The sequence below is a fragment of the Aegilops tauschii genome, chromosome 4 (genome assembly GCF_002575655.3).
Source record: "Aegilops tauschii subsp. strangulata cultivar AL8/78 chromosome 4, Aet v6.0, whole genome shotgun sequence".
NCBI classification, from domain to species: Eukaryota; Viridiplantae; Streptophyta; class Magnoliopsida; order Poales; family Poaceae; genus Aegilops; species Aegilops tauschii.
Window position 1 is genome coordinate 333600129 of NC_053038.3, and position 72089 is coordinate 333672217.

A 72089-nucleotide genomic window follows, 5' to 3' on the forward strand; every position below is an offset into this window, starting at 1 on the left:
AGTTTGAAGATATACCGGAGTACCAGGGGGTTACCGGACCCCCCCGGGCAGTGTAATGGGCCTTATGGGCCTTAGTGGAGAGAGAGAGAGGGGCAGCAAGGGCAGGGCGCGCCCCCTCCCCCTCTAGTCCGAATTGGACTAGGAAGGGGGGCGGCGCCCCCCTTTTCCTTCTCCCTCTCTCCTCCTTCCTTCTCTCCTACTCCTACTGCATGGAAGGGGGGAATCCTACTCCCGGTGGGAATCCCACTCCCGGTGGGAGTAGGACTCCCCATGGGGCGCGCCATAGGAGGGCCGGCCCTCCCCCTCCTCCACTCCTTTATATACGGGGGAGGGGGCACCCCATAGACACACAAGTTGATCATTATGAGTTTTGTGTTTTGATGTACCGAAGATAGTTTGGAGTCCCGGATATGATCACGGACATGACGAGGAGTCTCGAAATGGTCGAGACATAAAGATCGATATATTGGACGACTATGTTCGGACACCGGAATGGTTTCGGGGAGTTTCAGACATATACCGGAGTACCGGGGGGTTACCGGAACCCCCCGGGGAGTGTAATGGGCCTTATGGGCCTTAGTGGAGAGAGAGAGAGGGCCGGCAAGGGCAGGCCGTGCCCCCCTCCCCCTCTAGTCCGAATTGGACTAGGAAGGGGGGGGCACCCCCCTTTTCCTTCTCCCTCTCTCCTCCTTCCTTCTCTCCTACTCCTACTACATGGAAGGGGGTGATAACCCACAAGTATAGGGGATCGCAATAGTTTTCGAGGGTAGAGTATTCAACCCAAATTTATTGATTCGACACAAGGGGAGCCAAAGAATATTCTCAAGTATTAGCAGTTGAGTTGTCAATTCAACCACACCTGGATAACTTAGTATCTGCAGCAAAGTATTTAGTAGCAAAGTAATATGGAAGTAACGGTAACGATAGCAAAAGTAATATTTTTGGGTTTTGTAGTGAATATAATAGTAGCAACGGAAAAGTAAATAAGCGAAGAACAATATGTGAAAAGCTCGTAGGCATTGGATCGGTGACGGAGAATTATGCCGGCGGTTCATCATGTAACAATCATAACATAGGGTGACATAGAACTAGCTCCAATTCTTCAATGTAATGTAGGCATGTATTCCGAATATAGTCATACGTGCTTATGGAAAAGAACTTGCATGACATCTTTTGTCCTACCCTCTCGTGCCAGCGGGGTCCTAGCGGAAACTAAGGGATATTAAGGCATCCTTTTAATAGAGTACCGGACCAAAGCATTAACACATAGTGAATACATGAACTCCTCAAACTACGGTCATCACCGGGAGTGGTCCCGATTATTGTCACTTCGGGGTTGCCGGATCATAACACATAGTAGGTGACTATAGACTTGCAAGATAGGATCAAGAACTCACATATATTCATGAAAACATAATAGGTTCAGATCTGAAATCATGGCACTCGAGCCCTAGTGACAAGCATTAAGCATAGCAAAGTCATAGCAACATCAATCTCAGAACATAGTGGATACTAGGGAACAAACCCTAACAAAACTAACTCGCTTACATGATAAATCTCATCCAACCCATCACCGTCCAGTAAGCCTACGATGGAATTACTCACGCACGGCGGTGAGCATCATGAAATTGGTGATGGAGGATGGTTGATGATGACGATGGCGACGGATTCCCCTCTCCGGAGCCCCGAACGGACTCCAGATCAGCCCTCCCGAGAGATTTTAGGGCTTGGCGGCGGCTCCTATCGTAAAATGCGATGAATCTTTCTCTCTGATTTTTTTCTCCCCGAACACGAATATATGGAGTTGGAGTTGAGGTCGGTGGAGCTCCAGGGGGCCCACGAGGCAGGGGGCGCGCCCAGGGGGGCAGGCGTGCCCCCCACCATCGTGGACAGGTGGTGGGCCCCCCTGGCCTTGATTCTTTCGCCAATATTTTTATTATTTCCAAAAATAATCTCCCTGGAGTTTCAGGTCATTCCGAGAACTTTTGTTTCTGCACATAAATAACACCATGGAATGTCTGCTGAAAACAGCGTCAGTCCGGGTTAGTTCCATTCAAATCATGCAAGTTAGAGTCCAAAACAAGGGCAAAAGTGTTTGGAAAAGTAGATACGATGGAGACGTGTCAACTCCCCCAAGCTTAAACCTTTGCTTGTCCTTAAGCAATTCAGTTGATAAACTGAAAGTGATAAAGAAAAACTTTTACAAACTCTGTTTGCTCTTGTTGTTGTAAATATGTAAATCCAGCATTCAAGTTTTCAGCAAAGATTATGACTAACCATATTCACAATAACACTTGGGTCTCATGTTTACTCATATCAATGGCATAATCAACTAGCGAGCAATAATAATAAATCTCGGATGACAACACTTTCTGAAAACAATCATGATATGATATAACAAGATGGTATCTCGCTAGCCCTTTCTGAGACCGCAAAACATAAATGCAGAGCACCTTTAAAGATCAAGGACTGACTAAACATTGTAATTCATGGTAAAAGAGATCCAGTCATAGTCATACCCAATATAAACTAATAGTAATGGATGCAAATGACAGCGGTGCTCTCCAGCTGGTGCTTTTTAATAAGAGGGTGATGACTCAACATAAAAGTAAATAGATAGGCCCTTCACAGAGGGAAGCAAGGATTTGTAGAGGTGCCAGAGCTCAGTTTTAAAGCAGAGATAAATAATATTTTGAGAGGCATACTTTCATTGTCAACATAAAAACCAAGAGATGGCGATATCTTCCATGCTACACACATTATAGGCGGTTCCCAAACAGAATGGTAAAGTTTATACTCCCCCACCACCAACAAGCATCAATCCATGGCTTGCTCGAAACAACGAGTGCCTCCAACTAGCAACAGTCCCGGGGGAGTTTTGTTTGCAATTATTTTGATTTGATTTGCATAAAGCATGGGACTGGGCATCCCGGTGACCAGCCATTTTCTCGTGAGTGAGGAGCGGAGTCCACTCCTCTTGAGAATAACCCGCCTAACATGGAAGATACGGACAGCCCTAGTTGATACATGAGCTATTCGAGTATACAAAACAGAATTTCATTTGAAGGTTTAGAGTGTAGCACATACAAATTTACTTGGAACGGCAGGTAGGTACCGCATATAGGAAGGTATGGTGGACTCATATGGCATAACTTTGGGGTTTAAGGGATTGGATGCACAAGCAGTATTCCCGCTTAGTACAAGTGAAGGCTAGCAAAAGACTGGGAAGCTACCAACTAGAGAGCGACAACAGTCATGAACATGCATTAAAATTAATAAACATTGAGTGCAAGCATGAGTAGGATATAATCCACCATGAACATAAATATCGTGAAGGCTATGTTGATTTGTTTCAACTACATGTGTGAACATGTGCCAAGTCAAGTCACTTGAATCATTCAAAGGAGGATACCACCCTATCATACCACATCACAACCATTTTAATAGCATGTTGGCACGCGAGGTAAACCATTATAGACTCCTAGCTAATTAAGCATGGCATAAGCAACTATAATATCTAATTGTCATTGCAGACATGTTTATTCATAATAGGCTGAATCAGGAACGATGAACTAATCATATTTACAAAAACAAGAGAGGTCGAGTTCATACCAGCTTCTCTCATCTCAATCAGTCCATCATATATCGTCATAATTGCCTTTCACTTGCACGACCGAACGATGTGAATAATAATAATAGTGCACGTGCATCGGACTAAGCTGGAATCTGTGAGCATTCAATAAACAGGAGAAGACAAGGCAATACGGGCTCTTGGTTAAATCAACAATAATGCATATAAGAGCCACTTCAACAATTTAATCATGGTCTTCTCCTATCGACCCCCAAAGATAAGAAAAGAAATAAAACTATTTACACGGGAAAGCTCCCAACAAGCAAAAGAAGAACATAAAATATTTTTGGGTTTTCTTTTTAATTATTACTACAGCAAGAAAAGTAAACCAACTAAAGGCTACTACTAATTTTTTTCTTAAGGTTTATCAAACACACAAGAAGAAAGCATAAAAAGGAAAATAAACTAGCATGGATATTACAGTGAAAAAGTATGAGCACCAACGTCTAGCAATGAGTGTGTGAACATAAATGTAATGTCGGTGAGAAATACATACTCCCCCAAGCTTAGGCTTTTGGCCTAAGTTGGTTTTTTGCCATGGATGGCCTGGCGGATATCCAAAGTTGTAGTTGGGTCGTACTGTGATGAAGAAGCCCCTGATTGCCACTGCTTGGCAATCATCTCCAGATCCCACTGGTAATTAGACTGTCGGGGAGGATCAAATTGTGGTTCCGGCTCTGGCTCTGTGGCTGACGTAGGGTTCCGGTAGGCGTGAATGGCCGCCAACGGAACGAGATACTGGCCTGCAGATAAATCAAACAAGGAAGGAGCAGGCAAGGTAATAGTCTCAGGGTGATGTTTATCAAACAACAATTTGTATTTAAGCGCCCTTTCCCTATTCTTAACAATAAAACCATGCGCTACCATACTCTTATAATCTAAATAAACAGTGGGCAGCAATTTTTCTTCTTTTTCATAGTGCCTAATAGGTATGTTATAATATGCAGCAAGGCGTGAAGCATAGACACCTCCAATGATGGGGCCCTTTGTACGGTTCAGACTTAACCGTTTGGCAATAATACCGCCCATACTAACAGAGTTATCACAGAATAAACCATGGAACAAAATAATAATATCAGGAACACTAAGGTTTCCACAGTTTCCGCGACCAATTAAGCAACGACTAGCAAATATTGCAAAGTAGCGTAAAATAGGAAAATGTATGCTAGTGATTCTTGCATCGGAAACCTTCCTAGTTTCCCCTACAATAATAGTATCAATAAACCCGTCCACATCTTTACGATGTGGTTCCTCTAAGCTACCCTCGAAAGGTATTTTGCAAACCCTGCAAAATTCATATAGTGACATCTTCCTAACCACATCATATAAATGAAACTCTACTGAAGGAGGTGATTCCTTAGGATAATAGTAGAAGTTTTGCACAAAAGTATTGGTGAGTAAGAGATACTGTTCGCGTTGGTCGCGGAGGAAGTCGGTGAGGCCTGCATTCTCAGCCAATTCATAAAAATCATCATAAACCCTGGCTGCTCTCAAGAAATAATCGGAAGGCCATTCACACGGCCGAACCTCCGCGGTGCGAGGCAGATTATATTTGGGCCTCTCTGCTTCTTCACTTTGTTTTTCCTTTGAGCTTCGGCTCGATGAGCCCCTCAAAAATCTCTTCATTATTTTCTAAAAATTTCTCAAATTTTTAGTAACTTCAAATAAAAGTGAACCAATCTCAACAAAATTGATAACAACTACTCCTACAAGTGCCTAGAGCCTATATCATGCATTAGAACTACTTGGAACCATATAAATTTGACATGCAAGCTCAAGAACATGGTCACCTAGGCAGCACAAATTTGCTATGAATAAAGCACTAGAACAAAAACTAATTGGACCAATGGAGGAGTCACATACCAAGGAACAAACCAAGGGACAATGGCAAACTTGGTAGGAGGGATTTCAGCTTTATCATATCTATAGAGAGAATTTACCTTTACTACCTGTGTCGGGTTATCAAGGCCATGTGGTTCTTCAATTGGTGATGGATTAAGATCATATGTTTCTTCAACAGGCGGTAAATTAATACCATGTATTTCTTCAATACGAGGTAAATTCTTAACATCTTCAGCTTTTATACCCTTTTCTTTCATAGATTTCTTTGCTTCTTGCATATCTTCAGGACTGAGAAATAGAACACCCCTTTTCTTCGGAGTTGGTTTAGGAATAGGCTCAGGAGATGGCTCAGGAGCTAGCTCGGGAAGTGTCCAATTATTTTCATAGGTCAACATATTATTCAATAGAATTTCAACTTCATCCGGTGTTCTTTCCCTGAAATCATAACCAGCACAACTATCCAGGTGGTCTCTGGAAGCATCGGTTAGTCCATTATAAAAGATATCAAGTATTTTATTTTTCTTAAGAGGATGATCAGGCAAAGCATTAAGTAATTGGAGAAGCCTCCCCCAAGCTTGTGGGAGACTCTCTTCTTAAATTTGCACAAAATTATATATATCCCTTAAAGCAGCTTGTTTCTTATGAGCAGGGAAATATTTAGCAGAGAAGTAATAAATCATGTCCTGGGGACTACGCACACAACCAGGATCAAGAGAATTAAACCATATCTTAGCATCACCCTTTAATGAGAACGGAAATATCTTAAGGATATAATAGTAGCGAGATTTCTCATCGTTAGTGAACAGGGTGGCTATATCATTTAATTTAGTAATATGTGCCACAACAGTTTCAGATTCATAGCCATAAAAAGGATCAGATTCAACCAAAGTAATTATATCAGGATCAACAGAGAATTCATAATCCTTATCAGTAACAAAGATAGGTGAGGTAGCATAAGCAGGATTGTATTTCCTTCTAGCATTCAGAGTTTTTTCTTTAAGCTTACCTAATAATTTCTTACGATCACTTCTATCATTGCAAGCAAGAAAGTCTTTTTTAGTTTGTTCATCCATAACATAGCCCTCAGGCACAACAGGCAATTCATATTTATTGGGAGAACCTTCATCATCACTTTCATCAATATTATCAGTTTCAATAATTTCATTCTCTCTAGCCCTAGCAAGTTGTTCATCAAGAAATTCACCAAGTGGCACAGTAGTATCAAGCATAGAAGTAGTTTCATCATAAGTATCATGCATAGCAGAAGTGGCATCATCAATAACATGTGACATATCAGAATTAATAGCAGAAGCAGGTTTATGTGTCGCAAGCTTACTCAAAACAGAAGGTGAATCAAGTGCAAAGCTAGATGGCAGTTCCTTACCTCCCCTCGTAGTTGAGGGATAAATTTTTGTTTTCTCGTCTTTCAAGTTCGTCATAGTGACCAGCAGATATAAATCCCAAGTGACTCAAAGAATAGAGCCATGCTCCCCGGCAACGGCGCCAGAAAATAGTCTTGATAACCCACAAGTATAGGGGATCGCGACAGTTTTCGAGGGTAGAGTATTCAACCCAAATTTATTGATTCGACACAAGGGGAGCCAAAGAATATTCTCAAGTATTAGCAGTTGAGTTGTCAATTCAACCACACCTGGATAACTTAGTATCTGCAGCAAAGTATTTAGTAGCAAAGTAATATGGAAGTAACGGTAACGATAGCAAAAGTAATATTTTGGGTTTTGTAGTGAATATAACAGTAGCAACGGAAAAGTAAATAAGCGAAGAACAATATGTGAAAAGCTCATAGGCATTGGATCGGTGATGGAGAATTATGCCGGATGCGGTTCATCATGTAACAATCATAACATAGGGTGACACAGAACTAGCTCCAATTCATCAATGTAATGTAGGCATGTATTCCGAATATAGTCATACGTGCTTATGGAAAAGAACTTGCATGACATCTTTTGTCCTACCTTCCCGTGGCAGCGGGGTCCTAGCGGAAACTAAGGGATATTAAGGCCTCCTTTTAATAGAGTACCAGACCAAAGCATTAACACATAGTGAATACATGAACTCCTCAAACTACGTCATCACCGGGAGTGGTCCCGATTATTGTCACTTCGGGGTTGCCGGATCATAACACATAGTAGGTGACTATAGACTTGCAAGATAGGATCAAGAACTCACATATATTCATGAAAACATAATAGGTTCAGATCTGAAATCAAGGCACTCGGGCCCTAGTGACAAGCATTAAGCATAGCAAAGTCATAGCAACATCAATCTCAGAACATAGTGGATACTAGGGATCAAACCCTAACAAACTAACTCGATTACATGATAAATCTCATCCAACCCATCACCGTCCAGCAAGCCTAAAATGGAATTACTCACGCACGGCGGTGAGCATCATGAAATTGGTGATGGAGGATGGTTGATGATGACGATGGCGACGGCGACGGATTCCCCTCTCCGGAGCCCCGAACGGACTCCAGATCAGCCCTCCCGAGAGAGTTTAGGGCTTGGCGGCGGCTCCGTATTGTAAAACGCGATGAATCTTTCTCTCTGATTTTTTTCTCCCCGAACACGAATATATGGAGTTGGAGTTGAGGTCGGTGGAGCTCCAGGAGGCCCACGAGGCAGGGGGCGCGCCCAGGGGGAGGCGCGCCCCCACCCTCGTGGACAGGTGGTGGGCCCCTGGCCTTGATTCTTTCGCCAATATTTTTTATTATTTCAAAAAATAATCTCCATGGAGTTTAAGGTCATTTCGAGAACTTTTGTTTCTGCACATAAATAACACCATGGAAATTCTGCTGAAAACAGCGTCAATCCGGGTTAGTTCCATTCAAATCATGCAAGTTAGAGTCCAAAACAAGGGCAAAAGTGTTTGGAAAAGTAGATACGACGGAGACGTATCAGGGGGGGAATCCTACTCCCGGTGGGAGTAGGACTTCCCATGGGGCGCGCCATAGGAGGGCCGGCCCTCCCCCTCCTCCAGTCCTTTATATACAGGGGAGGGGGGCACCCCATAGACACACAAGTTGATCATTGATCTCTTAGCCGTGTGCGGTGCCCCCCTCCACCATAATCCACCTCGGTCATATCGTCGTAGTGCTTAGGCGAAGCCCTGCGCCGGTAGCTTCATCATCACCATCATCACGCCGTCGTGCTGACGAAGCTCTCCCTCGACACTCTGTTGGATCGTGAGTTCGTGGGACGTCGCAGATTGCGGAGGTGGCATACGTTGGTCGATCGTGAAGACGTATGACTATATCAACCGCATTGTCATAATGCTTCCGCTTTCGGTCTACGAGGGTACGTGGACAACACTCTCCCCTCTCGTTGCTATGCATCACCATGAACTTGCGTGTGCGTAGGAATTTTTTTGAAATTACTACATTCCCCAACAGTGGCATCCGAGCCAGGTTTATGCGTAGATGTTATATGCACGAGTAGAACACAAGTGAGTTGTGCGCGATAATAGTCATACTGCTTACCAGCATGTCACTTTGATTCGGCGGTATTGTTGGATGAAGCGGCCCGGACCGACATTACGCGTACGCTTACGCGAGACTGGTTCTACCTACGTGCTTCGCACACAGGTGGCTGGCAGGTGTCAGTTTCTCCAACTTTAGTTGAATCGAGTGTGACTACGCCCGGTCCTTGTTGAAGGTTAAAACAGCACATACTTGAGGAAAAATCGTCGTGGTTTTGATGCGTAGGTAAGAACGGTTCTTGCTCAGCCTGTAGCAGCCACGTAAAACTTGCAACAACAAAGTAGAGGACATCTAACTTGTTTTTGTAGGGCATGTTGTGATGTGATATGGTCAAGACGTGATGAGATATAAATTGTTGTATGAGATGATCATGTTTTTGTTAAAGTTATCAGCAACTGGCAGGAGCCTTATGGTTGTCTCTTTATTGCATAAGATGCAAGTACCATGTAATTGCTTTACTTTATCACTATGCGTGATAGCAATAGTTGCAAAAGCAATAGCTGGTGAGACGACCATGTGACGACACGTTGATAAAAGATCAAGATGATGGAGATCATGGTGTCATGCCGGTAACAATGGAGATCATGACAGTACTTTGGAGATGGAGATCAAAAGCACATGATGATGATGGCCATACCATGTCACATATTTTGATTGCATGTGATGTTTATCTTTTATGCATCTTATTTTGCTTAGTTCGGCGGTAGCATTATAAGATGATCTCTCACTAAATTTCAAGGTACAAGTGTTCTCCCTGAGTATGCACCGTTGCGAAAGTTCGTCGTGCCGAGACACCACGTGATGATCGGGTGTGATAAGCTCTACGTTCACATACAACGGGTGCACGCCAGTTTTGCACACGCAGAATACTCGGGTTAAACTTGACGAGCCTAGCATATGCAGATATGGCCTCGGAACACTGGGGACCGAAAGGTCAAGCGTGAATCATATAGAAGATATGATCAACATAGTGATGTTCACCATTGAAAACTACTCCATCTCACGTGATGATCGGACATGGTTTAGTTGATATGGATCACGTGATCACTTAGATGATTAGAGGGATGTCTATCTAACTGGGAGTTCTTAAGTAATATGATTAATTGAACTTTAATTTATCATGAACTTAGTCCTGGTAGTATTAGCATATCTATGTTGTAGATCAATAGCTCGCATTTAGCTCCCCTATTTTATTTTTGATATGTTCCTAGAGAAAACTAAGTTGAAAGATGTTAGTAGCAATGATGCGGATTGGATTTGTGATCTGAGGATTATCCTCATTGCTGCACAGAAGAATTATGTCCTTGATGCACCGCTAGGCGACAGACCGATTGCAGGAGCAGATGCAGACGTTATGATCGTTTCGCAAGCTCGATATGATGAATACTTGATAGTTTAGTGCACCATGCTTTATGGCTTAGAATCAGGGCTTCAAAGACGTTTTTGAAATGCCACGGAGCATATGAGATGTTCCAAGAGTTGAAATTAGTATTTCAGACTCATGCCCGTGTCGAAAGGTATGAGACCTTTGACAAGTACTTTGCCTACAAATGGAGGAGAATAGCTCAGCTAGTGAGCATGTGCTCAGAATGTCTGAGTACTACAATCACTTGAATCAAGTGGGAGTTAATCTTCCAGATAAGATAGTGATTGACAGAGTTCTCTAGTCACTATCACCAAGTTACTAGAACTTCGTGATGAACTATAATATGCAAGGGATAACGGAAACGATTCCCAAGCTCTTCGTGATGCTGAAATCGACGAAGGTAGAAATCAAGAAAAGCATAAAGTGTTGATGGTTGACAAGACCACTAGTTTCAAGAAAAGGGCAAAGGGAAGAAGGGGAACTTCAAAAAGAACGGCAAGCAAGTTGCTGCTCAAGTGAAGAAGCCCAAGTATGGACCTAAGCCTGAGACTAAGTGCTTCTACTGCAAAGGGACTAGTCACTGGAAGCGGAACTGCCCCAAGTATTTGGTGGATAAGAAGGATGGCAAAGTGAACAAAGGCACATTTGATATACTTCTTATTGATGTGTACTTTACTAGTGTTTATAGCAACCCCTCAGTATTTGATACTAGTTCAGTTGCTAAGATTAGTAACTCGAAACGGGAGTTGCAGAATGAACATAGACTAGTTAAGGGTGAAGTGACGATGTGTGTTGGAAGTGGTTCCAAGATTGATATGATCATCATCGCACACTCCCTATACTTTCGGGATTTGTGTTGAACCTAAATAAATGTTATTTGGTGTTTGCGTTGAGCATGAATATGATTTGATCATGTTTATTGCAATACGGTTATTCATTTAAGTCAAAGAATAATTGTTATTCTGTTTACGTGAATTAAACCTTCTGTGGTCATACACCCAAGGTGCGTGGTTTATTGAATCTCGATCGTAGTGATACACATATTCATAATATTGATGCCAAAAGATGCAAAGTTAATCATGATAGTGCAACTTATTTGTGGCACTGCCGTTTAGGTCATATTGGTGTAAAGCGCTTGAAGAAACTCCATACTAATGGGTATTTGGAATCACTTGATTATGAATCACTTGATGCTTGTGAACCATGCCTCATGGGCAAGATGACTAAGACTCCGTTCTCCGAAACAATGGAGCGAGCAACTAACTTATTGGAAATAATACATACTGATGTATACGGTCCTCCCATGCCATGGAGACCAAGGACCAGAGGGGAAACCCTTCTACCATCTAGGGAGAAGGTCAAGGAAGAAGAAGAAGAAGGGGGCCCTCTCCCCCTCTCTTCCGGTGGCGCCGGAACGCCGCCTGGGCCATCATCATCACCGCAATATTCACCAACAACTTCACCGCCGTCATCACCAACTCTTCCCCCCTCTATGCAGCAGTGTAATCCCTCTTTTACCCGCTGCAATCTCTACTTAAACATGGTGCTCAACGCTATATATTATTTCCCAATGATGTATGGCTATTCTATGATGTTTGAGTAGATCTGTTTTGTCCTATGGGTTAATTGATGATCGTGATTAGTTTGAGTTGCATGTTTTATTATTGGTGATGTCCTATGGTGCTCTCCGTGTAGCGCAAGCATGAGGGATCCCCGCTGTAGGGTTTGCAATATGTTCATGATTTGCTTATGGTGGGTGGCGTGAGCGACAGAAGCACAGACCCGAGTAAGTAGGTTGTTTGCGTATGGGAATAAAGTGGACTTGATACTTTAATGCTATGGTTGGCTTTTACCTTAATTATCTTTAGTAGTTGAGGATGCTTGCTAGAGTTCCAATCATAAGTGCATATGATCCAAGAAGAGAAAGTATGTTAGCTTATGCCTCTCCCTCAAATAAAATTGCAATAGTGATTACCGGTCTAGTTATCGATTGCCTAGGGACAAATAACTTTCTCGTGACAAAAAGCTCTTTACTAAAACCAATTTAGTTGTGTCTTCATCTAAACAAACCCTATTTTTTATTTACGCGCTCTTTATTATCTTGCAAACCTATCCAACAACACCTACAAAGTACTTCTAGTTTCATACTTGTTGTAGGTAAAGCGAACGTTAAGCATGCGTAGAGTTGTATCGGTGGTCGATAGAACTTGAGGGAATATTTGTTCTACCTTTAGCTCCTCCTTGGGTTCGACACTCTTACTTATCGAAAGAGGCTACAATTGATCCCCTATACTTGTGGGTTATCAGTATCGTTATATTCTGGCCTTCACAGATGATTTGAGCAGATATGGGTATATCTACTTGATGAAACATAAGTCTGAAACATTTGAAAAGTTTAAAGAATTTCAGAGTGAAGTGGAAAATCATCGTAACAAGAAAATAATGTTTCCACGATCTGATCGCGGAGACGAATATTTGAGTTACGAGTTTGGTCTTCATTTGAAACAATGCGGAATAGTTTCGCAACTCACGCCACCTGGAACACCACAGCGTAATGGTGTGTCCGAACGTCATAACCATACTTTATTAGATATGGTGCAATCTATGATGTCTCTTATCGATTTACCACTATCGTTTTGGGGTTATGCATTAGAGACAGCTGCATTCACGTTAAATAGGGCACCATCTAAATCCGTTGAGACGACACCATATGAACTGTGGTTTGGCAAGAAACCAAAGTTGTCGTTTCTTAAAGTTTGGGGCTGCGATGCTTATGTGAAAAAGCTTCAACCTGATAACCTTGAACCCAAATCGGAGAAATGTGTCTTCATAGGATACCCAAAGGAGACTGTTGGGTACTGATGAGGACATGTACCTAGGGTAGGGTCGCAGGCCTGACCTAAATACCCTCCCCAAGGACATCACTCTAAAGCCAGAAGCATTCGAGGGGTACCATCACCCACTCGACCAGAAACATTTCCACTCGGAGGAATCAAGATCACTCGACCGTAACAAGAAACACTCGACGGACAGAAGACCTAAAGTCACTCTACACAGCAACGGTCGAGCATTAACTCTTAGACTTAATAGCCATTTATAACACTTTATTACGGACGTTACCAGTAACGCCCCCTTCTTGATGTACCTTAAATCCCTTGTAACGTGGGCTGGCCGGGGTCCTGGCGCACTCTATATAAGCCACCCCCTCCACATGCACAAGGGTTCACACCCCCTGTAACACACATGCATATAATCCAGTCGACCGCCTCCAGGCTCCGAGACGTAGGGCTGTTACTTCCTCCGAGAAGGGCCTGAACTCGTAAAACTCGTGCGTACAGCTTCTCCGTAGCTAGGATCTTGCCTCTACATCCCTACCCCCATTCTACTGTCAGACTTAGAACCACGACAGTTGGCGCTCACCGTGGGGCGGGTGTCTTAGCGACTTGTTGGAGAAGTTGCAATTTTTCCGATCCCCATCAGCATGGTTTCAGGCGGAGGATTGGCCGAGGGCCACGAGATCCGTCTCGGCGCACTCGTGTTCGTCGTCGACGACTCCGCTTGGCTCCAAGAAGCTCCACTCGACGTCGAGGCGCTCCCCGTCCGCGGGGCAACGCACTTTCGCGCGTGCGTCCGCGGCGTCCTCCTGGGGCAGCCGTCGACCCAGTATCGGTCGGCTCCGGTGGCGTCTTCACTCCCTGCTGCCCGCCGGCACAAGCGTTCCGGTCGGTCGAGGCTCCAGCGATGGGTGAGGCACGCGGTGGCTCGCCAGTCGGCCACCCCCCAAGTCGTGGCAATCAAGCCCGACGAAACTCTCTACGGCTTGTTCGACCTGTCGACTGGCTCCGTTGAGACCGCATCCGAGTGCGACAGCAGTGACCCCACGGCAGAAGTCCTGATGGTCAATGGACCGCGCAGTCCTCCTGGCTTCCCCCGCGACGACGGTGGTGATGGCGGAGGCGATCCGTCGCGTGTCCATGAGGAGTACCGCCCCGAGCCCCTCTCTTCGCAGTAGAGGGAAGAGCTTCATCGCCGTAACATGGATGTACTTCACACTCCTATCATTGGAGAAACCCCCGAGGCCCGGGCCTTGGAGGAGGTGCGCCTGGCCAACTTGGCTGAGCGCACTCGACGAGCGTGCTCGGCAGCGAGTTCCTGAATCCAGTCGACGACAACTTTTTCCGCCTCCAACCCAGGTATATCGAACTCCGATCCAGAATCTCACAGCTGTTGCCCAAATAGCAGAGTCGATTCAGCCTTCCCAGTCGGAGGCTGGTAGGGGTTTGATGCAGATCCGGGCTTTGCTCCGGGCGGCGGAGGAGCAGAACACAGCAGTGTCACAGTCTCAGAATAGGATTCATAGTAGATATATAATGGCAGACACAGTTCAGTCGGCTCACAGCCCAAGATCACCTCCAAGGCGTGAGGGACGTGGAGATCGACAGGATCAGTACAGAAACCGTGAGCAGTATGATCGTCGTCGAGTACCCACTCCTCCCCCAAGGAGTGGGTCATACGCGCCTCGACAACACGATGACAGGCGCCCTCACAGTGGTGGGTGAAGGATTCCAGTCGACCCCCGGGAGCCAGGCTTTGACGCGAGATCCATTCTTGTTCAAGGTCTGGTTGACAGGAACAGAGCACATAGAGATGGCCACAATAGAGATTACCCGACCGGCAGCAGGGTGCATGTTTCAGGTCCCAAGTGTTTCAGCAGAGCCATCAGAGCAGCAGTGATTCCTCCCAACTTCAGGTTGGTGACTGGAGTCAGCAAGTTCACTGGTGAGTCCAAGCCTGACACTTGGCTTGAGGACTACCGAGTGGCTGTGCAGATTGGTGGCGGCAATGATGAAGTGGCCATGAAGCACCTTCCTCTGATGTTAGAGGGCTCGGCCAGAGCGTGGTTGAATCAGTTAGCACCTGGTAGTATTTATAGCTGGGAAGAGCTTGCCCGAGTGTTTGTCAGAACATTTGAAGGTACATGCAAACGGCCAGCAGGGCTAACAGAGCTACAGTCTTGTGTGCAGAAGTCGAATGAAACTTTGAGAGATCATATCCAGAGATGGATCACGTTGCACCACATGGTGGAGAATGTGTCTGATCACCAAGCAGTCTGTGCCTTCAAGGAAGGCGTCAAGTATTGAGAATTGAATCTGAAGTTCGGTTGGACTGGAGATATGTCTCTGAGTCGTATGATGGAAATTGCCACCAAGTATGCTAATGGTGAAGAGGAGGATCGGCTCCGGAGTGGCAAGCACAAAACAGTCGCCCACGAAACTGGGGGAGGCAACTCCAGTCGGAAGCAGAAGCGCAAAGCCGAGCCAGCTGCTCCCGGAGAAGCCTTAGCCGTGACTCAAGGAAAGTTCAAGGGGAAGCCCAAAGGGCCATGGAACCCCAAGAAAGTAAAAGATCAAGATGGAAATGATGTGTTGGATTTACCATGCCACATTCACACCAAAAAAGATGAGGAGGGTAATCTCATTTACCCGAAACATACCACTCAACAATGTCGGCTCCTAATCCAGCAATTCTGAGAGAAACAGCCCAAAGAGAAGGAGAAAGAATCAGACAAAGTTGAGGATAAGGAAGAGGACGATGATGGTTACCCCCACGTCAATTCAACTCTGATGATTTTTGCTGATGTTGAGAGCAAAAGTCGACTGAAAGTCATCAACAGAGAAGTGAACATGGTCGCTCCGGCGACGCCCAGTTATTTGAAGTGGTCTCAGACTGCCATTACATTCGACCAGTCTGATCACCCAACACACATAGCCACCCCTAGGAGGCAAGCGTTGGTGGTCGACCCAGTCGTCAAAGGCACTCGGCTGACTAAGGTTCTGATGGATGGTGGCACTGGCCTTAATATACTGTATGTAGAGACCTTGAAAGGAATGGGCATTCCGATGTCCAGACTCAGTGAAAGCAATATGAGTTTCCATGGAGTTATTCCTGGCAAGAAGGCTGAGTCACTCGGCCAGGTCGCCCTCGATGTGGTTTTCGGTGATTCCAAGAATTACCGCAAAGAAAAGTTGACGTTTGAAGTTGTGAATTTCCAGAGTGCTTATCATGCTATTCTGGGCAGGCCGGCTTATGCACGTTTCATGGCTCGACCATGTTACGTTTACCTCAAATTGAATATGCCTGGTCCTAAAGTAGTGATCACTATCACTGGCAATCGGAAGAAGGCAGAAGAGTGCTTCCAGAAGGGATCAAAGATCGCCGATGTGCAAATGGCAGTAGTGGAATTGCAGGAGTATCAAAAAATGCAGATCTGAGTGATTTTTTGTGAGCTAAGCAGCCTGCCACGGATTCAGCATTTCAGTCGTCTGGTGAAACGAAGCCGATTCATATTCACCCGACCGATCCCAATGCTGCTCCGACTCACATTTCGACAACACTCGACTCCAAATAGGAAGAAGCGCTCATCCAGTTCCTCCGTGAGAACTGGGACATCTTTGCATGGAAACCTTCTGACATGCCGGGTGTTCCCAGGGGCTGGCTGAGCACCGTTTGCGAGTCGACCCAAAAGTGAAACCAGTCAAAGAACATCTTCGACGGTCCGCCGTACAGAAGAGAAAAGCAATCGGTGAAGAAGTGGCTCGGCTCCTAGTAGCTGAGTTTATCCGAGAGATTTACCACTCCGAGTGGCTAGCCAATCTTGTCATGGTCCCCAAGAAGGACGACTCACTTCGCATGTGCATTGACTTCAAGCATATCAATCGGGCCTGCCCGAAAGATCACTTTCCTCTCCCCCGCATCGATCAAATAGTCGACTCGGCTGCAGGGTGTGAGCGCTTGTCCTTTTTGGATGCTTATTCCGGGTATCATCACATCCGACTGTATGGACCCGATGAGATAAAAATAGCTTTCATCACTCCATTTGGGTGCTTCTGTTATGTCACCATGCCATTCGGCCTGAAGAATGCTGGAGCCACATTCATGAGGATGATTCAGAAGTGTTTGCTCACTCAAATCAGTCGGAATGTGGAAGCATACATGGATGACATTGTGGTCAAGTCACGTAAAGGTTCCGACCTGTTGGCTGACCTTGCTGAAACTTTTGCCAACCTCAGAAGATATGATATCAAGCTTAACCCATCAAAGTGCACATTCGGAGTTCTGGGAGGAAAATTACTCGGTTTCCTCGTTTCCGAACGGGGATCGACGCTAACCCAGAGAAAGTTGGTGCCATTCTCCGAATGAAACGCCCTGTGCGTGTGCACGATGTCCAGAAGCTTACAGGTTGTTTGGCCGCCTTGATTCGATTCATTTCTCGCCTCAGTGAAAAGGCATTGCCTCTTTACCGACTGATGAAGAAGTCTGATAAGTTCGAGTGGACTCCTGAAGCTGATGCAACATTTGCAGAGCTCAAAGCCCTGCTTTCCACCCAGCCGGTGCTTGCTGCCCCAATCAGCAAAGAGCATTTACTGATTTACATTGCAGCCACCGGACAAGTCGTCAGTACAGTACTTACGGTCGAGCGGGAAGAAGAAGGAAAAGCCTATAAAGTTCTGCGCCCAGTATATTATGTTTCTGAAGTTTTGACTCCATCAAAGCAAAGATATCCACATTATCAGAAGCTTGTTTATGGGATTTATATGACCACGAAGAAGGTTGCACATTATTTCTCTGACCACTCCATTACAGTCGTCAGCGACGCTCCATTATCAGAGATTCTGAACAACAGAGATGCAACTGGTCGAGTGGTAAAGTGGGCGATTGAACTCCTTCCCTTGGATATTATGTTTGAGGCAAAGAAAGCTATCAAGTCCCAAGCAATAGCAGATTTCCTCGCCGAGTGGATCGAACAGCAACTGCCGACTCAAGTCCACTCGGAGCACTGGACCATGTTCTTTGATGGTTCCAAGATGCTGAATGGTTCCGGTGCTGGGGTGGTACTGGTATCCCCCCGAGGAGACAAGCTTAGATATGTTCTCCAGATTCACTTTGATTCCTCCAATAACGAAGCGGAATATGAAGCACTCTTATATGGGTTATGTATGGCCATCTCACTCGGCGTCCGTCGCCTCATGGTCTATGCCGACTCAGATTTGGTAGTCAATCAAGTGATGAAGGAGTGGGACATCAGAAGCCCAGCTATGACTGGTTACTGCAGTGCGGTGAGGAAGTTGGAAAAGAAGTTTGAGGGGTTAGAGCTCCATCATATACCCCGACTGAAAAATCAAGCAGCCGATGATTTGGCAAAGATAGGTTCCAAGAGGGAAGCCATTCCCAGCAACGTGTTTTTAGAACACATTCATACACCTTCAGTTCAAGAAGATCCTTTCACTGAAGAGCCCCCGCAGCCTAAGAGTGCCACAGATCCGACTGAAGTCGAAGTCCCAGTCGTGGTCGACCTGATCATGGAGGTTTTGGTCATCACCCCCGACTGGACAGTGCCATACATTGCGTATATCCTTAGGAAGGAACTCCCAGAGGATGAAGATGAGGCTCGACAGATCGTCCGTCGATCCAAAGCCTTTACTATGATCAGAGGACAACTGTTCAGGGAAAGCATAACCGGAGTCAGCCATAAATGCATAACACCAGAAGAAGATCAAGTGATCCTCAACGACATCCATTCGGGGACCTGTGATCACCATGCATCCTCTCGGACCATTGTGGCCAAAGCATACCGAGCCGGATTTTATTGGCCACGAGCAAATGAAATGGCGAAAGATATAGTCGACAAATGTGAAGGCTGCCAGTTTTACTCCAATATGTCCCACAAGCCTGCGTCAACCCTGAAGACTATTCCACTCATCTGGCCCTTTGCTGTTTGGGGATTGGATATGGTTGGACCCCCGAGGACTGGTAGGAGCGGCTTCACTCATGTGCTTGTAGCAGTCGACAAGTTTACCAAATGGATTGAAGCCAAGCCTATCAAGAATCTTGAAGCCAGTACTGCCGTCAGCTTCATCAGAGAATTGACATTCAGATATGGAGTTCCGCACAACATCATCACTGACAACGGGTCGAACTTCGATTCTGATGAGTTCAGAGCCTTCTGTGCTTCCCAAGGCACAAGAGTCGACGATGCTTCAGTTGCCCACCTCCAGTCGAATGGACAAGCAGAAAGAGCAAATGGCTTGATTCTCAAAGGATGAAACCCCGACTGATGTGTGATCTCAAGCACGCAGCAGGCGCCTGGGTCGATGAACTTCCATCAGTTCTTTGGGGATTGAGGACAACTCCCAATCGGTCGACTGGCCGAACTCCATTCTTCTTGGTTTATGGAGCTGAAGTTGTTCAACCGAGTGACTTGCTTCATAATGCACCCCGAGTCGAGCTCTTCTCTGAAGACGAAGCAGAACAGGCCCGGCAGGACGCAGTTGATCTCCTAGAGGAGGAAGAGAGATGGACTTAATACGGTCGACCATTTATCAACAAGACTTGCGTCGATTCCACGCCAGAAACGTGAGGGGCCGAGCCTTTCAAGAGGGAGACTTGGTTCTTTGAGTAGATCAGCAGAAACCACACAAGCTTGCCCCTGCTTGGGAAGGTCCCTTCATTGTCACCAGAGTTCTCCACAATGGAGCATACCATCTTTACAATGTCGAGCATCAGAAAGACGAGCCACGGGCTTGGAACGCGGAGCTGCTCCGCCCTTTTTATACTTAAGTACTCATTCGGATGAGATGTAATAAGAAATACCTTTGTAGTTTGTTTATCAAAGACAAGAGCTTTACAGTCTTCCTAAATGGTTGTTGTTGCTCTTGTTTGCGTCTGAAATCCCCCAGTGGGTGACTTTGCCGCGAATCCGTTTCGCCTAAGTTTGAAAAATACTACCGAGTGGTGAGCAAGCCTCTCACTCGGGGGCTTAGCCGCGAATCCGTTTCGCCTAAGTGTGAAAAATCCTACCGAGTGATGAGCAAGCCTCTCACTCGGGGGCTTAGCTGCAGTCCAGTACTCGCCTAAGTTCGTAAAATCCTACCGAGTGATGAGCAAGCCTCTCACTCGGGGGCTTAGCTGCAGTCCAGTACTCGCCTAAGTTCGTAAAATCCTACCGAGTGATGAGCAAGCCTCTCACTCGGGGGCTTAGCTACAGTCCAGTACTCGCCTAAGTTTGTAAAATCCTACCGAGTAATGAGCAAGCCTCTCACTCGGGGGCTTAGCTGCAGTCCAGTACTCGCCTAAGTTTGTAAAATCCTACCGAGTAATGAGCAATCCTCCCACTCGGGGGCTTAGCTGCAGTCTAGTACTCGCCTAAGTTTGTAAAATCCTACCGAGTGGTGAGCAAGCCTCTCACTCGGGGGCTTAGCTGCAATCCAGTACTCGCCTAAGTTTGTAAAATCCTACCGAGTGGTGAGCAACCCTCCCACTCGGAGGCTTAGCTGCAGTCCAGTACTCGCCTAAGTTTGTAAAATCCTACCGAGTGGTGAGCAACCCTCCCACTCGGGGGCTTAGCTACAGTCCAATACTCGCCTAAGTTTGTAAAATCCTACCGAGTGGTGAGCAACCCTCCCACTTGGGGGCTTAGCTGCAGTCTAGTACTCGCCTAAGTTTGAAAAATCCTACCGAGTGGTGAGCAACCCTCCCACTCGGGGGCTTAGCTGCAGTCCAGTACTCGCCTAAGTTTGAAAAATCCTACCGAGTGGGTGAGCAACCCTCCCACTCGGGGGCTTAGCTGCAGTCCAGTACTCGCCTAAGTTTGAAAAATCCTACCGAGTGTGAGCAACCCTCCCACTCGGGGGCTTAGCTGCAGTCTAGTACTCGCCTAAGTTCGAAGTCCATCCCCATCCACAAGGACGACGAGGTGCAGGTCGACTGCAACCTTCTCTTTTGGAGCTGCGCCACAAGTACAACGTGCGCTCCACCCTTATCCGCAAGGACAACGAGGTGCGGGTCGACTGGAGCATCAACCTCAGAGCTGCATCTCAAGCACAAAGATTATTCCATGTGAAGAACAAATTCCACTCGAAGACAAATACAAGCATATTCAGAGATAAATCAAGTTCAGATAAATCCTAAAGTTCAAGACCACGGATCAAAGTACTCGGGCATTCAGCCCGAAGGAGTTTAACGGTTACAAAATCACTCGGCATTCCGAGGAAAATTTAAGGCAGAGCATAAAAGTTTGTTCACTCCGTAGGTGGAGGGCTGGCTGGCTCGACGAATTCATCCAGGTCGATCCCGTCAGCAATCCGAGTGGCGGCAGCAATGAAAGTCTCCATGAAGGACTGGAAGTCATGCCTCTTGGTGTTAGCAACTTTAATCGCCGCCAGCTTCTCTTCCCGAGCTTCTCGACAGTGGACGCGAACTAGAGATAGAGCCACATCAGCGCCGCACCGGGCAGAAGACTTCTTCCATTCTTGAATTCGACTGGGAGCTTCATTGAGCCGAGCCATCATAGACTCGAGGTCATTCTGAAGTGTTGCCATGGGCCAGAGAGCTGTGTCAATCCGCGACATCGCGAATTTCAGTCGAGCGAGATAATCGACAACACCAGTGATGTGGGATTCCAGTCGGAGCACGTTCATGGCAGCTTCATCCTTCACTCGAGAGTTGATGGGGTCCAAGCTTGGTTCAATTCGCCCGGTCTCTTCCTCGAAGTCCCGGCAAAACTCTGCATACACAATTCAAGGGTAAGTCAATGATCATATGTCGAGTCGACAAGAACAAACCAGTCGGATCAAAGGAAACACCTTCAAGCATGACGAACAACTTCTTAGCAAGGCTTCCCAGATAATTCTCCAGATCGTTCCTCCTGTGGGCAATACCTTCCATCTTCTCGTTCAGATTTTCCTTGTCCTTCTTCAGGCGAGTCACTTCCTTATTGGCTTCGTCAAGGGCAGTTTTCAGCCTGGAGTTTTCTTCCTCCAATTTGCCGACTGAAGCCAACTTCTATTCAGCGAGCGCAGTTTTCTCATCAGCTTTTTTCTGCGCGGCCGCTAGATCTTGATCCTTTTTCGCCAGAGCTTGGTTCAGTTTCTCTGAAAGAAATAATGTTGGATTCGGAAAAAGCAGAATGAAATCCGGTTCAGGGAAAACTCAGTCGATAGGTCTTCCTTACCAGCGGCGTCATCCTTGGCCTTTTGCAGTTCTGTCTTGGCCAGCTCCAGATCGAGGTTGAGCTGAATCTGCTGCTTCTCCAGGTCAGCAAAACGAGCTCCAAGATCACAAGATTTCTGCAACCAAAGAACAGGTCAGTCGACTGGTGAAAGATTGGTTATTTCGGAGAGGTAAAAGGATAAAGCCAACAAATTCTAAGACTACTGCCGAATCAAACATCCAACAGTAGTCTCGGGGACTACACCCAGTGGATGCACTTAGCGTGCCCCCACTGGTTCAGTTTACACTCGACAAGGCCTGTCCAGCACAAGTGCAAAAAAAACAGAGTCTTCAGACCATAGTCGACTGCCAGCAGTCGACCACGGTCTCGAGGACTACACCCAGTGGGTGCACTCAGCGTGCCCCCACTGGTTCAAAGTTCCACTCGACATGGCCCGACCACACCGAGTGAAGAAATTCAAATTCTGATGCTCAGACCATAGTCGACTGCCCGCAGTCAGTGGGTGCACTCAGCGTGCCCCCACTGGTCAAAAGATCTACACCCAGTGGGTGCACTCAGCGTGCCCCACGGGTTCAAAGTTCCACTCGACATGGCCCGACCAGACCGAGTGAAGAAATTCAAATTCTGATGCTCAAACCATAGTCGACTGCCCGCAGTCAATTATGGTCTCGGGGACTACACCCAGTGGGTGCACTCAGCGTGCCCCCACTGGTCAAAAGATTCAATTGACAACAACATTATCAGCTCAAAGTGCGAACTGTTCAGTGACAAATCAAAACACCCAGTGGGTGTACAGATGCAAGGCGCAGACAGATGCAAAGATTCTTGGAAAGAAAGTTTTCAGGTACCATATCCTAACAAAACAAGCCAGAAGAGTCAGTCGACGATCTACTAACGTGGACGTTGCTCTGGAGAGCGGAGTTGGCATCATAAGCAGCTTGGCTGGCTTCCCGCGCCATCTTCATCTTCTCCATCATAATGCCCGCCTGGCGTATAGCCTCTTTTGCAGCACCCACTTGGTCCTCTGGGACGTGATGTGTAGCAAAAAGTGAAGGTGGATCGGTGGGAGTCTGTGCAGCTGACGAGGAAGGCCGAGCACTCGACAGCGGTATGGCGAAGGAGACGGAAGTCTGATTGGCATCGCCGGCGTCCTGAATTACCGGTTCCAACACTGGTGTCGATTGAAGCGTCTTGCCAGCAAACGTTTTACCGTTTCTTCTCCCCAAGGGCCTCTGTGGCTCGTCCTCGTCCTCGTCAGGGAGGTCAATGACGTTGAGGGCTGTAAAAGGATCAGTCGCCAAAGTTTCATCACCCGATTGGATATAGCACAGTTCAATCGGCAAATCGAAGACAAAATCACGAGGATTGTACCCGGATTGGAGGTCACCGCATCTTCCATTTCCTCACCTCATTCTTATAAGCAGAGGTCCCAGAGGTAGCGGCACTGCCAGTTTCAAGATTCATTCGGTCAAACCAAGGGAAAAATAAACAGCACAAAACGTCGAGTAAAAGCGAAAGAAGAACACTCACGCAGAAGCAACAGGAACGTCAATTTTGATTCTCGGCAGCGCCTTCCGAGTCTTCTGCACTACAACCTTGGACTGCTTTGGAGATTTTTCAGTTGGTGCCGGAGAGGACGTCCGAGGACACTTTGACGACTGCCCGGTCTGAACGGTTGCCTTGTCACGGGCGCTCGCCGGGTCGTGAGTAAGTTTGGATCGCCTTTCCCTGCGGGGAGGAGAATCGACCTCTTCTTCGTCACTCGGGTCGTCGCTCTCCTCGTCCCCCTTTCCGTCGGAATGCCACTCATTGCTTTCACCTCTGCTTGCCTCCCCCTCCGGGTCCTGCTCCTGCTCTCCGTTGGGCATCGAATACATTTCAGTAAGGGCCTAGAAGAAAACAAGCAAGACAAAGTCAGTCGGTGAAGCATAAACAGTTGCATGTTAAATCAAGATGACACTCGGTAATTCATAATTGGACCTTGTCTGGTTCGTAGGATTGGTCAAGTGGAGGGATTCTCCTGGCTCCTCTGGGGTTATCCTTGTTGCCAGTGATACTCCTCAACCACTTCTCCACCGTATCCGCGTCGACTTCTTCTGGGTGCACCCAAGTGGAATCTTCAATGCCCGAATACATCCACATCGAATGGTCGCGGGCTTGAAGTGGCTGAATGCGTCGTCTGAGGAAGACTTCCAGCAGATCCATTCCAGTTACGCCCTCACGGATGAGATAGACCACTCACTCAACCAGCACTTTCACCTCTGCTTTCTCCCCTGGAGTCACTTTCAAGGCGGAGGGCTTCTCTACGCGAGCCATAGAAAAAGGAGGAAGTCCAGTCGACTGACTTGGAGTCGGTTGGTCTTTGCAGTAAAACCAGGTCGACTGCCATCCTCGTACTGACTCAGGAAGAGTTATGGCTGGAAAGAGCTCTTACCCCTCATCTGAATCCCAAGACCCCCACACATCTGGATTACCCGAGTCCTCTTGTCACTCGGGTTAGCCTTTTTGACCGACTGGGAGCGACACGTGAAAATGTGCTTGAAGAGACCCCAGTGTGGTCGACAACCCAAGAAGTTTTCGCACAGAGACACGAAAGCAGCAATATAAATGATGGTGTTGGGGGAAAAGTGATGAAGTTGTGCTCCAAAGAAATTCAAGAAAGCTCGGAAAAAAGGATGCGGAGGCAGAGAAAATCCACGGTCGATGTGAGTGGCAAGGAGGACGCACTCACCCTCCCGCGGTCGAGGTTCAGTCTCATCCTTCAGGAGCCGCGCCGATCCAGGAGGAATCAGCCCCTCCTCCACCAGATCGTCGAGGTCATCCTGACTGATCGTCGACCGGATCCAGTCGCCCTGGATCCAGCCGCGTGGCAAACCGGACCTCGACGAGGATCCGCCCCGGCTGGACTTTTTCCCCTTCGCCTTCGCCGTCGCCTTCTTTGCGCGCTCCAGAGCCACCGTCTTTTCTTTCCCCATCGCCGCGAACGGAGCTCGAGCGGAGCGGCGGCGCTGGAGTAGGAGCAGGCGCAGTGGGGAAAACTGAGAAGAGAGAAGAAGAATGAGGACGCACTGTTCAAAAACCCCGGTCCGGCGCCTTATATGGGGTTGCTTTCGAGTGACTGACCTGTAGGCCCGGGCAATCTTATCAAATCCCGCAACAGTCGCGCGCGTGATACGTGGCAAAAAAGGCGGCGCGGGAGTCGAGGCGGCATTGCCTTATCCAGCCCGATTACTGCGGCCTCCTCCGCCCCGCGCGCTTCCCGAAATTCGAATCCCGCGAGATCCGCGGGCAGCAGAGCAACTTGTCAGACGGAAGATCCCCACCACATTAGCACTCGGACCTCTTCCAGCAAAAGTTCACTCGACAAAACCAGGAATGGATCAAGGCGACTGAAAAAGAAGTTGGTGTCACCACCTCGGTTCGTTGATCCAAAACAAGACACACCCGAAGCGCGAAAAATGAGTCGGAAGTATTTTCAACTCCTTCTCCACTCAAACCCTGATCCATTCGGGGGCTAATGATGAGGACATGTACCTAGGGTAGGGTCGCAGGCCTGACCTAAATACCCTCCCCAAGGACATCACTCTAAAGCCAGAAGCATTCGAGGGGTACCATCACCCACTCGACCAGAAACATTTCCACTCGGAGGAATCAAGATCACTCGACCGTAACAAGAAACACTCGACAGACAGAAGACCTAAAGTCACTCTACACAGCAACGGTCGAGCATTAACTCTTAGACTTAATAGCCATTTATAACACTTTATTACGGACGTTACCAGTAACGCCCCCTTCTTGATGTACCTTAAATCCCTTGTAACGTGGGCTGGCCGGGGTCCTGGCGCACTCTATATAAGCCACCCCCCTCCACATGCACAAGGGTTCGCACCCCCTGTAACACACACGCATATAATCCGGTCGACCGCCTCCGGGCTCCGAGACGTAGGGCTGTTACTTCCTCCGAGAAGGGCCTGAACTCGTAAAACTCATGCGTACAGCTTCTCCATAGCTAGGATCTTGCCTCTACATCCCTACCCCCATTCTACTGTCAGACTTAGAACCACGACAGGTACACCTTCTATCACAGATCCGAAGGCAAGATATTCGTTGCTAAGAATGGATCCTTTCTAGAGAAGGAGTTTCTCTCGAAAGAAGTGAGTGGGAGGAAAGTAGAACTTGATGAGGTAATTGTACCTTCTCCAGAATTGGAAAGTAGTTACTCACAGAAATCAGTTCCAGTGATTCCTACACCAATTAGTGAGGAAGCTAATGATGATGATCATGAAACTTCTGATAAAGTTACTACCGAACCTCGTAGGTCAACCAGAGTAAGATCCACACCAGAGTAGTATGGTAATCCTGTTCTGGAGATCATGTTACTTGACCATGATGAACCTACGAACTATGAGGATGCGATGATGAGCCCAGATTCCACGAAATGGCTTAAGGCCATGAAATCTGAGATGGGATCCATGTATGAGAACAAAGTATGGACTTTGATTGACTTGCCCGATGATCGGCAATCCATTGAGAATAGATGGATCTTCAAGAGGAAGACGGACGTTGATAGTAGTGTTACTATCTACAAAACTTGAACTGTCGAAAAAGGTTTTCGACAAGTTCAAGGTGTTGACTACGATAAGATTTTCTCACTCGTAGCGATGCTTAAGTCTGTCCGAATCATGTTAGCAATTGCCACATTTTATGAAATCTGGCAAATGGATGTCAAAACTACATTCCTTAATGGATATCTTAAAGAAGAATTGTATATGATACAACAAGAAGGTTTTGTCGATCCAAAAGGTGCTAACAAAGTGTGCAAGCTCCAGCAATCCATTTATGGACTGGTGCAAGCCTCTCGGAGTTGGAATATACGCTTTGGTAGTGTGATCAAAGCATATGGTTTTATATAGACTTTTGGAGAAGTCTGTATTTACAAGAAAGTGAGTGGGAGCACTACAACCTTTCTGATAAGTATATGTAAATGACATATTGTCAATCGGAAATGATGTAGAATTTTCTGGAAAGCATAAAGGAGTGTTTGAAAGGAGTTTTTCAAAGAAGGACCTCGGTGAAGCTGCTTACACATTGAGCATCAAGATCTATAGAGACAGGTCAAGACGCTTGATAAGTTTTTTCAATGAGTACATACCTTGACAAGTTTTTGAAGTAGTTCAAAATGGAACAGTCAAAGAAAGAGTTCTTGCCTGTGTTGCAAGGTGTGAAGTTGAGTAAGACTCAAAGCCCGACCACGGCAGAAAATAGAAAGAGAATGAAAGTCATTCCCTATGCCGCAGCCATAGGTTCTATAAAGTATGCCATGCTGTGTACCAGACCTATTGTATACCCTGCCCTGAGTTTGGCAAGGAAGTACAATTTTGATCTAGGAGTAGATCACTGGACAACGGTCAAAAATTATCCTTAGAGGACTAAGGAAATATTTCTCGGTTATGGAGGTAATTGATGTCTACTACACAACCTTCTTCTTGTAGACGTTGTTGGGCCTCCAAGTGCAGAGGTTTGTAGGACAGTAGCAAATTTCCCTCAAGTGGATGACCTAAGGTTTATCAATCCGTGGGAGGTGTAGGATGAAGATGGTCTCTCTCAAACAACCCTGCAACCAAATAACAAAGAGTCTCTTGTATCCCCAACACACCCAATACAATGGTAAATTGTATAGGTGCACTAGTTCGGCGAAGAGATGGTGATACAAGTGCAATATGGATGATAGATATAGGTATTTGTAATCTGAAAATATAAAAACAGCAAGGCAACTAATGATAAAAGTGAGCGTAAACAGTATTGCAATGCTAGGAAACAAGGCCTAGGGTTCATACTTTCACTAGTGCAAATTCTCTCAACAATAATAACATAACTGGATCATATAACTATCCCTCAACATGCAATAAAGAGTCACTCCAAAGTCACTAATAGAGGAGAACAAACGAAGAGATTATGGTAGGGTACGAAACCACCTCAAAGTTATCCTTTCTGATCGATCTATTCAAGAGTCCGTAGTAAAATAACATGAAGCTATTATTTCCGTTCGATCTATCATAGAGTTCGTACTAGAATAACACCTTAAGACACAAATCAACCAAAACCCTAATGTCACCTAGATACTCCAATGTCACCTCAAGTATCCGTGGGTATGATTATACGATATGCACCACACAATCTCAGATTCATCTATTCAACCAACACAAAGTACTTCAAAGAGTGCCCCAAAGTTTCTACCGGAGAGTCAAGACGAAAACGTGTGCCAACCCCTATGCATAAGTTCACGAGGTCACGGAACCCGCAAGTTGATCACCAAAACATACATCAAGTGAATCACGTGAGTATCCCATTGTCACCACAGATAAGCACGGCAAGACATACATCAAGTGTTCTCAAATCCTTAAAGACTCAATCCAATAAGATAACTTCAAATGGAAAACTCAATCCATTACAAGAGAGTAGAGGGGGAGAAACATCATAAGATCCAACTATAATAGCAAATCTCGCGGTACATCAAGATCGTACCATCTCAAGAACACGAGAGAGAGAGAGAGAGATCAAACACATAGCTACTGGTACATACCCTCAGCCCCGAGGGTGAACTACTCCCTCCTCGTCATGGAGAGCGTCGGGATGATGAAGATGGCCACCGGTGAGGGTTCCCCCCTCCGGCAGGGTGCCGGAACAGGGTCCCGATTGGTTTTTGGTGGCTACAGAGGCTTGCGGCGGTGGAACTCCCGATCTATTCTGTTCCCCGAAGTTTTTAGGGTATATGGATATATATAGGCGAAAGAAGTCGGTCAGGGGAGCCACGAGGGGCCCACGAGGGTGGGGGCGCGCCCAAGGGGGCAGGCGCGCCTCCCTGCCTCGTGGCCACCTCGTTGCTTCCCTGACGTACACTCCAAGTGTCCTGGATTGCTTCCGTTCCAAAAATAACTCTCCCGGAGGTTTCATTCCGTTTGGACTCCGTTTGATATTCCTTTTCTGCGAAACACTGAAATAGGCAAAAAAACAGAAACTGGCACTGGGCTCTAGGTTAATAGGTTAGTCCCAAAAATTATATAAAAGTGCTTAGTAAAGCCCATTAAACATCCAAAAGAGATAATATAATAGCATGGAACAATCAAAAATTATAGATACGTTGGAGACGTATCAGTAATAAGGAGTTCGTCGTAAAGAGTTACGTCGATGCAAGCTTTGACACCGATCTGGATGACTCTAAGTCACAATCCAGATACATATTGAAAGTGGGAGCAATTAGCTAAAGTAGCTCCGTGCAGAGAATTGTAGACATAGAAATTTGCAAAATACATACGGATCTGAATTTGACAGACCCGTTGACTAAACTTCTCTCACAAGCAAAACATGATCACACCTTAGTACTCTTTGAGTGTTAATCACATGGCGATGTGAACTAGATTACTGACTCTAGTAAACTCTTTGAGTGTTTGTCACATGGCGATGTGAACTATGGGTGTTAATCACATGTGAAAGATCGTGGATGTCGCCTAGAGGGGGGGTGAATAGGCGCTTTAAAATAATTACGGTTTAGGCTTGAACAAATGCGGAATAAACCTAGCGGTTAATTTGACAAGCACAAAACCTACAACAACTAGGCTCACCTATGTGCACCAACAACTTATGCTAAGCAAGATAAACAACTAAGTGATAGCAAGATATATGACAAGAAACAATATGGCTATCACAAAGTAAAGTGCATAAGTAAAGGGTTCGGGTAAGAGATAACCGAGACACGCGGAGACGACGATGTATCCCGAAGTTCACACCCTTGCGGATGCTAATCTCCGTTTGGAGCGGTGTGGAGGCACAATGCTCCCCAAGAAGCCACTAGGGCCACCGTAATCTCCTCAGGCCCTCCCACAATGCAAGATGCCGTGATTCCACTAAGGGGCCCTTGAGGGCGGTCACCGAACCCGTACAAATGGCAACCCTTGGGGGCGGTCACCGAACCCGTACACTTTGGCAACCCTTGGGGGCGGTCACCGGAACCCGTCAAATTGCTCGGGGCGATCTCCACAACCTAATTGGAGACCCCGATGCTTGCCCGGAGCTTTACACCACAATGATTGAGCTCCGAACACCACCAACCGTCTAGGGCGCCCAAGCACCCAAGAGGAACAAGCTCAAGGGCACCAAGCACCCAAGAGTAATAAGCTTCTCAACTTGTAACTTCCACGTATCACCGTGGAGAACTCAAACCGATGCACCAAATGCAATGGCAAGGGCACACGGAGTGCCCAAGTCCTTCTCTCTCAAATCCCACTGAAGCAACTAATGCTAGGGAGGAAAAAGAGAGGAAGAACAAGAAGGAGAACACCAAGAACTCCAAGATCTAGATCCAAGGGGTTCCCCTCACAAAGAGGAGAAAGTGATTGGTGGAAATGTGGATCTAGATCTCCTCTCTCTTTTCCCTCAAAAACTAGCAAGAATCCATGGAGGGATTGAGAGTTAGCAAGCTCGAAGAAGGTCAACAATGGGGGAAGAACACGAGCTCAAGAGATAAGGTTCATTGGGGAAGAAGACCTCCTTATATAGTGGGGGGAACAATCCAACCGTTACCCCCACTCCAGCCTCGCAGAGAGCGGTACTACCGCTTGGCCAGCGGTACTACCGCTTGCCCCTATAAGCGGTACTACCGCTCCCCCTCGCGGTACTGCCGCTGGGCCCAGAGCGGTACTACCGCGGTGGCAGGGCGGTACTACCGCAAACGAGCGGTACTACGGCCCCCACTGCCGCGGCTAGTACCGTAGAACCCGACACGAAAAAGACCCCTCGAATCGAGGCAGTACTAGCACGAGACCGCAGCGGTACTACGGCTGGGGGCTACCAGCGGTACTACCGCTCAGGAGCGGTACTACCGCTCTTGAGCGGTACTACTGCTTGTAGCACCCAAGCGGTACTACCGCTCCGGCCCGCGGTACTACCGCTAGGAAACCAAAACTGCCATAACTTCTGCATATGAGCTCCGAATTGAGCAAACTCAAGCTTGTTGGTTATAGTAAGAAGAGGCAGGGGAGGTATGCCAACAAATAGAGGAGTGAAACCTCCAACCGAGAAGAACCGGCATAACCTCCAACATCGAAAACATCATAGAAGATGCGAGTGAACTCCGTTTTCGATGAACTCGAGCTTGTCATCAAGATGACCATAAGCTCCAAAACTCACAAAGAGAAGAATCAAACAATAACCAATAAAGATGATGCAAGGATGCAATGGTTTGAGCTCTCTATGAACGATAATATCAAGCTACTCATCGAGAGCCCCCCTTGATAGTACGGCAATCGATCCTATAACCCGGTCTCCCAACTACCATCATGAGACCGGTAAAATAGAAAACCTATCAAGAGCAAACCTTTGCCTTGCACATGGTCCACTTGAGCTAGATGATGACGATCTTGACTCCCTCAAGTTGGACCACCTTTCTTGGTTGCGTTGGCTCGATGAAGACTAGTAGATTGCTCCCCCATGCTCCACTATGGGTGAGCCACTCTTCCGCACATCTTCACAAGTCCATTGTCACCACAATGGACGGCAAGCTTCAAGCATTGGATCTCTTCATGATGCTTCACTTGAACTTGCACACCACAACATCTTCACAAGTCCATTGTCACCACAATGGACGGAAAGCTTCAAGCATTTGATCTCTTCATGATGCTTCACTTGAACTTGCACACCGCAACCTAACCCCACAAAGAACACTCACGAAGATCATGGGTTAGTACACAAAGCGTAATTGACAATGCTTACCACACCATGGGATCGCTTGATCCCTCTCGGTACATCTTCTACGCTTTGTGAGTTGATCAAGTTGATTCACTCTTGACTTAGTCTTGATCAACCATGAATCTTTTCAACTCTCTTCATTTGGATGATGTCTTGAAGATATACATGAATGATCACACAATCTTCTTCTCCAAGACATGCTTGCAATAAGCTCAACTCTCACATGACCAATCTTTGGATAATTCCTTAATAACACCTTGGTCACCACATAAACTCCTTGAAACCAACACATGAACTTCAAGAAATGCCTATGGACAAATCCTTCAAATATAACTCAAGGCAACCATTAGTCCATAGAGATTGTCATCAATTACCAAAACCAAACATGGGGGCACCGCATGTTCTTTCAACATGGTGATGTGAATTATTCGTGTTAAATCACATGGCGATGTGAACAAGATTATTGACTCTAGCGCAAGTGGGAGACTGAAGGAAAAATGCCCTAGAGGCAATAATAAAGTTGTTATTTATATTTCCTTATATCATGATAAATGTTTATTATTCATGCTAGAATTGTATTTACCGGAAACTTAGTACATGTGTGGATACATAGACAAACAGAGTGTCACTAGTATGCCTGTACTTGACTAGCTCGTTGAATCGAAAATGGTTAAGTTTCCTAGCCATAGACATGAGTTGTCATTTGATTAACTGGATCACATCATTAGAGAATGATGTGATTGACTTGACCCATTCCGTTAGCTTAGCATTTGATCGTTTAGTATATTGCTATTGCTTTCTTCATGACTTATACATGTTCCTATGACTATGAGATTATGCAACTCCCGAATACCGAAGGAACACTTTGTGTGCTACCAAACGTCACAACGTAACTGGGTGATTATAAAGCTGCTCTACGACTGTCTCCGATGGTACTTGTTGAGTTGGCATAGATCAAGATTAGGATTTGTCACTCCGATTGTCGGAGAGGTATCTCTGGGCCCTCTCGGTAATGCACATCACTATAAGCCTTGCAAGCAATGTAACTAATGAGTTAGTTGCGGGATGATGCATTACGGAACGAGTAAAGAGACTTCCCGGTAACGAGATTGAACTAGGTATTGAGATACCGATGATCGAATCTCGGGCAAGTAACATACCGATGACAAAGGGAACAACGTATGTTGTTATGCGGTTTGACCGATAAAGATCTTCGTAGAATATGTAGGAACCAATATGAGCATCCAGGTTCCGCTATTGGTTATTGACCGGAGACGAGTCTCGGTCATGTCTACATAGTTCTTGAACCCGTAGGGTCCGCACGCTTAACGTTCGGTGACAATCGGTATTATGAGTTTATGTGTTTTGATGTACCGAAGGTAGTTCGGAGTCCCGGATATGATCACGGACATGACTAGGAGTCTCGAAATGGTCGAGACACAAAGATCGATATATTGGATGACTATGTTTGGACATCGGAAGGGTTCCGAGTGAGTTTGGACATATACCGGAGTACCAGGGGGGTTACCGGAACCCCCCGGGTAGTGTAATGGGCCTTATGGGCCTTAGTGGAGAGAGAGAGGGGCAGCAAGGGCAGGTCGCGCGCCCCTCCCCCTCTAGTCCGAATTGGACTAGGAAGGGGGGGCAGTGCCCCCCTTTTCCTTCTCCCTCTCTCCTCCTTCCTTCTCTCCTACTCCTACTACATGGAAGGGGGGAATCCTACTCCCGGTGGGAATCCCACTCCCGGTGGGAGTAGGACTCCCCATGGGGCGCGCCATAGGAGGGCCGGCCCTCCCCCTCCTCCACTCCTTTATATACGGGGGAGGGGGCACCCCATAGACGCACAAGTTGATCATTGATCTCTTAGCCGTGTGCGGTGCCCCCTCTACCATAATCCACCTCGGTCATATCGTCGTAGTGCTTAGGCGAAGCCCTACGCCGGTAGCTTCATCATCACCGTCATCACGCCGTCGTGCTGACGAAGCTCTCCCTCGACACTCTGCTGCATCGTGAGTTCGTGGGACGTCACCGGGCTGAACGTGTGCAGATCGCGGAGGTGCCGTACATTCGGTACTAGGATCGGTCGATTGTGAAGACGTACGACTACATCAACCGCGTTGTCATAACGCTTCCGCTTTCGGTCTACGAGGGTACGTGGACAACACTCTCCCTTCTCGTTGCTATGCATCACCATGATCTTGCGTGTGCGTGGGAATTTTTTTGAAATTACTACGTTCCCCAACAACTTGCCGGTAACGAGATTGAACTAGGTATGAAGATACTGACGACCGAATCTCGGGCAAGTAACATACCGATGACAAAAGGAATGACGTATGTTGTCATTGCGGTTTGACCGATAAAGATCTTCGTAGAATATGTAGGAACCAATATGAGCATCCAGGTTCCTTTGTTGGTTATTGATCAGAGATGTGTCTCGATCATGTCTACATATTTCTCGAACCCGCAGGGTCCGCACGATTAACGTTTCGATGACGATTTTGCATTATATGAGTTATGTGATTTGGTGACCAAATGTTGTTCGGAGTCCCGGATGAGATCACAGACATGACGAGGAGTCTCGAAATGGTCGAGAGGTAAAGATTCATATATAGGATGATAGTATTCGGACACCAGAAGTGTTCTGGGGGTACCGGGTACGTATCGGGTCACCGGAAGGGGTTCCAGGCACCCCCCGACAAAGATATGGGCCTTATTGGGCCAAGGGCGGGACAGACCAGCCCTTAAGGGGCTGGTGCGCCCCCATATGGGCCGGCCTAAGTGGAGAAAGGAAAAGGGGAGGAGGAAAGGAAATAGAGGGAATATGATCCCCCTTCCTTTCCCCTGTCCCCTCTTTCCTTCCCCCTCTGAAGATAAGGAAAGGGGGAGGCCGAATTGGAGGAGGCCCCCAAGTAGGATTCCTCCTACTTGGGGCGCCCATGGCTGTCCGCCTCCCCCTCCCACCTATATATATGTGGGGAGGGGGTGCCTAGAACACACAACAAACATTGTTAGCCGTGTGCGGCGGCCCCCTCCATAGTTTACGCCTCCAGTCATATTCAAGTAGTGCTTAGGCGAAGCCCTGCGCGGATCACTTCGCTATCACCGTCACCACGCCGTCGTGCTGACGGAACTCTACCTCGACACTTTGCTGGATCAAGAGTTCGAGGGACGTCATCGAGCAGAACGTGTGCAGAACTCGGAGGCGACGTACGTTCGGTACTTGATCGGTTGAATTGAGAAGACGTTCGACTACATCAACCGCGTTAAACTAATGCTTCCGCTTTCGGTCTACGAGGGTACGTGGACACAATGTTCCCCTCATGTTGTTATGCATCTCCTAGAAATTTTTTAAAATTGTATGCTACGTTCTCCAACAACTTTCACGCTAGGAATACAATTGTGCTTTACGAGAAAAAAACATAACTATACTAATCTACGCTTCAAAACGGTAATAATTGTGCTTCACTTTTGTGGAAGCAATTGGGATGCTCTAATACCCCCATCGCACTGAAACTTCTCGAGCGTGAGTGGGATTCACGGGAACATGCGACAGGCAATTAATGACAGCATGCATTTTTTTTTTAAAACTTTCAATCCAATCATTAACTATCATGCTAGTATAAAAAACAGCGGAAATAACAAAAATTATATCTAGATCCATCGATCACCTAGCGACGACTATAAGCACTAAAGTAAGTCAAAGGCATGCCACCATCATCACCCCTCCTTCAACGAAGCCGGGCAATACTTGTTGTAGTAGATAGTCGAAAAGTCATCATGCTAAGGCCCCACAGGACCAACGGACCAGAACAACAACCATCGCCGATGAAGAGAAGCGTAGATAGAAAGAATCCAACTTATAGACACACGAACGTAGACGCGCCAAGACTGGATCTATGAAGATCCATCGAAGACCAACACCGACCGAATCCCACAAGATCCGCCGGAGACACACTTCCACATGCCTCCGGAGAATGTTGTACGCACTGTCGGAATGGGGACTAGGCAGGGAGGACCTTATTCCGACTACAAAGAGCCACCGCCGTCTCGTCTTCCTAAACAGGACACAAATCCTAACCAACCCTAAAAATACACCTAAAAATAAAGCAGGAACCCTCGCACCTGCAAGGGCCGAGGTCCATCATGCCTCCACGGCCCTAAGACCACTGAAGACAAGGTGAATCAGCGGCGGCGCAAGGAGGCGAGAACGGAGGAGTTGCTCGTGGAGGAGATAAGCTAGATGCGAACTGAATACCCTTGGTTTATTACATAGCAGCACTAATGACAGCATGCACTTCAAACGTAAATATTTCTTTTTGTTAAAACAAGGAATAAAGAAGCCAAATAACTAAAAGACGAGCTGAAATCCCTTTTCTCAAGAACTACTGTAGCTGGAAAAAAAATCTCGTGGCATCCCTTCTTATCCCGATGAGTGCCCTACGGGTTGGGTGGATCGTAACGCAAGGCAAGGTCAAACATGCTGAGTTGGTGGTGATCCCGAGATTAATCGTACGCTGCCCCACGCAACAACGAAAATAATGATTACTCGTACACTGCAAAGTTAGTTAGTGATGGCCACGGTAGGTACGGCTGAGTGTAACACTCCATCTCCCATTCATTTCCTGCATTGGTCATATTTCGCTCATGGTACGTGAAACTTGCCAAAAACTTTGCTCTTTTGACGTTTCATTCCTATATATAGTCCCCGTGTCCTGTGCACGTACGATTGGACGGAATGATCCTAGCCTAGGAACAAAAATGGCAGAAAAACAAATTATGGGTCGAAGAACAGTTGGCATTCCAATTGGCAAAGTCGCATGCATTTTGAGTGGGGAGAAGTACCAATCCTTTTCTTCTGAATTAAAAGTATATCAGTCGTGTGACTTGGCTTACTAGTATGTCAAATATACCGAGTTTGAGTATTGAAATGGGTAAAGTCATGTTGTGGGTCATCGAAAAACGCCGACACGACCTTGTCAACGGCTAGGCGGCAGGTACTAGTATATATACCCCCTGTGTAAACAGACATGTACGTTTTCGCAAAATGTAAGCAAGCAATTGTGTGGCATTTTTTTCGGGAACATGTAGGAACAACCTTTGTGGCATTATTATTATCTCAATTTTTTTGAAAACTGAAAATCATATGTTAAAATTTCTAAAAAAATAGAAAAAATGCAGATGTATATAGATATGTACACTACATATCTGTAAAATTTCATGATATACATTTTGGTGTGAGCTGGACAAAAAAAAGAAATCATAAACTTTTATAGTGAATGGTGCATGTGCTAGAAACACATGATTTTGTATTTTAGGGGCTATTTGGTTCCAGATCTTGCAATGTCACAGTCGGCATACACTTGTTTTTGCCAAGCTTGCCTAAGTTTGGCTAAATAAAATGAGAGCCACAAGTTGACGAGTCTAACGCCGTTTTTGGATGTTCGTATTGAAGTCCTGAATTGGATTTCGTATTCCCAAACTTTCAATTCGGCTATTTGGCATTCGAACAACGGTCCAAAATCGATCCAATACATCATCCAAACAATCGATTTTTTATTCATGTCCATTACAATTTCTTTATTGACTTGGTATTGAAACCAATTCAATACAGAGGCCTCCAATACAGACATCCAACCGCAGCGTAAGGAAATCTTGCCGCGGCTTTTGAGTGTATGATACGAAGCCCTGGTGTGGCAGAAAACATTTTGACTAAGGTAAGGCTTGAACCAAACACACTCATAAATTGATCGAACTTGCCTAATGTTAGGCGTGGCAAGTTAAGACAATCTTAGTCACAAACCAAATATCCCATTAATATGTAGTTTGCACCAAAACACATTCCAACATGAAAACTTACAGAAATGTATTATACATCCTAGGTACATTTCTATTCGCGAACCAACCTGTGGTTGGATGGTTAGAGGGACTCTGCCTACGCTGACTTCATAAATTTCAAGATGATATGCCAGCTCAGTCTTTCGAAGGTGCTCATAGGGGTAGGCTGTGCGTGTGTGCGTTCATAGGGGTGAGTGTATGCGCGTGTATATGAGCACTTGCGTCTGTATTGTGTTAAAAAAAGATACATTTCTATTCATTTTCAGATTTGTTTTAAACTTTAGAATACTCCATTGTACACGCCCTACACTGCCCCAACATGCTTTCTTTAAAATTAACTCCACGTCCTACATTATTGATTTGGTTTAGTACTTGATCCCCCATTTTTAAAAGGATCCACCGTATGTTTCATCAAGAGTCAAATCATCTGTTGGCGCTCCTACCTGCAAGGATCATATCATATTGGAAAAGAATCATAATAACTGCTTATTGTTGGCTGTTGTCTTAGCTGAACAGATTGAAAAGAAATGACAGCGATTAGCAGTGTAAAAAAAGCAGTGAATAGTTGCGGAGGCAGAGCAATCAAATCAACATGGCCGTGGAGAGCAGAGTGCATTTTACTCGAACAAAACCCCAGAACGGCGAAGAGAACGAAAGGCGGAGGAGGCGAAAGGGAGGACGAGAAATATATAAATCCCCATTCCGCTCCACTAACCACAATTGTTTGTGTTTGTTAAACCCGAAGGAGCCGAAAGGAAAGCAGGCGGGCAAGCAGCGTCGCCGCTACCCACAAAGCTCCCACCTCTCCGGCTCCCCTCCCTCCATTATAACCATCCCCACAAAACCACCACGCAGAGAAAGAGAGCGTTGATGGACTCCGCGACGGCCTAATTCCACCGTCCATTTTTCAAACCGAAAACCGGGCGCCCCGGATGGCGGAGGCGGCGTCGCTCTTCTCGCTCTCCGCGGCCGCCGTGGTGGAGGACGTGCTGCGGGAGCACGGCTGCCGCCTCAGCGACCGCGACCTCGCCTCGCGCAGGACGGGGGAAGCCGGTCAGCGCTCCCCTCCCGCCCGCTCTCGCGTCGCCACCTGTTTTTTCAGTTATTTGTGCCGCGCGCGCCTGTTGCTGAATGAGTTTGCTTCGCTGCTTGCTGCAGCGGCTAGGCGGAACGAGGCGGCCGGGTGGCTGCGCCGCACCGTGGGGGCCGTCGCCGGGCGGGACCTGCCGGAGGAGCCGTCGGAGGAGGAGTTCCGCCTCGGCCTGCGCAACGGCCAGATCCTCTGCAGCGCGCTCAACAGGGTCCACCCAGGCGCGGTCCAGAAGGCAAGCGCGCACTCGTTGTGTTCGTCAGTTTGATCCGCCCCCGCCGCTCGCCTCTGCTCTGCTGACAACAAGTGACGCTACGCGCAGGTGGTCACGGCGGACTCGGTCGACGGCGCCGCGCTGTCGGCGTTCCAGTACTTCGAGAACGTGCGCAACTTCCTGGTGGCGGCGCAGGAGATCGGCTTGCCGTGCTTCGAGGCCTCCGATTTGGAGCAGGTTCGTTGTCGGGCCGCCCCCGTGTGCCGCGTAGTCGCCCCCACGCGGCCTTGCTTGCAGCTCCAGCAAAGCGCTTATGACGGGCATCTTTGCTTTAGACGCACTCTCTCGTGGAGCTGTGCTGTGACCCTGATTGCGCCTTTTTTTCTTCCCTTTTGCCTTTCTGAGCGCAGGGAGGGAAGAACGCCAGGGTGGTGAACTGCGTGCTGGCATTGAAGTCGTACGGCGACTGGAAGCAATGCGGGGGCACCGGGCTGTGGAAATACGGGGGGAACTTGAAACCCTCGGCTTCCGGCAAGTCCTTGGTGAGGAAGAACTCGGAGCCTTTCCGGAGGTGCCAATCCATGAACGAGGGGGAAGCGCCCTATGAGGATGCTGGATTCAATGGCGATGCTCATCTTGATTGCGGTGACATGGTCAGCTCCATGCACTGCCCCGTTTGTTTTTCGTCTTAATTTGTTACATGGAATCTGCTTAAATGCTTAGTGGCTTGATGCATTATTGTCTTGAAACAGTCGAGGTCACGTCCGCTGAAAATGCTGGTCAGCGCGGTTTTGTCCGACAAGAGGCCAGATGAAGTTCCGCAGGTTGGTCAATCTGCTTCCCCAATTTTCTTTTGATGGCTTATTACTGATTCAATGGGACATACGTATGCCATTTGGATTCCCTTTTCATCCGTTGTGTTGTTTGCATGCAGCTCTTAGAGTCGATGCTGGGTAAACTCGTCGATGAATTCGAGAATCGCTTGAAGAGCCAAAATGAATTGGTATGTTCAGTGTCCTTTCCTCTGTATTTGTCTCTTGTTTTTGGTATCCTTCTACGTTGTGCTTGCAATTGGCAATGTGATAACCAAAATCAATCCGTTGGGACAGGTGAAAGCTGCTCTGAAAAATGGCACAGACAGCACCAAATGCTTCTCCAAATCTAAGGTTCTCGTCGAGGCCACTCCTAATTTTAGTGAGAGAAAGGCAAGCTATAACTTACTCTTCTTTATGCTTCAACAATGTTTTTTGTTTTACTCCTCTAGTAAGTACGTCTGCTGCTAACAGTGATAGTTAGGATTACCATTTACTATTTTTTTTGGCTTTCACCCAACGTTAAATTTTGTATTATCCTCTGTAGATGGATACATCAGAGATTTACTCCAAGCATAAACAAACAAAAAAAGAAGCATCAGGGAAGGTGGCACTGAAGCAACACTCAATTCTCCAACAGCAGTCAAAGCATCTTGAGGTAATATTTTAGTATTCATTTCCTTGCATAATTCTTGACAGCGGTTACAGTGCTGTTCATGTTTCTTGTCTATAGGATCTTAAGGCTAATCTTCAAACAACAAGAGCGGGTATGGAGTTTATACAAATGAAGTACTCTGAGGACCTCAACATATTAGGTATATGAGTGGGAAATACACAGGAGCTCCTGGGTGCTCCACACCCCTATATGAATATTGAATATTAAAAATAGCAAAAAAATTCAAAAAAATCTGGAATTTGGGGATATCAAACCTGGGTGCCCAATCTGCTCCCGTGTGAAGTTTCGTGAAAAAATACCAGGAAAAGTATCCGTGGCGAAGGAAATACAGTCTGAACTAAAATCTATTCTAACAGTTTTTTTCTGTACATAGGATTTTTTTGTCTTTTTTGCCTCGGATACATTTCCTGGTATTTTTTCACGAAATTTCACACGAAAGTAGGTTGGACACCGAAGTTTGATATCCCAAAATCACAGTTTTTTTTTTAAATTTCCCTGTATTTTTTGAACTTGATGTTCATATAGGGGGGTGGAGCACCCCGGTGCTACAAATCCTCTTCCGTATATGAGTGTACTTTCGGTGGTTCACTGCTACTTTGATATAATTTCACTTAGCACATCACTATTTGCAAAATTAATTTCAGGAAGGCATCTGTTTAGCCTTGCACATGCTGCCTCCGGTTACCACAAAGTTCTTGAAGAAAATAGAAAACTGTACAATCAAGTGCAAGATCTTAAAGGTATGCTTGTTTGAATAAATGTTTACACCCAGTTTCTGATCCAATTAAGGAAATTTTGGTACACTGAGAAAAATTATTGCCTAAAATATGAAATTTCTTTTGTATGTCATGTCTCTAGGTAGTATCAGGGTGTATTGTAGGATACGACCCTTTTTACCTGGACAAGTAAGTTCATCCACTGTGGGCTGCATTGATGATGGAAATATTACGATTATTACTCCTTCGAAATCTGGAAAGGATGGCCGGAAATCGTTTAGCTTCAACAAGGTTTTCGGACCATCTTCAACTCAAGGTAGTTTACCATGTCCTTGTTTTTTTCAGTATCTTATGTGGAAGTAAATTCACAGGAAATTCTGTCGTGCAGATGAGGTATTCTTAGATACTCAACCCCTTATTCGCTCTGTTCTTGATGGGTACAACGTTTGTATCTTTGCATACGGCCAAACTGGATCAGGCAAGACATTCACAATGGTGAGTAGTGAGGACAATAGCACAATGCCAACAATTTCTGTATGTAATACCTATTTATCACGCAGGCCTTCTTTATTCTTAACATCTTCTCTTTTGGTTTTATGTAGAGTGGACCCAAGAATATGACTGAGCAAACCCAAGGTGTAAACTATCGGGCACTTGGGGACCTATTTAACCTTGCTGAAAAAAGAAAAGGAACCTTTGTCTATGATATTGCTGTGCAAATGATCGAGATTTACAATGAACAAGTCAGGGATCTCCTCATCAGTGATGGTCTCAACAAAAGATATCCTTACTGAAATCATATTTCTGTCAAATTGTGTCAGTTTCTTTTTAAAACATTGCTTTCACGAAAATCCTTATACTGTCATACCAATAATTTTCTTTAACAAATATATACATTAGAGATTCGGAATAATTCTCAAAATGGAATTAATGTGCCGGATGCAAGCCTTGTCCGTGTGGCGTCGACGATGGATGTAATGGAACTGATGAACATTGGACACAGGAATCGCACTGTGGGTGCCACTGCGTTAAACGACCGGAGTAGTCGTTCCCACAGGTGACTTCACAACCTTTTCTGTGCAACAGAATTACTTCAAAGTAATTATGGAATGTAATGAAATATTCTTGTAAACTTGCAGTTGTTTAACTGTTCATGTCCAAGGAAAAGATTTGACATCAGGGAACATTATCCGTGGCTGCATGCATTTAGTTGATCTTGCAGGCAGCGAGCGGGTTGACAAGTCAGAGGTCACCGGAGAAAGGTTAAAAGAAGCACAGCATATTAACAAATCATTGTCAGCCTTAGGGGATGTAATTGCTTCACTTGCCCAGAAGAATGCTCACGTACCCTACAGGAATAGTAAATTAACACAACTCCTCCAAGATTCTCTCGGTAAGATGACTCTCCTGCAATTCTTAGTACATCAGACTATTGAGTACAATTTGCATTGTTTTTCATTGTCCTACATCAATGTATTAACAGGAGGCCAGGCCAAAACCTTGATGTTTGTTCATATAAGCCCGGAAAGTGATGCTGTAGGAGAAACCATAAGCACCTTGAAGTTTGCCGAGCGTGTTTCTACGGTTGAACTTGGTGCTGCTCGACTTAATAAAGAATCTGGAGAAGTTAAAGAGCTCAAGGAGCAGGTTTTTTCCTGCTACTATACTATATGTTCCTTTCTTACTGTCCTTTATTATTCAAGACATTCACAATCGCTATTACTATTCAGATTTCTCGACTGAAAACAGCATTACAAATGAAAGATTCAGGATCGGAGCAAAACATTACTCGCAACTCTGAAGCATTAAACACGAAGATGCCTTCTCCTGTTTTTTCAAATAGGCGACAGGGCAGTTGTGATTTGCTGCCTGGCCAAGCTAACTTCAGGCAACCAATGGAGGATGTCGGAAACATAGAGGTAATAATGCCATTAACTTCTGCATCAGATCTTGCACATAAACTGAATGATCCACATAGAAGTAAAAGTTCTGCATGTAATCTTAGTGCACTGATTGTACTTCACTGTCCTTTCAGCTGACGCATTCAGTATTTCTACAATCATGTGTGGTTTGATTTTTCTACAGGTTAGACCCAATCCTAAATTGAGACAAAAGAAACCAAGCTTTGATCTTCAGGATTTATTAGCATCAAATGATTCTCCTTCGTGGCCAGATAGCAATTCAAGGGTGAATTTTCAGATGGGAGAAGAGAGGGAAACAGTTTGTGGGGACTGGGTAGATAAGGTTGTGGTGAACAACAATCACTCTCTTGGTGATTGGGAAGGAGACAACACGGCTCTTCCTGACTTCTTTTACCAAAGATACCATTCAGGTTTGAGAGATGAGCAGCAAAGACCTCGATTTTGCTCAACGAATACTGATGATTCCGATGATATTGACGTTGCAACGAGTGATTCCTCAGAATCAGATGCACTTTGGCAGTTCAATGTTTCAAGCATAAACAGTTCAGTTATTCAAAGTGGGTCAAAGATAAAGAAACCACAAACGAAAATAAGAGAGGCCTCAGATACAAGGTAAGCATTTTTGCGTTAATGCAGTTAACATTACAGCAAACAAAGTTGTGTATTAATTTGATTAGTAGAATGGGAAACAAAGCACATGATCAGCCACCTAGTAAAATTAGTGATTGGGCGATACAGGTTGGCCAGTGCATTATTTAAGAGGAAAATTTCATTGATGAACATGGATGACAACGAATTTCGAGAATGTTGTTTGCCAAGTTTGATCACAGAGCTTCTAGACTTCTGGAATTTCATTAGCATGGACCGCATATCCGCAAGTACATATTGTTTCATCTAAGATCTCTGTTAGGACGGCCCACTTACCACCTAAGAAGTAAGAGGAGAGCTTAATGTTAGTCGTCCATGGATCAAGAGTAAACTGTTTTGAAGGGCATTTTTATTTTAGTGAGTAGAGAAGGAAGATTTTTGATGCTCTAGTTATTCCTTTACATCATGTGAAACTGTTTTCTTGACTCATATGAATACCAAAATAATATTTTTGGTATGATATGGTTACCACTAGAAGCTAAGATTTTTCGTGTATTTCATTTCAAAATGTTTTTGGTAGGATATGATTATGACTGTAAATGTACATTGATAACGTAGAAACAACATGTTCTTATACTATTGTAAGATTAATATTAAAAAAAAGATCTACTTTCGAACTAAAGAATTTTTTAGTTCAAATTTGAACTAAAACCATGACACTTGTTATGGATTGGAGGGAGTAATTATTTGGAGATATTTGAACTCCAATTTTTTTTTGTATGATTTGTATCTGAAATACATTTTACGATTCCGACGACGTCTATGCTTATCTTTCTCAATTTTATGCTTGTATTTGACATGGAATATTAGGTTACCATTTATGGCAAAATTAGTTCTCCCTCCGTTCCATAATATAAGAACGTTTTTCACACTACAAAAATGTTCTTATATTATCGGACAGAGGGAGTAATTCATTGATGCATCTTAAAAAAAACGTAGGAGCTCCACGACACAATTAATTTTTTCTGTTGAGATCTATACATTAGAAGGATAGTTAATTATACCCAGATGTACTTCATTTAATATGTAACCAAAAGTCTTCCTTGCCCTTGAATGGTAGCAAATGTTGTGTAAGTAATAACCTCTCACCTCTTAGAAGGCAATAGGAATTTTAATGTTGGATCTTCTGAATGAATTTTCTAAAATTATTTGGACACGCCTTTAGAAAATCATTACCTGAACATATTATTTTCTTTTAATTTCGCCCAGTTTTGTGATATATTTGAAAATAGTGAAATTAAGGATTGATATACAGGGACAGAATAGCAGACCATTGCATAAGACTTATCAAGTTTTCTACCTAAAGATTAATATTTTTTTCTTTCATTTTCTTTATATCAGGACACCAAGTCACTCCCAAATACCATCAGCGTCAAGAAAAGCCTCAAATGGACAAAACAGATCTGGAAGGCAACCTTTAAGTGGTAGCGATAGCAGAAGGCTTTCATCAAACGGTAGACACTCTGGTACGAAGTAGAGATTCCTAAAATGATTGTGTATTTTTTTCTTGGCTTTCTTTCAGTGTTTGTCATGAGGGGTTGCGAGATTTTTCTCAAGTACAGGAGCGAGTGACAATAAGTCCAATTGATTGTGTCAGTGTGGCGAGTTGTGATCTCAGCAGCTGGTGTGTGAGGCCATTAACCTTTTTTTTTATTGGCCTATCAGGCATTGTTGAGTTTTTGGCAATTCCTGTCATGTTCATAATATATAATATAAGGAAAAGAAAGGAAATTTGTTGATAAAAAAAGCTCCTCCTTTTTTGTTTCTTTGAACGCTTTTATCTTTTCATAAAAGCACTCTTCAATGCGCTTTGATTCTTGTTGTCAAATTTCTTAAATGACACTCTACCCTTTGGCTGGGATTGTTTTGAATGAATAAATGATGTCCATGGAGCCCCCTCTCCCTCACCCAATTTTAAGCAACTGACTGCAGTGCATCTGAATACCACATGAATATGCTTGCTGGTTTATGTTAGCATTCTCTGTGTGCTAATATTTCTCATCATATCATGCTGCTTCGTCACCCCTATATAAGAAGAAGCTAGGATAAATTCTAGACAAGTTTTAGCAAGTTCTTAGCAGCTCAATAGCTCCAAGCAGATCGACAAGATCACACATTGTAACCACATCATACAAGAGAGAAACATCCAACAGGAGTAGGGTGTTACCCTAGAAGGGAGGGCCCAAACCTAGGTAAAACCTCCATTGTGTGAAACCCCTTACATGTTAGGGTGTGCATTCAGTTTTTTGGGTTTGATACTGTTCAGTTTATACGATTTATGGTTTATACGGTTTTTATACTTTGGTTTATACGGTTTTATACATAGATACGATTCGGTTTCGGTAATAGCCATTTACGTTCGGTTCGGTTTCGGTAATAACCAAATTAACCAAAGTTGACGTGAATTTTTGAGCCAACACATAACTTTTCCATGTCTAAATGCATGATATATATCATAATGAGGAGGAAATAATTATAAAAGGATAAAGAAGGGACGTTGGATAAGCAGTCGGGCTAATTACGTAAATTGAAGCACTAAATGGGCTAGATAGTACTATACTATAGCAGCCCATTACGCTTTTGAACCCAAAAAATCTCAATTTTGGTTAATTTGGTTTAACCAAATGGTTTTTGGTTTCTAACCGAAAAAACCGAAATGCAAATGGTTTTTAGATTTCAAAACTGAAACCGAAACCTAAAAAACCTGAATTTTCAGTTCAATTTGTTTTTTTTGGTTCGGTTTTGCACACCCTGACTTACGTGGATCATCTAAGTGTGTCTTGTCTTCACCATCAGAAGTTATCTTGGTTGTTCCTTGCCTATTACCTCAACAACCTAATAAATGGTTAAGCACCCAAAAGAAACTAGGAGTACCTGATTTCGAAATAGCTTCAACTTTAAGCTCCCTAGAAATAAGGAGCTCTGAAAGCTTTGGGTGTGGTTTGATGTCGGCTCCGTGTCATCGAATAATATTTTCACTGCCTCGGCCTACACTTTGGTTACTCATGTCATTCATCCTAGGTGTTTTAGGTCATGTGTTGTCATCACATAACAGACTGAGGGTGGATGGGGGAGGGGTGCATGTACGATGTTGTCTATGCTTCATGCTGATGTTTGTGCCCACGTTTGAGTCTCACACCCTGATTTTTGGCACCTTCTCTTTTCAAAAAACTCATTTGGCTTTCTTTGAATTTGACATTGGATTTTCTTCTGATGGCTCTATGGACTTAAAACTTGGGGAGATAATTTTTCCTCCTTCTCCCAAATGGTTTAAAATATTCAAAACTTCACCAAGACCATGTCATTCCATCCTAGCCCAACCACAAATTCTATTTCATTCTAATATTCTTTTTCCTATAAAAGGAATAGTCTTGTTACCCTAGGTTGTGAAGCAACCTATATTTCTGCCTTTCAAAAAATTCCCATAAAATTATCATAAATCCTTTGGACCATATAAACCTTGAATATGCAAAATATTCAAGATCTCATGCTCAGGGTGAGCATAGCATCCAATTCTTGTTTCTGGACTCACTTTGAGTTTGTGAACAAACTATATTCCAGAAGTGTCCATAATCCCTGCAATTAATTCAGGCCCTAAGTCTTCCTATATCTCTTGAGCATGCCAAAATTAACATTCTTTTGCCAAGCCAATCTCTCGCAACAATTCTCCAAAATTTGTGTCCAGAGAGGAGCACTTTGAAGGAAGTACTATTTAGGAGTACCAAAATGGTAAGAAATTTTACCAGTGCCTCCATACTCCTAAATCACCTCCCTACACCAAATTTCAGCCAAATTTATCAATCCAAATTTTCCTAGGAATTCAAACTAGTTTTTGTACCAACTTTACAGTTGTGAAGGAACTATACTCAAACTTTCTCTAAACCCCTTGAAACTTTTCCAGTGTGTGGACCCTCCTACAAAATCTACAAATGACAAAGTCTCAGCTTCAATCACCAAGCCAGCTCATCCCACTCAACTCCCAAAGTATCCATCCAGAAACTGTTGTTGATGCAATGATCCTGAAATGTGCGATTTAGTGGAAAACTCATATGCACGTGTAGAATAATAAACGATAAAAGATGATTCCTAGTCTCGCCTCTAAGACTAGCTCAAGCGTTGTTAGTGATCATGTTTTCTAGATCTTGGGATACCGTTAAGTACAAACGATAGTCCTAAAACAACTTTGAGAATATGACGTTAAAAGAACGGGCATATTGAATTGACCCAAACTTGTTTGTTATACTTTGAGATACAATCGTCAGAAGTCAATTTTGCTAACACGGAGACTTAAATGTGTGCTTTAATTCCTTAGACCATGAGAGTATCGTAGTCACTTCTTACCGTGCGATGAACTTTCGGGTTGCTCAAATGTCATCTGTAACACGGTGATCATAACGACAACTTACAGGTTGATCGAAAAGTTTGACGGGACTAGATATATAGCTCAAGAGTGGGATTTGCTCCTCCGATGATGGAGAGATATTCTTAAGGCCCTCTTAGTGTGACGGCATCGATCATCGTCTGGCCACACAGCTGACTATGTCATGGGGATCCCGGAACATGCCAACGAGAAAGAAAGACAAAACCGGTAACGAGGAGACCGGTATAATGAGCATATGTATGACTCAAGAGGATGCCGATATATCTCACCTCAGGTTTGTAAAGTATCGTGAAGTAAAGGGAATAGCACATGATAACCAAAGGTTCACTTGAATGTCATTCGTGTACTCACAGGGATCAATATGGACATCCACGGCTCCGCTATCGGTCATTGAACAAAAGGAGTTTCGTTCATGTCTATGTTTTACCGAACCTACAGGGTCACAATCTTAAAGTAATCATGATCTGCTAAGTGTTATTAGAGTAATGGGGAAATATTTATGAAATAATTTCATTAATATTCAAAATAGTTTTAAGAGGAACCAGAAGCATTTTGGATCACCAAAAGGGTTTTGGGGTTTACCGGATAATACTGATAAATATTATATAGGTGGAAAATGTTTCCGGAGATGTTAAATTAATAATAAAAGGATCTAATAATAGTCAGGAGGCATTTATATTTAGTTAAATATCAACATGCCTTAAAAGGCCAAGTGGTGGAAAAAATATTGGGCCACTTTGGCCCAATAGTGGAGGTGCCCCCTTAGCTTCTTGAAGAAGCTAAGGGCGACCGAATTGAAGGGGAATTCCCCCTCCTATGGCCAGAGCAAAGAGGAGGAAACCTCCCCCCTTGTGGCGCCCCTCCCCTCTCTCATCCAACCATATATATTTGAGGATTTGGTCCTTGTAGACACAAGTTTTGGAGCCTCCTCTAGTTCTCTAGTTCTAGTTCTAGTTGATCCAATTAGAGTTAGATCTAATCCTCTCTAGTCCTCATATTAGAATCCCAATGTGTTTTTAACCCCCCCCCCTCTAATTCTCTGGCAATGATTAGCTCTGGACGGCGAAGCGTTGCCGGGTCATGAAAACTGTACGCTTGCAAACTATGGAGAGGTCGTGTTTTCGGTCTTCCATTCGAGGGATCGTTCATGAACGGAGGGACTTCAAGTATGATCTAAACCGGCTCATCTTCTTCCCTGTAACTCAGAGTTGGTAACGATCTGATCTAAAATGTTTTTGCATCTTCATAGTGTTCCTAGTTGATCGTAGGGTGATTTATTTTTGTTTTCTACTATGTTTCCCAACAGTGGCATCATGAGCGGTTCTTTGAGTAGATGCGGGTTTCTTAGACGCTTGGGTATTCCTTGAATATTACCTTGGTGTACCTTGGGAATCCCCAAGCTTAGGATCTTGCCTCTCCTTATTCTGTTGTTCATTGCAAACTCACCCAAAACTTAAAAACTTCAACACACATAACACAACAAAACCTCGTGAGATCCATTAGTATAATCAGCAAACCATAAACTTAGGTACTGTTGTAAACTCATTCATAATTATTCTTGCATAATACCTACTGCATTCTAACTTCTCCATCACTTATACCCCCCGTTATAATCCATAGCATCATTAAAAGAAGCACATTGTGCTATAAAAAAACAGAATTTGTCTAAAACAGAATAGTCTGTAATGATCTGAACAAAAACCATACTTCTGTAACTCCACAAATTCTGAAAAATTAGGACAATGCAGAAACTTTGCAAATCCATTATACATAAAAATTTCAGACCAAGATCACATCCCAGTAAAAAATTCCTATACTGGGCGCAAAAGTTTATGTTTTTGCACAGAATCAAGTCAGCTATCATCTAAATAATTTCAAACGCTTTACTTGGCACAAACACTAATTAAAAGATTAAAACACAATCATTGCAGTAGAAATAATCATGTCATCACACCAAAATAGAAATAAAAAGCAAAATTTAAGATAACTATTAGGTTGCCTCCCAACAAGCGCTATTGGTTTATGCCTCTAGCTAGGCATAATGCATAGTTTCAAGTTTTATCATGACCATAAGGGAGATCATCCATGTTCATCTCATACTCGCTTCTCTCAGCAGCAAGCTTTCTAATAAGAAGGAAAAAATAATTAAAAGGGCTAAATTTTGTAGGATCTGAATCCGTAAGATCAAGTTTAGGAGGAGGAGGTTCCTCCTTAGGCCCTTTGTAGGTGATAGCTATTTCTTCATTATACAAATTCTTATAAATATATTCTCGTAGTCTTTCTTTAAGCACATGACCTAGCCCATTATTACCTATAGCAAATTTATCATTATGTTCGGAAAGTGTATCAATCAAGATAGGTGGGGGGACCTTTTTTTCTAAGATTCTCATTGTAAGCAGCCTAGTCTGTAGATTTTAATTTCCTTATCTCTTCTTGATCATAAAGGATTTCTTCTATAGGAGGGCACTCACTATTTATTCTATAGTAAGAAAATATCCCCCTTGCCTCCTTCATAATGTGGCTAAATTCATGAACTAGAAATATCGTGGCTAAACACTTACCAGAAGGATCATGAATATTGGAAAATTCTAGAAGTACCCATTGTATAGCAGGATGCATGTGCACAAATTGTCTCTCAAGTTCAACTATAAGCAAAGATATGGCGTCTGCAAGACTAGTAGTTCTAGCAAGAATTAAGCTCCCTATCATAGGCAACGAGCCAACACAAGTAAAAAGATCTTGAATAATACCTTTTCCAATAATATTACCACTGCCTATACAGAGCCTTTTCGTATGCATAATAGTGGTTTCTTCTTTATCATTAGGATCATCATCGACAAGATTGTCAAGTGTTACTTTATTAGAAACTTCATCAAAGCTTCTTTTAGTAGTCCTCGGTATCGAGGCTCTTGTCTTCCTCGGATTCCGGCATGTAGTTGTTGTCGGCCCCTTCAAAGAGGTCGTCGGGATCTAAGTCCTCAAGATGTCCTTCAGGTGTGTCATTCGGCACTGGTGAAGCTTGATGGTCCCCCTTGGGGTTGTCGGCATCACCGGCGACTGCTTCACCGTTGTCGACGGTTGCGTTATGGCCTCTAGGTTCCCCATTGTTGCCTCTTCTGCAGCGACGCCAACATCTTGGAGAGGAATTGGGTGTGTGTCCACCATGTAGACATCGTAACTAGATGTAGTAGTCCACCTGTCGGTGTTTACCAGAGGCGAGGTGTCTTCTGTTGGGCCATTGACATCGTCATCCATGTCCATGGCCTCGCTGTAGTCTAGCACATCGGTTAAATCATCGATCGTGGCGACTAGTTGGGTGGTGGGTGGGACGTAAATTTGCCGATCGTCGACTTTAAGTCTGACCTGATCATAAAACAAAGTCTTGCTGTCTGAGATGGACATGCTCTGGATACGGTCAAGCATCTCATTGAGGTGAGACAACTCTTCGGGATTCATCGTTGCGTTGTAAGCGGGGCTGACTCGAAGTATGCCCGGTGTATAACTTGACGCGTTTTTGACGCGAAAGGGATCTCGGAGTGATTCCGAATTCTGCGCCGAGGTCAGTTCTAACCCTGACGTAATTTCAGAAGTAGGAGCCGGATCTACGTCCGGACTAGAGATCGCGAGGGGACTGGCTGGAGTGGTTACGTGGGGGTCTCTGGTGACACCGCGACGGAGATCGGTTTCGGAGTCGAGCCTCTGGTGCCGGGCGAGTTCTCAATTCAGCCAGGGGCCCATCCTGACAGGATGAGTTCACTGCGGGAATCCATGGTGTACTCGAGGCCATCGTTGATCACGATCTGACCTGGGGCGTAGTTCTCCACAGAGGCCAAATGGAACGTCGTGTCGGCGCAAAAGACCATGCTTCTGAACACAAAAAGCTGGTCGGGGGTGTAGACACACCCATGGCCGTTGGCGTAGTTGATCTGCAGATGAGCCGTCGATCCTTCTGGTGATCGCACAACGGAACTCTCAATGAAAGCACCAGTGTCGGTTTCAAAACTGGTAGACCTCGGGGTAGGGGGGTCCCGAGCTGTGGATCTCGGATCGAAGGTAACAGGAACGAGGGAGACGATGTTTACCCAGGTTCGGGCCCTCTCTATGTAGGTAAAACCATATGTCCTGCTTTTGTTTATATCTATGATGTATCGAGTACAGAGCTGATCTACCTCGAGATCGTAATATGTGGTCTAACTCTAGGGCTAGGTGAATGATATTGCGTTTATGTCCCCTCTACAGGCTAAACCCTATGGTTATATACACGTCAGGGAGGGTATCTAGGGTTACAAGGTCGGTATCTAGGAGCAAAGCGGCAGGAGAGATCTTGGAGTATACATCAAGTCTTCGGTGGAGGTAGTCTTGATCATGCCTCCTGCATACGGCCTCCGGAGTCCATCTTGAGTATGAGTGAGGGCCTATCGGCCCAGCCCGAGGAGCATGGACCGACTAGGTTAGTACCCCCTTATCCAGGACACCGTTAGCCTACGTACATGATCATGCCATGAATAACCTCATAACTATGCGCTTTTCTATCAATTGCTCAACAGTAATTTGTCTACCCACCGTATGCTATATTTATTACAGAGATGCCTCTAGTGAAACTATGCCCCCCAGGTCTACTTTAATCATATTGCTAAAACCAAAAATACCTTGCTGCAATTTCTTTACTTTTATTTTACTTTGCAATTTATCTATCACCTACTATCATATTTGATCCTTGCAATTAACGAGTACAAGGGGATTGACAACCCTCTTGCCCGTGTTGGGTGCAAGTATTTTCTCTTATGTGTGGAGGTACTATCAATGGTTGATTACGTGGTTCTCCTATTGGTTTGATAACCTTAGTTCTTTCCTGGGGCAAATACTATCCGCTACTATATTGCTTCACCCTTCCTCTTCCAGAAAAATCCCAACGCAATTCATAAGTAGCAGAAAGAATTTCTAGCGCTGTTGCCGGGGAGATATCATCAAACAACTCCAGGTTCCTTCATATACATTATCATTTGGTTGTTCTACCTTTTATTTTATTTTATTTGCCTTCTCTTTTTCATCTCCCTCCGCTTCTCTAAAAAAATTAAAAACACAAAATTATTTTATTTTGCCTTGTTGCTTGAAGTTGCTATCATGTCTGAGTTTGAGGAAGTTAGTGGTGCTCCCACCACTAGCGTGGAACCGTTTGATCATCAAGCTATACTTTTAAATCTTGTGAGAAATGAAAATATTTGATACACCGCCCATTCGGCCATGGCAGCTTCAATGTCCGCCCACGTAGTTGTGTGGCCGTGGGCGGTGATGAACTCGGTGCGACGGGATGCCATCGCTTTCCTTACCATGTGTGCGATCGCGGGTGGTGAGGAACTTGGTGCGGCGGGATGTCATTGCTTCCTTACCAGTTACTGTGCGGCGCGGTGCATTGAATGATGCTTGGAGAGAGCTCTGAGGCGGAGTGGCCGGACAACCGTATAGTGCGGTGTTTTTTTGGAGCTCAAGGACAAACGACAAAGGAAATTTGGCTTCCCCTACAATCTTGGTCATTCATTATCGCACACGACTCATCTCTATCGCCTCCAGAAATAGTGTGCACTCACCCTATTGTGTATTGCATTATGATTGGCCGGAACCCCAGTCATGCGGATCGCGCATGTGCACCGTAGGATGCACTGCGATCGAGCGACAATTCACGTCCCTCTCATCACACCCATGCAACTGTAGCTGGATTGGATTTATCTGCGTTAAATGTCTAGAAAATGCCCATAATCGCCTAAATTTGGTAAATGAGCCCGGAAAAGTGCCAAATTTGAACACGGTGATTTGTAGGATATATGTTCATCGTAGAAAAAAACTCAAGGACAAAGGACAAAGGAAATTTGAATTCCCCTTCAATCTTGGTGATTTCCCTCTCGAAACCATGAAACTTCCTCGGTGATGGTTCGATTTATGAAGAGCGTGCATGAAGACATAAGCCAAACCTTCTCAATTTTTTATCAGGGCATGGTGAGGCCATACCATGGCACCATGCTAGGCGTCATGTTTTTCAAGCATGTATTTTATTTTTCTGTAGTTGAAAAACCAATAAACGACACGTTTGTGGTTGTCACACATATCCTTGAAATCTCTGCCCATTCCTTGTAAAAGACATGGGAATTTACTAAATACCACGAGCATGGTTTTCCAGACCATTTTTTGTGCACCTTTTCATGCACAGATTGTTTGAATTTGAGTTATGTGCATTAGTGCCTAGAAAATGCACATAATCGCCTAAATATGGTAAATGAGCCCGGAAAAGTGCGAAATTTGAACACGATGATTTGCAGGGTGTATGTTCATCGCTGAAAGAAACTCAAGGAGAAAGGACGAAGGAAATTTGGATTCCCCTTCAATCTTGGTGATTTTCCTCTCGGAAACATGAAACTTCCTTGATGATGGTTCAATTTATGAAGAGCGTGCACGACGACATAAGACAAACCTTCTCAAATATTTACCAGGGCATGGTGAGGCCATACCATGGCACCATGACACGCGTCATGTTTTTCAAGCACGTATTTCATTTTTCTATAGTTGAAAAGCCAATAAATGACACATTGTGGTTGACTCTTGCGACACATATCCTTGAAATCTCTGCCCATTTCTTATAAAAGGCATGAGAATTTACTAAATACCACGAGCATGGTTTTCCAGACCATTTTTGTGCACTTTTTCATGCACTGATTGTTTGAATTTGAATTATTCGCATTAATGCCTAGAAAATGCACATAATCGCCTAAATATGATAAATGAGCCCGGAAAGGTGCCAAATTTGAACAAAGTAATGTGCAGGGTGCATGTTCATCATAGACAAAAAGTGAAGGACAAAGGACGAAGGAAATTTGGATTCCTCTTCAATCTTGGTGATTTCCCTCTCGGAACCATGAAACTTCCTCGGTGATGGTTCGATTTATGAAGAGCGTGCATGAAGACATAAGCCAAACCTTCTCAAATTTTTACCAGGGCATGGTGAGGCCATACCATGGCACCATGCCAGGTGTCATGTTTTTCAAGCATGTATTTCATTTTTCTATAGTTGAAAAAACAATAAACGACACGTTTGTGGTTGACTCTTGCCACACATATCCTTGAGATCTCTGCCCATTCCTTGTAAAAAGGCATGAGAATTTACTAAATACCACGAGCATGGTTTTCCAGGCCATTTTGTGCACTTTTTCATGCATAGATTGTTTGATTTTGAATTATGTGCATTAATGCCTAGAAAATGCACATAATCGCCTAAATATGGTAAATGAGCCCGGAAAAGTGCCAAATTTGAACACGGTGATATGCAGGGTGTATGTTCATCACAGAAAAAAACTCAAGGGCAAAGGACGAAGGATATTTGGATTCCCCTTCAATCTTGGTGATCTCCCTCTCGAAACCATGAAACTTCCTCGGTGATGGTTCAATTTATGAAGAGTGTGCATGACGACATTAGCCAAACCTTCTCAAATTTTTACCAGGGCATGGTCAGACCATACCATGGCACCATGCCAAGCGTCATGTTTTTCAAGCATGTCTTTCATTTTTCTATAGTTAAAAAACCAATAAAAGACACGTTTGTGGTTGACTCTTGCCACACATATCCTTGAGATCTCTGCACATTCCTTATAAAACGCATGAGAATTTACTAAATACCACGATCATGGTTTTCCAGACTGTTTTTGTGCACTTTTTCAAGCGCCGATTGTTTGAATTTGAATTATGTGCATTAATGCCTAGAAAAGACACATAATCACCTAAATATGGTAAATGAGCCTGAAAAATGCCAAATTTGAACACATTGCATTGGAGGGGGTATGTTGATCATAGAAAAAAACTAAATGACAAACAAGGAAGGAAATTTGGATCCCCCTTCAATCTCGGTGATTTACTATCGCACACGGTTCATCTCCATCGCGTTTACGAACCGTGTGTGTTCACCCACACATCCAAAAGGAAAAAAAGAAAACCCTTACCCCGTGCCCACTTCATCCCCACCCACTCGCCACGCACTCCTCGACAACTCTGCACCTCGTCAACTTCTATCACGGCGGCCACCCTTAAGATTGACGGCTGTCGTTTGTGGGCGGAGGTCGCGCTCCAAACGGCACGGGAATTTGCCCCTACCGCATGCCAACACCTATCTGCACCGACTTGCACCGACTATCTGGACTCTGGTCGATTGGGGTTTTCTGCGGGATTCGGACGGGGATTTTTCCCATGGAGAAGGTAATTAATTTAGCAAAATATTCACTCATCTCTTATCGCAATCCGTCTATTATTGTTAATCAACCGGCAGAAATCGCCGTGGATTCATTTTTATTCTAGCTGATTCGAGGGTTTTCATCCAAGTGTCCACAATGCGAGCACAAATCGGGCAAGTGTGATCGCAGCCAGTCGAAAACGAAGTTATATCTCACCATTCCAGATGACTTCAGGGACCGCTCATTATGTTCAATCTCACCCTACCATGGTTGGGATGGCCTAAATTTATGAACATATATCATATATTGCTATATTTGGATAAAAAGTACAGTGCCACATGCAGCCTAGATGTCGAAGACAATATTTTTTCTAAATTAGGAAAATTAATGATGTATTGTTCATTCAGTTACTCTCATATTTGTATCAAATCTTTATTACATAATCTATTTTTAATTATATATTTTTGTACTTTGCTTTTAGCTATATATTGTTATGTTCTCTCAATTACTCTAGTATTTGCATGTTGCTCTGTTATTTCATTATATATTATTAACGATCTTAATTTTCATTTCAAGCAGTACATCCCTTGCTTTGCAAGAACATGAGTAGAAGGAAATCTTGGGCTTTACTTTGTTGATGACTCCATGGATGTCGTATTGACAACGCAGCATGGATTTATAATGACGGTTACGATAAAACTTGATAAAAATGGTCACTCCTATTTTGATGCGGACCTTTGGAGAAAAATATCTAAGTTTTATGAACTGAAAGCTGGCAATAAATTCTAGTGTGTGCACCACAACCTGGTCTAATTAACATGGATGTTTACTTCCCCAACGTCATCAGCCGATCACGGTCTGATCGAGGTTAGTATTCTTTTAACTTTCTCCATGCTGGCATATTATATAGCAAAATCGGGGTATTTGTTTTGACTAACTGATCACTATTTAACCAACCAATTGTGATTTCATTTTCTGACTCTATGCCTAAGCAATAACAAATTATATTTACCAATTTATGCCCACTATTCTTCTACCATGTTTTGAATAAATAATACCTTTCCACCTTTTAAGCAGGATATGTTGGATGCATAGTTAACGATCTGTATGCTACTCGACGTACCAAATTTCACTAGAAAGGCTTGAAGCATGTCATAAAATTTGTTGATAATATGACAGAGATTGCACATCGTATGAATGTTGGATTTTGGATGGGATTAATTCTACCTTTGGTGCATACATTGAAAAAGACCAATTGTGTGAACAAAACGCTGGTACAAAGTCTTATTTTTATGTTGATGTTCATAAACTATATATAGCTTCAACGCTATGTTACAATTGGTTTTTATTCTACATTGCAACAAAAATTGCCCGCTGCAGCTGTTTCTGAATCGATTTCCCGGCGTGGTCGAATTACACTTGTGCCTGCTAATAACGCCAAAGTGATTGCAAGGTACTGCATTTCCCACAGAAATGGAACCATTCAAATTGACAAGTTCTCGCTTGTCGTGGCAATGCCTGCACATTGGAAAATTGGAGACACTGTTCTACTCATGCTCTACCAAGGCACAGGAGGATTCTTCCTTTTCATTGATGAGATGCCGTGTCACCGTGATCATGCTGCTTCCAGCGGATAGTTGTGGTTGTTGGCCCTTGGCCTCTTATAATGTGCTAGTTGTTACTATGTTAAGTGTGTAGATATGGACCATATGGTTGTCAAAATTGTTAAGTTCGAAATTGCTAAGTACCGTGTTACCAAGATCCGCCTTTTGTCGAATAGTGTCACCACTATATATATGTTACTCAAATGTCGTTGTTAGCCAAGTTCTTAAATTATCATGGAAAATATTAGTATCATACACAGTTCATTCAGTTTAAGAGTGTGCCCGGTAGAGTAGAGGATGTCCATGTTTTCGACATGGCGATCAACACCGATGTCCAGAAGGCATTTGCATATTAATTATCCATATTGCAAATTCAGATAATATACAGATAGGCCAGCCCATACAATTAACATATTTGACTTGCATGAACAAATCACTCGAGCATATATATATGCTCAAATTATTGGTCTAGTTCCTAGTTCGATGATTAATTTATAAACCATTAGCTTGCTAATTTACAAGAATATAATGAACCGCGCACGCACAAAAGAGCTATTGTGCACCTGACGCCGCCCCAACACGCACAGCTGCCATCGTCCATCAGCATGTCGATCATGGGCTCAATGGGAGCGGAGGCCGCCAAGTCAATGACCTACACACCTTGATCGATCGGTGCTGGGGCAGCCTCGACACCGAGGATCACCGGTACTGCCTCGGGTGCAGCGCTCACCAGGGCTACTGATACGTCTCCAACGTATCTATAATTTATGAAGTATTCATGCTGTTATATTATCATTCTTGGATGTTTTACAATCATTTTATAGCAACTTTATATCATTTTTTGGGACTAACCTATTGACCCAGTGCCCAGTGCTAGTTGCTGTTTTTCGCTTGTTTTTTACATCGCAGGAAATCAATATCAAACGGAGTCCAAACACCGCGAAACTTTTTGTGGATTTTTTATGGACCAGAAGACCACCAATTGGCCAGAGCAGCACCTAGGGGTGCCCCGAGGGGGCACAACCCGCCAGGGCGCGCATGGAGGCCCAGGCACGCCCAGGTGGGTTGTGCCCACCTCGGTGGCCTCCCGCACCCCCTCTTTACCCTATAAATTCACAAATATTCCAAAAACCCTCGGGGTTAACCTAGATCAGAAGTTCCACCGCCGCAGGACTCTGTAGCCACCAAAAACCAATCTAGACCCCGTTCCGGCACCCTGCAGGAGGGAGGAATCATCTCCGGTGGCCATCTTCATCATCCCGATGGCCACCACAAAAAGGAGGGAGTAGTCCACCCTCGGGGCTGAGGGTTTGTACCAGTAGCTATATATTTAATATCTCTCTCTCTCTCGTGTTCTTGAGATGTCACAATCTTGATGTATCGCGGGCTTTGTTAATATAGTCGGATCATATGGTGTTTTCCCTTCTCTATCTTGTTGTGATGAATTGAGTTTTTCCCTTTGAGATTTTGTTGTTATCGGATTGAATACTTTTATGGATTTGAGAGCACTTGATATATGTCTTGCATATGAATACTCGTGGTAACAATGGGGTATCGTATTGATTCACTTGATATATGTTTTGGCATTCAACTTGCGGACTCTCGAGGTGACATTGGGGTAATCTATGCATAGGGGATGATGCACGTTCTTGTCTTTATTTCTCCGGTAGAAATCTTGGGGCACTCTTTGAAGTTCTTTGTGTTGGATTGAATATTATGAATCTGAATTTGCTTTGGTGTTATTTTAGTACGAACTCTTGGTTAGATCAATCGGAAAGAATAGCTTGGTGTTATTTTAGTACGAACTCTAGGATAGATTGATAGGAAATAATAGCTTTGAGGTGGTTTCGTACCCTACAAACAATTCCGTCTTATGTTCCCCGCTAGATAGGAAATTTGGAGTGATTCTTTATCGTACTTTGAGGGGTGGTTATATGATCCAGTTATATTAGCACTGTTGAGAGATTGCACTAGCGAAAGTACGGACCCTGGGCCTCTTTTTCAAGCATTGCGATACCGTTTTTGTGCCCGTTTACTATTTGCTACCTTGCTGTTTTTATTTATTCAGATTATAAAAATATATTTCTACCATCAATGTTACACTTTTATTATCATCTCTTCGCCGAACTAGTGCACCTATACAATTTGCCATTGTATTGGGTGTGTTGGGGACACAAGAGATTTCATGTATTTGGTTGCAGGATCGTTTGAGAGAGACCATCTTCATCCTACGCCTCCCACGGATTGATAAACCTTAGGTCATCCACTTGAGGGAAAATTGCTACTGTCCTACAAAACTCTGCGCTTGGAGGCCCAGCACGAGTCTGCAAGAATAAAGTTGCGTAGTAGACATCAAGCTCTTTTCTGGCGTCGTTGCTGGGGAGGTGAGTGCTTGAAGGTATATCTTTAGATCTTGCAATTGAATCTTTTAGTTTCTTGTTTTTCACTAGTTTGGTTTACAACAGAGAACTACAAAAAAATGGAATTGAGGTTGCATCATATTATTGATCATCTTTATAATATCTTTCTTGAAAATGATGGAAAGGAAAATGGTGTTCAATTGATAGAAGAAGAATTCAATAGAATGTTTGATATAAATGATGAGCATGATTGCAATGTTGTTAGTATGAATTCTTTGAAAATCCATGATGCTAATGATATGCAAAGCCATAAGCTTGGCGATGCTATGTTTGATGAAGATGATATTTTTAGTCCCCCAAGATTTGATGTGCAAATTTGTTATAATGATTGCATACCTCCTATTTATGATGATTATAATGATGAAAGTGGATTTGGAGAGGTCATGACTTTATTTAGTGATGAATCCACCATTTTGGATGAGGCTTCAATTGACTATGATAACAAAGTTGCTATCTATGATGATTATGGTGATGACATGTATGCTATATTGAATAATGATAACCATGAAACTTGTCATCATGATTTTAATTTTCACTCTGATGATAGTTATTTAGTTGAGTTTGCTCCCACTACTATTGATGAGAAGAAATTTGCTTATGTGGAGAGTAATAAGTTTTCTATGCTTTTGTGTCATGAAAAGAATGCTTTATGTGATGGTTATATTGTTGAATTTCTTCATGATGCTACTGAAAATTATTATGAGGGAGGAACTTATGCTTGTAGGAATTGCAATAATATCAAGTTTCCTCTCTATGTGTTGAAAGTTTTGAAGTTATGCTTGTTTTGCCTTCCTATGCTAGTTGATTCTTGCTCCCATGAATTGTTTTCTCAATAAATCCCTATGCATAGGAAGTGGGTTAGTCTTAAATGTGCTTGCCATGTGTTTCATTATGCTCTCTTTATGTTTCAATCCTTATCTTTTATGCGAGCATCATTAAAATCTTCATGCCTAGCTAAAAGGCATAAAAGAAAAGCGCTTGTTGGGAGACAACCCAACATTTACCCCTACTGTTTTTGTGTGTTTACATGATTAGGCTACTGTAGTAACCATGTTTTATAGCTTTTGTGTAGGATCGAAAGTATGTCTAGAGGGGGGTGATTAGACTACTTGACCAAATAAAAATCTAGCCTTTTCCCAATTTTAAGTCTTGGCAGATTTTAACAACTTAGCACAAGTCAAGCAATCAACCTACACATGCAAGTCTAAGAGTATAGCAGCAGAATGTAAAACATTGCACATGAAGGTAAAGGGAGGAGTTTGGAGGGAGCAAACGCAATGTAGACACGGAGATTTTTGGCGTGGTTTCGATAGGTGGTGCTATCGTACATCCACGTTGATGGAGACTTCAACCCACGAAGGGTAACGGCTGCGCGAGTCCACGGAGGGCTCCACCCATGAAGGGTCCACGAAGAAGCAACCTTGTCTATCCCACCATGGCCATAGCCCACGAAGGACTTGCCTCACTAGGGTAGATCTTCACGAAGTAGGCGATCTCCTTGCCCGTACAAACTCCTTGGTTCAACTCCACAATCTTGACGGAGGCTCCCAAGTGACACCTAACCAATCTAGGAGACACCATTCTCCAAAAGGTAATAGATGGTGTGTTGATGATGAACTCCTTGCTCTTGTGTTTCAAATGATAGTCTCCCCAACACTCAACTCTCTCTCACAGATTTGGATTTGGTGGAAAGATGATTTGAGTGGAAAGCAACTTGGAGAAGGCTAGAGATCAAGATTCATGTGGTTGGAATGGAATATCCTGACCTCAACACATGAGTAGGTGGTTCTCTATCAGAAAATGTATGCTAGAAGTGTAGGCATGTTCTGATGGCTTTCCTCACGAATGAAGGAAGGGTGGAGGGGTATATATAGCCTCCACGCAAAATCTAACCGTTACACACAATTTACCAAACTTGATAGGACCGAATCAGAAAACTCGGTCAGACTGATTTAGTTCAAAATGTGAACGTTAGGCTTTTCGGTGGGACCGATTTCATTAGGGTTAGGGCATAACGTAATCTCGGTGAGACCGATTACACAAACTCGGTAGGACCGACTTTGGTAATAAGCTAACCAGAGAGTTGGTCAGGCAAACTCGATGGGACCGATTCGATCATCTCGATGAGACCGAAACGTTATGAAAGGGAAACAGAGAGTTTGCATTGCGAACTCGGTGGGACCGATCGCTCATCTCGGTTGGACCGAAATGTTACGAAGGGAAACAGAGAGTTCGCAATCCCATCTCGGTGAGACCGAGATCCCTATCGGTGAGACCAAAGTGACTAGGGTTTGTGGTAGTGGCTATGTCAAGTGAACTCGGTGGCGCCGGATAGAATATTTTGGTGGGGCTGAGTTTGACTTTTGGTTTGGGACATATGTGGATATGAGAAAGTGGTTGAGGGTTTTTGGAGCATATCACTAAGCATTTTGAGCAAGTAAGCCATTAAGCAACACCTCATCCCCTTTTAATAGTATTGGCTTTTCCTATGGACTCAATGTGATCTTGGATCACTAAAAGTAAAATGTAGAGTCTTGAGCTTGAGCCAATATGTGTCCTTAGCATTTTGAGGGGTCCACAATTCTAATCCATGCCATGCAAATCATTGAACTTTCCTGAAATATTTATCTTGAAATAGCATTAGCTCAATGAGCTATATGTTGTTAATAATTACCAAAACCGCCCAGGGATAGTTGCACTTTCATTTTGTTTCAATAAAGTGCCAAGTAAAGCCTTTGGGATAGTGTAGATGATAGTTGACTTGATTCTATGTAAAAACAGAAACTTATGCGTCCAGTGCAGAAATTCTTATCACTACTGGAACATAGAAAACTTTTGAAATTTTTACAGTTGATTTATATACAAATTTTCTACGTGGTCCTAATTTTTAAGAATTTTTGGAATTGCATAAGTATGACTAATATTCAGATCTTTATGTACTGTTTTGTTTTTGACAGATTCTGCTTTCAGTGCATAGTTTGCTTGTTTTCGAGTTTCTATGGCTTATATTGCTCAATATAAATCATGGAAATGATGAGGTACAATAGGCATTGTGTGAGAACAATTATGAATCTTATCTATGACAGTACCAAGGTGAATGGTTTGTCTTTATCATACTAACCCATCTCACGAAGTTCCGTTAAGTTTTGTGTGATTGAAGTTTTCAAGTTTTGGGTGAGATATCGATATGAGGAGAATAAGGAGTGAAAAGACCCTAAGCCTAGGGATGCCCAAGGCACCCCAAGGTGATATTCAAGGAAGATCCAAGCAACTAAGCTTGGGGATGCCCCGGAAGGCATCCCCTCTTTCGTCTCCAACATTATCGGTAACCTCACTCGGAGCTATGTTTTCATTCGTCACATGATATCTGTTTTGCTTGGAGCGTCAATTTATTTTGTTAGGATTTGATTGCTGTTATTTAGAATAATTTTTTGCATCTTTTATTTTCAATAAAAGTGGCATTGATAGCCTTTGCTATGCTTATTTTACAAGTATACATGTTGCTGTTTGAAAATGGAAAGTTTACAGCTGTTGCAAAAATCCCCTAGGAAAGTCAGAATGTGCTAAAATGTTGAAACTTCTTGCAAAATAAGATCTGATAAATTTTCTAAAGTGTGGTAATTTTTTCAGAATTTTCGGAGTTAGGGAAGTATGATGAATATTGCATTCTTTACAGACTGTACTGGTTTGGCAGATTGCTGTTATGGTTGCATTGTTTGCATATGTTTGCTTGTTTAATGATTCTATTTGAGGATAGAAGTATCAAATATGCCGAGGCATTTAGTATGCAATGTTGAATAATAATTTTAGTGATTTGCTACAGTAGAGAATGATGAGGTTTTTGCATTGGTTTATACTAACTTATCTCACGAGTTCATGTTGAGTTTTTGTGTGGATTAAGTTTTTAAGATTTAGGAAAACCGTGATATGAGAGGAATTAAGGAGACACAAAAGCTCAAGCTTGGGGATTCCCAAGGCACACCAAGATAATATTTCAAGAAGTCTCAAGCATCTAAGCTTGGGGATGCCCCGATAGGCATCCCACCTTTCTTCATCAACAATTATCGGTTAGTACCGGTTGAGCCTAAGTTTTTGCTTCTTCACATGATGTGTGCTATTATTGGTATAGCATTTTGTTTTGTTTTTTGCTTGCTGTTTTAATAAAATACTTAGATCTGATTTTTTTAAAATAAAATAGAGCTCTCAAATAGTTGCTAGGGAGGCTAGGTAAGCGGCACGCACATCCCGTCAACGAAGCTCTTTTCTATGGAATTGCTCTAGTGCTTCACTTATATCTTTTTGAGCATGGTGTGCTTTAGTATTTTTGAAGAAATTCTCTCTTGCTTCACTTAAATTAATTTGAGAGAAAGAAATATTATGCTCATGATCTTCACTTATATCTTTTCGGAGTAGTTTATCATTTACTCTTATGCTTCACTTATATCCGATGAGTAAATTGTTGAATAAATTGAATGTCATGAAGTTGAAATCATATCATGCCTAGTGGTAGCTTCACATTGGGTTTAGAAAGTGAAACTTTTTTAGGCTTGACAATCACAATATTAGTATACAAGCAATTCATGAATAATTAGTATAAGGAAGAGAACTTTCGCATGCAAATACACTATCTTGGAAATCTTTTGTGATTGTGAGCCCGCCCCATCAAAATAGTATATGCCAAAATTATTGACGTTGGACAAGGAAGACAACGTAATGATTGTCAAAATAGTATATGCCAAAATTCACATAGAAGTTATATTGTCATAGATCCTTCAACAAGTGGTGCTTGCCCCCCATCTTTGCTAGCCAAAAATTCCGCACCAAGTAGAGATACTACTTGTGCATCCAAAAAACCCTTAAACCCAAATCTTATCTTCAAGAGTCCACCATACCTACCTAAGGATTGAGCAAGTTCCTTCAAGTAAGTTATCATCGGTGCAAAAAGGCAATAAAAATTGCTTCTAAAAATGTTAGATCATTTAGTGTAAGAGAAAATTGAGCGTTGTACGAACTTGTGATGGTAAAGAATAAAAGCGACAGATTGCATAATAAAGGTTGCTATCATAAGGGGCAATATAACATGACATTCTTTTGCACTAAGTGCTTGAGCATACAAACAAATAAGCGCATGGCAACCTCTGCTTCCCTCTGCGAAGGGCCTATCTTTTACTTTTATGTATTTACTTTTATGCAAAGAGTCAAAGTTCTTCTCTATATTCCTTTTTATTTTTCTCTTTTGGCAAGCATCATGTGGTGAGGAAAGATCTAGGCACATATGTGAAGTTGAATATGGGTAGCATGAGTTATTATTGTTGACATCACCCTTGAGGTGAATACGTCGGGAGGCAAAACAATAAGCCCCTATCTTTCTATGTGTCTGGTTGAAATGTTTTGCTCATGTGTATGCGGTGAGTGTTAGCAATCATAGAAGACTATAAGATGGTTGAGTATGTGGAGCTCTTACTTAAACTCTGTTGAATAAATTGAATTGCAATTGGTGACTAAGAACATAGGTTGTTGAGTTTCAAGAGAATTCATTGTTTGAACCTTAACATGTGAATTGGTTGCCACATTAACATGAGAAGTTTTATAAGAAAGAATTGCTGTTATGATGCTAGGAAAAGTGACTGAAATTGTCATTGATCAAATTTATGCACTTTGCTAGCATTCACACTTCATAAATTATTTCTTTTATCATTTACCTACTCGAGGACGAGTAGGAATTAAGCTTGGGGATGCTGATACGTCTCCAATGTATCTATAATTTATGAAGTATTCATGTTGTTATATTATCATTCTTGGATTTTTTTACGATCATTTTATAGCAACTTTATATCATTTTTTGGGACTAACCTATTGACCCAGTGCCCAGTGCTAGTTGCTACTTTTTGCTTGTTTTTTACATCGCAGGAAATCAATATCAAACGGAGTCCGAACACCGCGAAACTTTTTGTGGATTTTTTATGGACCAGAAGACCACCAATGGGCCAGAGCAGCGCCTGGGGGGTGCTCCGAGGGGGCACAACCCTCCAGGGCACGCCTGGGGGCCCAGGCGCACCCAGGTGGGTTGTGCCCACCTCGGTGGCCTCCCGCACCACCTCTTTACCCTATAAATTCACAAATATTACAAAAACCCTTGGGGTTAACCAAGATCAGAAGTTCCGCTGCCGCAGGACTCTGTAGCCACTGAAAACCAATCTGGACCCCGTTCCGGCACCCTGCCGGAGGGGGGAATCATCACCGGTGGCCATCTTCAGCATCCCTACGGCCACCATGATGAGGAGGGAGTAGTCCACCCTCGGGGCTGAGGGTTTGTACCAGTAGCTATGTGTTTAATCTCTCTCTCTCTCATGTTCTTGAGATGTCACGATCTTGATGTATCGCGGGCTTTGTTAATATACTCGGATCATATGGTGTTTTCCCCTCTCTATCTTGTTGTGATGAATTGAGTTTTTCCCTTTGAGATTTCGTTGTTATCGGATTGAATACTTTTATGGATTTGAGAGCACTTGATATCTATCTTGCATATGAATACTCGTGGTGACAATGGGGTATCGTATTGATTCACTTGATATATGTTTTGGCATTCAACTTGCGGATTCCCGAGGTGACATTGGGGTAATCTATGCATAGGGGTTGATGCACGTTCTTGTCTTTATTTCTCCGGCAGAAATCTTGGGGCACTCTTTGAAGTTCTTTGTGTTGGATTGAATATTATAAATTTGAATTTGCTTTGGTGTTATTTTAGTATGAACTCTTGGTTAGATCGATCGGAAATAATAGCTTGGTCTTATTTTAGTACGAACTCTAGGATAGATTGATCGGAAAGAATAGCTTTGAGGTGGTTTCGTACCCTACAAACAATTCCGTCTTATGTTCTCCGCTAGATAGGAACTTTGGAGTGATTCTTCATCGCACTTTGAGGGGTGGTTATATGACCCAATTATATTAGCACTGTTGAGAGATTGCACTAGCGAAAGTACGGACCCTAGGCCTCATATTTTAAGTGCAATACCGTTTTTCTGCCCGTTTACTATTTTCTATATTTATTCAGATTATAAAAATATATTTCTACCATCAATATTGCACTTTTATTACCATCTCTTCACCGAACTAGTGCATCTATACAATTTGCCATTGTATTGGGTGTGTTGGGGACACAAGAGATTTCTTGTATTTGGTTGCAGGATCGTTTGAGAGAGACCATCTTCATCCTACGCCTCCCACGGATTGATAAACCTTAGGTCGTCCACTTGAGGGAAAATTGCTAATGTCCTACAAAACTCTGCGCTTGGAAGCCCAACACAAGTCTACAAGAATAAAGTTGCGTAGTAGACATCAAGCTCTTTTCTGGCGTCGTTGCCGGGGAGGTGAGTGCTTGAAGGTATATCTTTAGATCTTGCAATTGAATCCTTTAGTTTCTTGTTTTTCACTAGTTTGGTTTATAAAAGAAAACTACAAAAAAATGGAATTGAGGTTGCAACATATTATTGATCATCTTTATAATATCTTTCTTGAAAATGATGGAAAGGAAAATGGTGCTCAATTGATAGAAGAAGAATTCAATATAATGTTTGATATATGATGAGCATGATTGCAATGTTGTTAGTATGAATTCTTTGAATATCCATGATGCTAATGATATGCAAAGCCATAAGCTTGGGGATGCTATGTTTGATGAAGATGATATTTTGAGTCCCCCAAGATTTGATGTGCAAATTTGTTATAATGATTGCATACCTCCTATTTATGATGATTATAATGATGAAAGTGGATTTGGAGAGGTCATGACTTTATTTCGTGATGAATCCACCATTCTAGATGAGGCTTCAATTGACTATGATAACAAAGTTGCTATCTATCATGATTATGGTGATGACATGTATGCTATGTTGAATAATGATAACCATGAAACTTGTCATCTTGATTTTAATTTTCACTCTCATGATAGTTATTTTGTTGAGTTTGCTCCCACTACTATTGATGAGAAGAAATTTGCTTATGTGGGGAGTAATAAGTTTTCTATGCTTTTGTGTCATGAAAAGAATGCTTTATGCTACTGAAAATTATTATGAGGGAGGAACTTATGCTTGTAGGAATTGCAATAATATCAAGTTTCCTCTCTATGTGTTGAAAGTTTTGAAGTTATGCTTGTTTTGCCTGCCTATGCTAGTTGATTCTTGCTCCCATGAATTGTTTGCTCATAAAATCCCTATGCATAGGAAGTGGGTTAGGCTTAAATGTTCTTGCCATGTGTTTCATTATGCTCTCTTTATGTTTCAATCCTTATCTTTTATGCGAGCATCATTAATATCTTCATGCCTAGCTAAAAGGCATAAAAGAAAAGCGCTTGTTGGGAGACAACCCAACCCCTACTGTTTTTGTGTGTTCACATGATTAGGCTACTGTAGTAACCATGTTTTATAGCTTTTGTTTCAATAAAGTGCCAAGTAAAGCCTTTGGGATAGTGTGGATGATAGTTGACTTGATTCTGTGCAAAAACAGAAACTTTTGCGTCCAGTACGGAAATTCTTATCTGCTACTGGAACATGGAAAAATTCTAAATTTTTTACAGTTGATTTATATACAAATTGTCTACGTGGTCCTAATTTTTAAGAATTTTTGGAATTGAATAAGTATGACTAATATTCAGATATTTACGTACTGTTCTGTTTTCAATGCATAGTTTGCTTGTTTTCCAGTTTCTATGGCTTATATTGCTCAATATAAATTGTGGAAATTATGAGGTACAGTAGGCATTGTGTGAGAACAATTATGAATCTTATCTTTGACAGTACCAAGGTAATGGTTTGTCTTTATCATACTAACCCATCTCACGAAGTTCCGTTAAGTTTTGTGTGATTGAAGTTTTCAAGTTTTGGGTGAGATATCGATATGAGGAGAATAAGGAGTGACAAGACCCTAAGCTTGGGGATGCCTAAGGCACCTCAAGGTGATATTCAAGGAAGATCCAAGCAACTAAGCTTGGGGATGCCCCGGAAGGCATCCCCTCTTTCGTCTCCAATATTATCGGTAACCTCACTCGGAGCTATGTTTTCATTCGTAACATGATATGTGTTTTGATCGAAGCGTCAATTTATTTTGTTAGGATTTTCTTTCTGTTATTTAGAATAATGTTTTGCATCTTTTATTTCAATAAAAATGGCATTGATAGCCTTTATTATGCTTATTTTACAAGTATACATGTTGCTGTTTGAAAACAGAAAGTTTACCGCTGTTGCAAAAATCCCCTAGAAAAGTCAGAATGTGATAAAATGTTGATTTTTTTTGCAAAATAAGCTCCGATAAATTTTCTAAAGTGTGGTAATTGTTTCAGAATTTTTGGAGTTAGGGAAGTATGATGAATATTGCATTCTTTACAGACTGTACTGGTTTGGCAGATTGCTGTTATGGTTGCATTATTTGCATATGTTTGCTTGTTTAATGATTCTATTTGAGGATAGAAGTATTAAATATGCAGAGTCAATTAGTATGCAATGTTGAATAATAATTTTAGTGATTTGCTACAGTAGAGAATGATGAGGTTTTTGCATTGGTTTATACTAACTTGTCTCACGAGTTCTTATTGAGTTTTGTGTGGATGAAGTTTCTAAGATTTAGGAAAACCGTGATATGAGAGGAATTATGGAGACACAAAAGCTCAAGCTTGGGGATGCCCAAGGCACCCCATGATAATATTTCAAGAAGTCTCAAGCATCTAAGCTTGGGGATGCGGCGATAGGCATCCCACCTTTCTTCATCAACAATTATCGGTTAGTATCGGTTGAGCCTAAGTTTTTGCTTCTTCACATGATGTGTGCTATTCTTGGTATTGCATTTTGTTTTGTTTTTGCTTGCTGTTTTAATAAAATACTTAGATCTGAAAGTTTTTAAATAAAATAGAGCTCTCAATTAGTTGCTAGGGAGGATAGGTAAGCGGCACGCACATCCCGTCAACGAAGCTCTTTTCTATGGAATTGCTCTAGTGCTTCACTTATATCTTTTTGAGCACGGCGTGCTTTAGTATTTTTGAAGAAATTCTCTCTTGCTTCACTTAAATTAATTTGAGAGAAAGAAATATTATGCTCATGATCTTCACTTATATCTTTTCGGAGTAGTTTATCATTTACTCTTATGCTTCACTTATGTCCTATGAGTAAATTGTTGAATAAATTGAATGTCATGAAGTTGAACTCATATCATGCCTAGTGGTAGCTTCACATTGGGTTTAGAAAGTGAAACTTTTTGACGCTTGACAATCACAATATTGGTCATACAAGCAATTCATGAATAATTAGTATAAGGAAGAGAACTTTCGCATGCAAATACACTATCTTGGAAATCTTTTGTGATTGTGAGCCCCCATCAAAATATTATATGCCAAAATTGTTGACGTTGGACAAGGAAGACAACGTAATGAGTTATGTTTGTTCATGTTCACATAGAAGTTATATTGTCATAGATCCTTCAACATGTGGTGCTTGCCCCCCATCTTTGCTAGCCAAAAATTCTGCACCAAGTAGAGATACTACTTGTGCATCCAAAAAACCCTTAAACCCAAATCTTATCTTCAAGAGTCCACCATATCTACCTAAGGATTGAGCAAGATCCTTCAAGTAAGTTTTCATCTGTGCAAAAACAATAAAAATTGCTTCTAAAAATGTTAGATCATTTAGTGTAAGAGAAAATTGAGCATTGTACGAACTTGTGATGGAAAAGAATAAAAGCGACAGACTGCATCTTATTAAGTTGAACCGAGTTGCCCGTTTGCCGCGTATCACACACATCTTATTAGGTTGAAGCATTTCTGTTGTCTCGGCTCATCGCAAATAGTTCATCCGAGTGAATTGTATACCGTCTGTTGCACACACCTTGATATGCCTGACTGTTTCTATTGTGTTACCTAATAACAAACAGTTCATCCAGGTGAACTGTATGCTGTATATCGCACACACATTCATATGGCTTCCCGTTTCTGTTGTTAATCTCATCGCAAACAGTTCATTCGAGTGAACTGTATGCCAGCATCGCACACACAACTATTATCGTAATCGTGTTTGATGTCTCCGCCATCGCAAACATTTTGTATCTTTTTGATGGTTTTATTACATCATCGCATCGCACACAATTTCGTCAAAGGGTCTCTGATTGTAGTGTCGCGTTTGGCTACAGCAGTGCTCATTCTTTATGGCCTATGAACGGTATTTTAGTTTACTTCACTATTTGGATGAGAGTTGCAAGTGTCAGATGATTCATAATCATATGACTCGAAAATCCATCACAATGGAATTTCTTCTTGCGGGTTTCTCCAATGTGACTAAATGCAGTGCCACACATATGTGGTATTTTTAGTCTTGCAACATTTAGCGTCAGTGTTATGGATGCTCAATTCTATCATCAATATTCATAACTTCAATCCTATTGACAATAGCAGTATGAACCGTTTGTTCATTACATCGACAACT

General features: G+C 43.4%; 1 protein-coding gene across 1 annotated transcript; it reads left to right on the plus strand.

The window, feature by feature from the left end:
• The first annotated feature begins 38647 nt into the window (after positions 1-38647).
• On the plus strand, positions 38648-45692 carry LOC109785116 (kinesin-like protein KIN-14F). The gene is made up of 19 exons (XM_020343724.4): positions 38648-38981; positions 39087-39253; positions 39341-39469; positions 39643-39885; positions 39985-40056; positions 40167-40235; positions 40342-40437; positions 40592-40702; positions 40778-40859; positions 41365-41460; positions 41579-41752; positions 41825-41931; positions 42039-42217; positions 42332-42493; positions 42576-42829; positions 42920-43083; positions 43167-43355; positions 43522-43970; positions 45348-45692. Exons 1-19 carry the CDS (start codon positions 38861-38863, stop codon positions 45481-45483), a joined length of 3000 nt encoding a protein of 999 aa, XP_020199313.1. The 5' UTR covers positions 38648-38860; the 3' UTR covers positions 45484-45692.
• Positions 45693-72089: the final 26397 nt, after the last annotated feature.

What these genes read in the sequence shown, in the direction of transcription:
- LOC109785116 (XM_020343724.4), top strand. Translation starts at nt 38,861, where the DNA reads ATGGCGGAGGCGGCGTCGCTCTTCTCGCTCTCCGCGGCCGCCGTGGTG. An exon ending in GCGCAGGACGGGGGAAGCCG is followed by an intron (nt 38,982 to 39,086) that starts GTCAGCGCTCCC and finishes TGCTTGCTGCAG; the next exon opens with CGGCTAGGCGGAACGAGGCG. An exon ending in TGAAGAGCCAAAATGAATTG is followed by an intron (nt 40,236 to 40,341) that starts GTATGTTCAGTG and finishes CCGTTGGGACAG; the next exon opens with GTGAAAGCTGCTCTGAAAAA.